Source organism: Lepisosteus platostomus, chromosome 5 (assembly GCF_059453375.1).
Source record: "Lepisosteus platostomus isolate fLepPlt1 chromosome 5, fLepPlt1.hap1, whole genome shotgun sequence".
Lineage (NCBI taxonomy): Eukaryota > Metazoa > Chordata > Actinopteri > Semionotiformes > Lepisosteidae > Lepisosteus > Lepisosteus platostomus.
The window spans coordinates 65,412,008-65,479,738 of record NC_142615.1 but is presented as its reverse complement, the minus strand read 5'-3'; the positions used below and the strand labels follow the sequence as shown (position 1 = coordinate 65,479,738).

The 67,731-nt window shown below is 47.5% G+C and overlaps 1 protein-coding gene, 23 non-coding genes and 11 pseudogenes across 24 annotated transcripts; 32 read left to right on the top strand and 3 right to left on the bottom strand.

The window, feature by feature from the left end:
* Positions 1–2,263: 2,263 nt before the first annotated feature.
* On the top strand, positions 2,264–13,440 carry LOC148671430 (uncharacterized). Its single transcript, XM_088631770.1, has 2 exons — positions 2,264–2,888; positions 11,328–13,440. Exons 1-2 carry the CDS (start codon positions 2,501–2,503, stop codon positions 12,578–12,580), a joined length of 1,641 nt encoding a protein of 546 aa, XP_088487896.1. The 5' UTR covers positions 2,264–2,500; the 3' UTR covers positions 12,581–13,440.
* A 13,026-nt stretch (positions 13,441–26,466) lies between these two features.
* Positions 26,467–26,625, bottom strand: LOC148671429 (U1 spliceosomal RNA). Its single transcript, XR_015938679.1, has one exon. It is a non-coding gene; the product is annotated as a U1 spliceosomal RNA (small nuclear RNA).
* Positions 26,626–30,021: 3,396 nt separating this feature from the next.
* Positions 30,022–30,140, top strand: LOC148671428 (5S ribosomal RNA; annotated as a pseudogene).
* A 537-nt stretch (positions 30,141–30,677) lies between these two features.
* Positions 30,678–30,796, top strand: LOC148671427 (5S ribosomal RNA). Its single transcript, XR_015937950.1, has one exon. It is a non-coding gene; the product is annotated as a 5S ribosomal RNA (ribosomal RNA).
* A 537-nt stretch (positions 30,797–31,333) lies between these two features.
* On the top strand, positions 31,334–31,452 carry LOC148671426 (5S ribosomal RNA). Its single transcript, XR_015938724.1, has one exon. It is a non-coding gene; the product is annotated as a 5S ribosomal RNA (ribosomal RNA).
* A 541-nt stretch (positions 31,453–31,993) lies between these two features.
* Positions 31,994–32,112, top strand: LOC148671425 (5S ribosomal RNA). The gene has a single exon (XR_015937949.1). It is a non-coding gene; the product is annotated as a 5S ribosomal RNA (ribosomal RNA).
* Positions 32,113–32,649: 537 nt separating this feature from the next.
* Positions 32,650–32,768, top strand: LOC148671424 (5S ribosomal RNA). Its single transcript, XR_015938815.1, has one exon. It is a non-coding gene; the product is annotated as a 5S ribosomal RNA (ribosomal RNA).
* A 537-nt stretch (positions 32,769–33,305) lies between these two features.
* LOC148671423 (5S ribosomal RNA) lies at positions 33,306–33,424 on the top strand (annotated as a pseudogene).
* Positions 33,425–33,961: 537 nt separating this feature from the next.
* On the top strand, positions 33,962–34,080 carry LOC148671422 (5S ribosomal RNA; annotated as a pseudogene).
* A 537-nt stretch (positions 34,081–34,617) lies between these two features.
* Positions 34,618–34,736, top strand: LOC148671421 (5S ribosomal RNA; annotated as a pseudogene).
* A 541-nt stretch (positions 34,737–35,277) lies between these two features.
* On the top strand, positions 35,278–35,396 carry LOC148671420 (5S ribosomal RNA). The gene has a single exon (XR_015938061.1). It is a non-coding gene; the product is annotated as a 5S ribosomal RNA (ribosomal RNA).
* Positions 35,397–35,933: 537 nt separating this feature from the next.
* Positions 35,934–36,052, top strand: LOC148671419 (5S ribosomal RNA). Its single transcript, XR_015937948.1, has one exon. It is a non-coding gene; the product is annotated as a 5S ribosomal RNA (ribosomal RNA).
* Positions 36,053–36,589: 537 nt separating this feature from the next.
* On the top strand, positions 36,590–36,708 carry LOC148671418 (5S ribosomal RNA). Its single transcript, XR_015938814.1, has one exon. It is a non-coding gene; the product is annotated as a 5S ribosomal RNA (ribosomal RNA).
* Positions 36,709–37,245: 537 nt separating this feature from the next.
* On the top strand, positions 37,246–37,364 carry LOC148671417 (5S ribosomal RNA). Its single transcript, XR_015938813.1, has one exon. It is a non-coding gene; the product is annotated as a 5S ribosomal RNA (ribosomal RNA).
* Positions 37,365–37,901: 537 nt separating this feature from the next.
* LOC148671416 (5S ribosomal RNA) lies at positions 37,902–38,020 on the top strand. The gene has a single exon (XR_015937947.1). It is a non-coding gene; the product is annotated as a 5S ribosomal RNA (ribosomal RNA).
* A 537-nt stretch (positions 38,021–38,557) lies between these two features.
* Positions 38,558–38,676, top strand: LOC148671415 (5S ribosomal RNA). Its single transcript, XR_015939151.1, has one exon. It is a non-coding gene; the product is annotated as a 5S ribosomal RNA (ribosomal RNA).
* A 537-nt stretch (positions 38,677–39,213) lies between these two features.
* Positions 39,214–39,332, top strand: LOC148671414 (5S ribosomal RNA). Its single transcript, XR_015938812.1, has one exon. It is a non-coding gene; the product is annotated as a 5S ribosomal RNA (ribosomal RNA).
* Positions 39,333–39,869: 537 nt separating this feature from the next.
* Positions 39,870–39,988, top strand: LOC148671413 (5S ribosomal RNA; annotated as a pseudogene).
* Positions 39,989–40,525: 537 nt separating this feature from the next.
* On the top strand, positions 40,526–40,644 carry LOC148671412 (5S ribosomal RNA). The gene has a single exon (XR_015937945.1). It is a non-coding gene; the product is annotated as a 5S ribosomal RNA (ribosomal RNA).
* Positions 40,645–41,181: 537 nt separating this feature from the next.
* Positions 41,182–41,300, top strand: LOC148671411 (5S ribosomal RNA). The gene has a single exon (XR_015938811.1). It is a non-coding gene; the product is annotated as a 5S ribosomal RNA (ribosomal RNA).
* A 537-nt stretch (positions 41,301–41,837) lies between these two features.
* Positions 41,838–41,956, top strand: LOC148671410 (5S ribosomal RNA). Its single transcript, XR_015937944.1, has one exon. It is a non-coding gene; the product is annotated as a 5S ribosomal RNA (ribosomal RNA).
* A 537-nt stretch (positions 41,957–42,493) lies between these two features.
* LOC148671409 (5S ribosomal RNA) lies at positions 42,494–42,612 on the top strand. Its single transcript, XR_015938810.1, has one exon. It is a non-coding gene; the product is annotated as a 5S ribosomal RNA (ribosomal RNA).
* A 537-nt stretch (positions 42,613–43,149) lies between these two features.
* On the top strand, positions 43,150–43,268 carry LOC148671408 (5S ribosomal RNA). Its single transcript, XR_015938710.1, has one exon. It is a non-coding gene; the product is annotated as a 5S ribosomal RNA (ribosomal RNA).
* Positions 43,269–43,805: 537 nt separating this feature from the next.
* LOC148671407 (5S ribosomal RNA) lies at positions 43,806–43,924 on the top strand. Its single transcript, XR_015937943.1, has one exon. It is a non-coding gene; the product is annotated as a 5S ribosomal RNA (ribosomal RNA).
* A 537-nt stretch (positions 43,925–44,461) lies between these two features.
* LOC148671406 (5S ribosomal RNA) lies at positions 44,462–44,580 on the top strand. Its single transcript, XR_015938809.1, has one exon. It is a non-coding gene; the product is annotated as a 5S ribosomal RNA (ribosomal RNA).
* Positions 44,581–45,117: 537 nt separating this feature from the next.
* On the top strand, positions 45,118–45,236 carry LOC148671405 (5S ribosomal RNA). Its single transcript, XR_015938807.1, has one exon. It is a non-coding gene; the product is annotated as a 5S ribosomal RNA (ribosomal RNA).
* A 537-nt stretch (positions 45,237–45,773) lies between these two features.
* Positions 45,774–45,892, top strand: LOC148671404 (5S ribosomal RNA; annotated as a pseudogene).
* A 537-nt stretch (positions 45,893–46,429) lies between these two features.
* Positions 46,430–46,548, top strand: LOC148671403 (5S ribosomal RNA; annotated as a pseudogene).
* A 537-nt stretch (positions 46,549–47,085) lies between these two features.
* On the top strand, positions 47,086–47,204 carry LOC148671402 (5S ribosomal RNA; annotated as a pseudogene).
* A 537-nt stretch (positions 47,205–47,741) lies between these two features.
* On the top strand, positions 47,742–47,860 carry LOC148671401 (5S ribosomal RNA). The gene has a single exon (XR_015938773.1). It is a non-coding gene; the product is annotated as a 5S ribosomal RNA (ribosomal RNA).
* A 537-nt stretch (positions 47,861–48,397) lies between these two features.
* Positions 48,398–48,516, top strand: LOC148671400 (5S ribosomal RNA; annotated as a pseudogene).
* A 537-nt stretch (positions 48,517–49,053) lies between these two features.
* On the top strand, positions 49,054–49,172 carry LOC148671399 (5S ribosomal RNA; annotated as a pseudogene).
* Positions 49,173–49,706: 534 nt separating this feature from the next.
* LOC148671398 (5S ribosomal RNA) lies at positions 49,707–49,822 on the top strand (annotated as a pseudogene).
* A 10,014-nt stretch (positions 49,823–59,836) lies between these two features.
* Positions 59,837–59,909, bottom strand: trnaa-cgc (transfer RNA alanine (anticodon CGC)). Its single transcript has one exon. It is a non-coding gene; the product is annotated as a tRNA-Ala (tRNA).
* Positions 59,910–63,020: 3,111 nt separating this feature from the next.
* Positions 63,021–63,102, bottom strand: trnal-uag (transfer RNA leucine (anticodon UAG)). The gene has a single exon. It is a non-coding gene; the product is annotated as a tRNA-Leu (tRNA).
* Between the last annotated feature and the right edge of the window lie 4,629 nt (positions 63,103–67,731).

Below are 67,731 nucleotides of genomic sequence, written 5' to 3'. Positions count from 1 at the left end.
TAAACAGATGTGGGCCTTGTTTGCCTTTGTAAGCATTTGTTTAAAAAATAAGTTCACAATACGTTAAAAACACAAAAAAACACAAATTTAATCATATAACGATACAAACTCAATACCAAATCATTATGCCAATTAAATACCTATCCTTTGAAAACAGAGAACACCTTTATATCTACAAAAAAAAACGTGACATTTGTGTATACTTTTGAATTACAATGCAGGCAGAGTAGTCCTCTGAATTCAAAGATCAGATTTTGGCCAAAACAAGACAATCAGACGGGAGTTGAATTCGGAACAAGAGCCTCTGCTTCGTGGTTTATTGAGCTTTTGATCAACGTCTGAGTTAAAAAAAATGGCTATTTCAACTCTTTGATTGAAGTACACAAGAAACACATTCCTCCAAGCCAGAGTCAAACCAGCAACCTAAGGATTCTTCATTATTGCCACTACAGTCCTCTGCTCTATCAACTGAGCTATCTGTTTCTGGCACATACTGCCAAATGTTGTGCAATGTTTTGGGTGATTTAAATCACAGTTCGACATCAAGTTTTCAACTCGTTTCCTTAGTCTTGTTTACCTTGAATTTAAGCCACGAATCAGGTTTCTACAGTATGAGCTTCTGGAGATGTTACAAAATGTTTGATGGGGCATCAATCATTCCAGGCGGATATTGACACCTTTTTTTCTCGAGGGATCATATTAAACATTTCATTAGGATCGAGAGGAGGATCGCCATGAGACACAAAACAGTTTCTTTCTGTCTTTCTTAGAAAGTAGCATTTGTGCTACATTAATAATATTTTCGTGGAAATATAGAAGTTGTAATTTTTAAAACTTATATTTGAATCAAAATGTGGTTTTGAGTTAAATATTAGCGTGTTCATGGAATTAGTTTGTGTTTGTCATTACTATATATATATAGCCATGTTACCAGAATTTGTAGCTGAAGTTTAATACTTGTGTTTTTTATGATGATTAGCTATTTGTTTATTACAATATTGTATAAAATGCATAATTTGAACTATATATTTTTCAGGGGTGAATAATTGTATATTCTCAGAATAAATTTCTAGACCAAATCATTGGCTTGATTTACTAGTTTCTACACCTATGAGACCTATCTTTGATGTATAATAGACCTTTAACTATATAGGTATAATAGTCCTCTAAATGTTTCCGTATAATAAAACTCCAACCATTTATGTATAATGGACATACTGTATAATCAGAGATGTGTAATTGACGTATAATGATATACGTATATTAAAATTTCATTCTAGACCAATTACGGACCACATTTATACATCTAAGGTATGTGTTTAATCAATGTACTGTACATCAGGAAAATAAAGCATATGCTCAGTAGAGGGGTTGTCATATTTTGTCTGTTAATCAAACATAAACAACAATTATGGACAACCATTTTTTGCCAAGGTTGTGAATATTATAATGCCTTTAAAGTCACGTTTAAACTTTCTGTAAAATTTTAAAAAAACACAGAAATACAAGCGGGCACTGATTTGTGTTCACGATACTCAAATGTAACAAATCCTGCTCTGGAAATTGTCTCTTCTCCCCTTGTGAGCCACAATCCCACCAAAAGGTCTCTGTGTGTCTCTGTTTGGGAGATGTCAAGATGCTGAGCCTGTGCTGTGCTTCAGTGGCAGGTGTAGAAGACACGCTGTTGTACACGGAATGCAAATTGAGCTCCTTGGACATGAAAACTGACAGATGGTTAAACCTTCTCTCAATAAACAGGAGATCCTGTGTCCGAAGTCCTGAGGTGTCTTTCTTCCTGTCTTGTCATACAGAATGTATCATTAAGGACGACCACATATGGCTTGATTTTGTTAAATGCAAGTATTTATTTCCTTTCTTGGAACCACTTGTTTTTCGAGAATTTCTAACAATTTGTGAAATATGAAATAGAAATCTTGCTTATAAGTGCAGAAGAAATACTGCCAGTTGCCAAGAGAACGACACCATTTTTTTTTCTTTAACCAAAAACCTGCATAGGGAGATAAAAATCCAATTGAAAAAATCCACTTGAGAAGTTTTCGTTGGGGAAGATGGTTGTGGAAGGGCAAAAAAATCCATCTGTTCCGTTACGAACGGCGAAGGTCGCAGGTGATTCACTCCTCTTGACTAGGTGGCGCTAGGAAGTGCAGAGTTTATATCCGGCTGAAGAAACTCCTCTTTCTCAGCTCCGCTTCTCTATTGTTTTGAAGTTGCGGCCGCGCTAACGAATGACGTCATTATACTACGCGACCCTGCATGTACTTCAACCACGTGTGGGTGACTGAATAATTTTCTTTAGATAACGAAAGTTGATGTTTTTCTTTAAAATAACTTCAGGTTCTGAATACGTAACGTCTTGTCGACTGTGTTTATGCTTGAACAGAGCACAGCCCTGACAACAGGATCTGTGAAGAATAAAAAATAAGTTGTTCTGTTTAAACTTCGGAAGTCAGTCTTTGTTTCTGACCGATTCTGAAGAAGGATGGCGGAGTGCTTGTTAAATCTGCAAACCCAGCTTGACTCTTTCATGCACGTTTTGCTCAAATCGATCGTGTATGAAGTGTCAGAAGTTTTTGGAAACAGGATGTCTGACTCCGAGAACGAGTTTCAAGACAAACTCCGCAATATCTCCCAGATCCTGGTGAGACGGGCCGTGTTTAAAATCACACAGTGTGTGGAGGACAGTGTCGGGAGTGAAATGGCGCAACTGAAGAAGGAAAACGAGAGCTTGAAGTGGAGATTGAAGCTGTGGGAGAAGGAGTCGGGAGCAGAAGGATATCAGGGACCGACAGATCATGTTGGATACACGCTTCCCTGTGAAGTGACTGCAGGAATAAAAGAAGAAATGGACACGAAACTAGAGCTTTCAGGTCAGTGTGGTGACTTGTATTTAGTCGGGATCTGTGCGAGTTTAAAAACAGTGTCTTTAACTTCCTCACTGGTGAGAGTTTAGTGGAGAGATGCAGAGTGAAGTGGGAAAGACTTGTGTGTTGTAGCAACGGGATTTTTTACTGGAAACTAAACTGTTTTGTCTGGTTACGGTAATAAACACCTCGTTCAGATTCAGCAATTGTTTCACTGAATCAGTGAATAAATACAACGTCATTAGGAAAGAAAACGTATAGATATTGATTTTACGTCGTATTGGCTTTTTATATATTTACTGATGAATGTGTATATAACAATAATTTTAATCGGTTTAAGTATTTCAGTCCTCCGGTCCTCCTCTTCTCAATGCAGTCTTAATCTTAATGTACTGTAGTGTCCAGTCGGTCAGTGAGTCTGCATTAACCCCTCTCTCTCAGTGCTGTGTTATTGTACTACAGTGTCCAGTCATTGTGTCTGTATTAACCCCTCTTTCTCTCAGTGCAATGTTAGTGTACTTTAGTGTCCAGTCAGTGTGTCTCTATTAACCTCTCAGTGTCAGTGCAGTGTTAAATGTAGTGTGCAGCGTTATGTGTATAGTGAAAACCGGTTCAGGGACGCCAAATATGTAACGTTGCCATAGCCAAAATGTAATGTAGTGGCTCTCTGAAGGCACCAGTTCTGTAGGGTTTGGGCATTTACTGAGACAATTATTAATTGTAGCAGTAAATCACAAAGTTGATTCTTTTGATGGCTTTAGAGTCCAACCATGCGACATAACTCAAACAACGCGCACACACAGGTACTAATACACGAGGATACATTTATTAATACATAGAATATGTATGTAAACCTAACAGATCTTATCGAGAGGGTTATCAGAATACAAAAGGTATATATTCAATCAGTTACAAAGTGTTACACATATCAAGAGGACATACGTTCAGTATATCATTCATTAAGACCGTTTCGTAAAGTGAACTTGGTTACAACTTCTACATTAGATACTCAAAACAAGTACATAACTCTTAGGAATTAAATTGATATCAACTGGTTTGGATAACAATTGAATTCTCGAGCTGTAATGCATTGAAGTTGAATACTCATCCAATCTCTGGGGATTCAGATCTCCTGCGGGCACAAAGAAACAGTTGCAGGCTGTTGCTGTCCAATCCGCGCTCTCTGGCTCGGTGCCAGGCTGTGCTGTGCGGCTTGCGACGGTGTGCTGCTGATGCTCACTGGCCTGCTAGTTAAGTTTGTGCACAGGAGAAAAGATGACTGTGAGTCCCAGCAAGTCAGGAAGAGGACCGGTTCGTTCCTGATGAAGAGCTAGTTCTGAATAGTGATTCAGCTTTCCACAGTTCCGACCTGTTCAGGAGGCCTGCTGCTGGTTACTCTCTGGCAACCTCCACTCTAGACTCTTAGAACAAAGGAAAGTTCTGGCACTCGGACACACTGGCCGTTCCTTGGTTGTCCGGGCTGAGTCTCAGGATGGTCAGGAGGCGCGCTGCGAGGATGTCCTGCCCTTGGGAGCCTTCTGCTCCTGGGCCGTCCTGCCCTGGAATTCTCCTTTGAATTCCCTTTAGAACAGTCCACAGAATCCTCTCCAGAATCTTACTGAATCTATCTTTCTGAATCTGAATCTGAATCTCACAGGCTCTCTGTGTTGCCTGTTTTTTTACCTGGAGTAACTTCAGCTCATTGATTGGCTGAAAGTTCCATGGGCATCAGAGTCCCACGTGGGTTACTCGGCCCTACCAGTCCCTGATTGGTTGATCAAGGTGAGATATGAGTCACTTAGTCCTGACACTTAGGAATGCAATCCAGATGTCCAACTCGCACTCCCTAGACAGATAGGCACCAATGGATGACCATTGATCATGATAGCCAGGCTTAGCTAAGTGCATCCCCCTTTGGGAGCTGTCCTTATCAAAAGAAAACATCTTGCATGAATGGTTTCTCTGTGGCTGCACCACAGAGATGAACAGAGAAATGGGGCCTCATTTGGGAAGCTCAGAAACACTTAATTCTGCATTATTATTAAGCCTCGCCGCTACATGTGTAATGTTGTTGTGATATTATTCCAGTAGACTCGCATTTTATACAGCAGTTTCGGTCCTGACAAAGCCTGTATATCCAAAATTGCATATAATCAGAACACCATCCTTAAATGGAGTGGAGGGGCGGAGCAGTGGCTCTGTGGCTAAGGATCTGCGCCTGTGGCTGGAAGGTCGCAGGTTCAAATCCTGCGGCTGGCAGAGGAATCCTACTCCATTGGGCCCCTGAGTAAGGCCCTTAACCCTAACTGCTCCAGAGGTGCTATACAATGGCTGACCCTGCGTTCTGACCCCAAGCCTCTCTCCCTATCTGCTTGTCTCATGGAGAACAAGCTAGTGTATGTGAAAAGATAAATTCCTAATGCAAGAAATTGTATAGGGCTAATAAAGTAATCTTATCTTATCTTAAACAACTCATCTGTCACTGTACTAGCATGTCCATGTATATAGTGTAAATTACAATAAAAACAGTGATACAATTTAACTTTTCTAGTCTTGCTTTTTTTCCCTCTTTGTACTTATATTGATGTTCATGCTGCATGATAACTAGTGACTAGTTCCCAAAGAGCAGCTCAGCTGCGTGCTGTTAAGACTTGAATTTTTGGGGATTCCCACATCTTTATTTATAGTATTTGATTTTTTTTTCACAGCTGACTGGCTATACATGAATTTGTGTAAAAATACGTAACGTAAAATATGAGTCTGCTGTATTTTAAATCCTTTTTCAAGTTATGTGTTCAGAGATGAAGTGTGTTTGTATCTGTGATGTATATCAAGTTCTGAAAATGAGTTTTGAAAAGTTAATTTACTTACTACTGTTGTGTCATACAAATGACAAAGTTCAGGTGTCAGTGAAGCAGAAGTCTCTTTATTTCATATGCATATGGAAGTCTGGCTTCCAACCACCGGACTTAAAAATAAGTAGCTAAAGATGTTCTTTTATACCTTTAAACAAACAAGTTACTATGACGCATTCTAAACAAATGATAAGACAGCAACACATGCCGATTAATTATATCTAAGTTGCAGACTAGACAACAGTTAGTTCTTTTCACGTTCTGGGCGTACAGCCAGCTTACCAAATACATGCCCTTTACCTTACTGACCAAGAACAGGCAGCATCTTTAAATATTTGGGCACAAAGCTAACTTCAAGACACTAGACTGCATAGTTTGCAAAATACAAAAAAATACAAAAACAAAAAAATGATATTATCATCTCACTTCCCAGGTCTCTCCCTTATCTCTTCACTGCTAAATAACGTCTTTGCTATCTGAAATTTAAATTTTAAGCTAGTACTTTTTGTGTGGATATTACTTCCTTTTGAGCACTACTCGAAGCTCGTGTTAAAACTCAGGGCTCAATACTTGACCCTTTACTTTTCAGCATTTACATGTGTCCACTTGGTCAGCTTTTAAGGTCACATGGCCTCAACTGTCATTTCTATGCTGATGATTTTCACCTAGACGTCCATACCAAACCTGACACTGATGTGGCTTTCTCTATTTTATCGAATTGCATCTCCGACATAAAAAACCTATGTGACTCAGAATTTCCTTCATCTTAACTGTGACAAGACTAGAGTCATGCTTATTGGCACCACCCACAAACTTTGTAAAACCAATGCTCTAGACCTATCCGTAGATAGTTCTGTACTTGAGCTTCAGTCTAAATTGAAAACCCGAAGATATTTAACTCAGACCTGACATTGGACCCATATGTGCAGCATATTGTCAAAGCATCTTCCTTTCACATACTATACAGCCACCTTTGAAGGTTTTATGTACAGATGCAGCCATTCAAAACGCGTGAGGTACACCATGGTACAACATGGTGGGCGTGTCGCATCAAAACACGGTATGATGCAGTGTAACGTGTCATATGACGTCATATCGGAAAGTATCCGGAATCACCTTGTAAAACTGCCAGGAGGAGCTATTAAAGGTTAACTCTCATGTACAGCATTTGAGCTTTTAAATTTAAACTGTGTATTACAGCATGTTAATCATCAGTCATTAAAAAGTTAGTATATTTTTTGAATGCAAGATTGTTCAGTTGGGCAAAAGTACACAACACAACCTTTATCATAAATATTTTAATTATGCAGAAATATTTTATGCATCAAAGCCTTTACCGAAGATATCACTAATAGTATTAATGAATGACCTTGGATAAGCTGTAAACTCAAAGTATTACGCTGGTCCACATTATTTGTAACCATCATTTTAAATGAAAATACTTTTAATTTTTCATCGACAAAAAGTAACACCACAGCATTTCGTTGATCTAACTAACAAGAATGGGACATTAGCTAGACAATATGATAAAGGAATAAATGACTTTTTTGGTTTATTTCTTTAGCACATTTATTTGAACATTTCCATCGATTGTACAAGCACTGAAAAACTGCCAAATCCCTAGTTCGTCGGGCATTTTCTTTTACTATAACAGACATAAAAACTCCCTTGCTTTTAACAGAGCGTTTCATAATTTCTAACAACGAAAATGATTTAAACTGCGACACTTTTATATCAAGAGCTCAAAATATCACAAGGATCCTCAAGATTTCAACAAAGACAACAGAAAAAGATATGTGTATCAGATACTGTACATGAGAATCCAAGCTTTTTTTATCTACGCTAAGAAGTAGTCTTTAAAATTTCTTCATCACACAGTGAAGTCAAAATTCCGGGATGTGCGTATATTAGAAAATATAGGACTTCTTCGAATGTGTGTCAGGCAATCAGACTTTGGGACCAGAATTATCAGTTTTATTAAATGTCTTTTTGATACAATCAGACAAATGCAACATAAATTGTTATCTTTGTCTTTTAAGTATCTTAATAAACTATCAGCATAGCTTTCTCCCCGTTTAGATTTATTTTTCTTGGGATTTTGGGATCAAACGTGGGAAGATTAGATTGTAATCATTTTTATTTTTTAAATACATTTTAGGAAAGTGTAATCTATACTAAAAAGCTGTATTTATTTTAATGATTCCCTCTCGCACTCCAAAACATACTGGTAGGTTAATTGGCTTATGGGAAAACTGGCCCTGGTTATGTGTGTTTGTGTCTGTCTGTCCTGTGATGGACTTGCGCTATGTCCAGGGTGTATTCTGCCTTGTGTCCGTTGCTTACTGGGATAGGCTCCAAATCCTCTGTACTGGATAAAGAGATTAGAAAATGGATGGAAGTAAAGGCACTGTGTGGATGGAACTATACACAGTGTTAGAAACCCACTGTGAGATGGCAGCATCTCACTGAGGCTAAATTATTTTATAGGGCTGGCTTAAGGAAACAGCCTTTCCACCTCTCTTGCACATCAATAGCCATACCTAGTTAGTTATTTCAACAAATCTTAAGATGCTGGCTCTGTGGATCCGCATCAGCTATGTTTGTCCATTCCTTCAATTCATGTGCATCCAACACACAGTTCAATGCTAGCAACTACACAAAATCTAAAATACAATCCTCATTTCAGTATCTATGTAAACATACAGTCTGTTAACTTCATCATCTTCATCAAAAGTATGCCTAACCCCATCAGGTTGTGTTCTTGTTATCAGTGTATTCCTCAACTTTCCTCAAATTATCTTTTTCCTACCAACATCTCTAGTCTTATATCCTGCAATAACTCAGCCAACACTTAACCCCTCAAAAGCTGCATGTGTTAATTTCTTTAAATCACAAATATCATATGTAAATACTCGCCATGTAATACTCTGCATGGTGGAATAATAGTTTATTTTAAAGGGAACTAGAGAAACTAGGAACTAGAGAAATCAAGAAAGCCATTTCTTTCTAGAATTAATAAATGCACATCCTGTTCACTGGGGAAATTAAATCCACACTTTAATATGCATCTTTAATATGTTCAGAATTTGACAGCGAGAATCCTGATCGGGATGCATTACGCCTGTCCTTGCACTGGCTTCCTATCAGGTTTCGAGTCAACTTCAAAATCCTCATCCTCATTCAGTACCTATCTGGCTTATTATCTGTCTACTCCCCACCTTTGTCCGTCTGACTCTGGTCTTCTAGCTGTCCTCAAGAACATCTACATTCTGTGGGTGACAGGACCTTCTCTAGCTGCACCCCAGAGCTCTGGATTTGTATCCCCAGTGATATCAGTCACCCTGAGTGCATTTAAATCTAACCTCAAAACCTTTTTCAGAAGAATTAGTGTCTGTATCTGCTTCATTTTCTAATTGTGGTAGCACTTCTAACTGCTTGTCTTTCTTTTATGTATTTACTTTGTAATCTGTGGTCCTTATAACTGTTTTTACATCTACTGTATTGCTTTATTGCTTTGTCACTCTTCTCATTCGCTCTTTGCTAAATGACTTTTCATACTAATCTGATCAATCTAACTGCTTATTTTCTGTGCTTTCTCTATCCTGTTAGATTTACAATTATTCTGAAATTTTTCTTCTTGAAATGACTCATTTTTAAATACCTTTTTTCACTGTTAATATCTTGCAGCAACTATGCGACAAAATATACACTTAGCTCAACCTGACAGTTCATCCTGCTACCAACATTGAATAAAAAAATCTTTAGATTTCTATATTTGTCTTTATCTAGTGGTTTCATTAGTGACACAGGCTAAACTTTCTTGGAAAAATGTATTTTATGTGTTGCGAAAAACTGACTTGCTTTAACAAAATATATTTACAGATCCTTTCGCCTGGCAATCTACCTGAATGCCCAACTATCTGTGAAGCCCTCCATGAAACCATGTTTGCTATTAATTCATTTGGATCTCACTGACAGAATTGCTGTTTTTTATGCGTGCTAAGTTTCTGATTCCTCACTCTGTTTCATGTGTAGAGATGGATAAGACTTTATTGATCCCAAAGGGAAATGGACGTACATGTTCATGAACATGTTTGCATGTTCTTTTGTAATATACACTTTTTGTGATTTTTTTGTATATCTAAGCAAGTGTTCCTGCATCCCTCTTCTGCACTATGTATAGTCATGGCTTTTTTCTGTTTGCTTATTTCAAAGTAACACCTGCTCCATTTCTAAAACTTTTTGCTCTTGTGCATTTTTGTATTTTTTACACCTCTAGCACTTTAACGTCCTGAATTTATATTTGCCTTAATTTGTAGGACGAATTTTAGTTTTAGCCTTAAAAAGCTTCAGTTTTCACTATCTTTTGTTTCTTGTCCTTCAACTGTTATTATTGATCATCGAAATATTGTACTTGACATGACTTGATTCACCCTTTCCTGAACATCTGTGAGTGGCAGAGATAGTGCTGTCTCTGGTGCGATCTTTTGCAGCTGACATTTCACTGTTTTAAACGAATAAGAAATTAGATTGCTCATAAATCACTTATTCTAAATAAACACAGCGTAATTGCTCTCTGAAAATGTTTTCTTGTTCGTTTTGGAGACCTTGATCGAAACTGATTTTAGATGTCAGAAAGAATTTATTTTCTCTGTGTATTTCTGTGTGCGTATTTCCTACATTGCTTTGTCGAGATTTTAACTTTATATTTAGGCTCAGATTTCAACTATAAATCTCACACTAATTACTAGCGGTAAATACTGATGTTTTGCTCCCTCTTACCACAAAAATCTATATGTATTGTATCTGGGATGACCTAATTTTTGTACGTGTACCTACTGTGATTCGGAAACGGAACGGTTAAAGATGGCGACAAGTCAGGCACCCAGAGGGAGGGGGAGAGGGGGTGCGTCTTCCTGCCTCCATAACTAAAATGCCAAATAGGAGTGGCTTAAGCGATGTACACAGTCATGTAACTGACAGTTTGAGGTAGCCTATCGTATAGATTTCGCTTTGTTGCTGATAGATTAAGCTTTCGAAACTCAGCCCCAAATTCATGTGACTGATTTTTCACCCTGTTTCATTGGTTAAACGCAATGATCACATGCACCACCATGGTAACTTGGATGTGTAGTTTTTAATTCAGTTTGAATTATAACTGTACGTACTGTCTTCATATTTGGCAAGGGCTTTAAAGAGAGGGCGCGCCAAAAATATTCGATGCCGTCGTCCTGGAAGAATTTGACCTCAGAACGTTTGACTAGCCTACTGTATGTTCCTAAATTAATATCATTTATGACCTTCTATCTATATACCTTCTTCTGCTCCTCTTCTTTTTATGCTCAGCTACTAAAATTTCCCTTTAGCGGTAAAATTTCCTATAAATATTCAATACTAAGCGGATTAAAATGTGCACAGTAAAGAGATTAAATGATTAAATCTTTTCACTATCGACTAATGCACCATGAGTGCCCGTCGGTACCGTGCATTTTAAATGGCTGCATCTGTATAATAAAGTTTATTATTATTATTATTATTATTATTATTATTATTATAATAAAGGTCTTGTCTTCTTGTCCTGTGTTTTCAGGCTCAGAGGCCAGTGTTCTCCCTGATGCTGGGGAAAGGGCTCCTCTTGAACAGCAGCACAGTGAGGAGGAGGAGTGGAGCTCCCGTCTGATGCAGGAGACAGAGATCACTGCTGCAGAAGGGAAAGAGACACTCAGTGAGCAGCACACAGAGAGCAGACAGAGTGTGGAGGATCTGGACTCTGTGCCCTTGATGAAGACGGAGCCTGAGAGTGGGACACCTGGGCTCTTAGTATGTGATGCTTTTACAGAGAAGATTAATAATCAGGACACGAACAATATGTCACAAGGTTGTAATGAACTTTACTGTGTCTCTGTACAAGAGCTCAAAGAAGAACTGAGTGAGTTTAATCTTACAGATAAGGACATGGAGCCCCAGTTGATTGACCCCGCAGAGCTGAAGAAGGAGCCCCAGGTGATTCAGACTGCTGAGCTGCACACTGAAGGACACGATGGAGAAAACAAATCTCAGTTTCAGAACAGAGAGCAAAATCATTCCATGAAGGATTTGCAGAATAAGAAACCCCAGCATGATCAGACAATGAGGAAGAATCACTCAAAGCCTTGCTCAGATGGAGTGGACAAACTGCCATTACAACACAGGGATGAGCAGCCTTTTTGTCAGTCTAGAATTTCAAAAAACCTTCGCTCAGGAGAGAAATCTTTCACTTGCCGTCAGTGTGGGAAGAGTTTTAGTCAGTCACACAACTTAAAAAGACACCAGGGTATTCACACAGGAGAGAGACCATTCAGCTGCAATCAGTGTGAGAAGAGTTTTAGAGACTCAAGTGCCTTAATAGTCCACCAGCGCATTCACACAGGAGAGAGACCATTCAGCTGCAGTCAGTGTGGGAAGAGTTTTAGTCAGTCAAGAACCTTAATAGTCCACCAGGGCATTCACACAGGAGATAAATTATTCAGCTGCTGTCAGTGTGGGAAGCGTTTTAGTCAGTCACACTACTTAAAAAGACACCAGCGTATTCACACAGGAGAGAGACCATTCAGTTGCAGTCAGTGTGGGAAGAGTTTTAGAGTCTCAAGTGCCTTATTAGCCCACAATCACACTCACACTGGAGAGAGACTGTTCAGCTGCAGTCAGTGTGGGAAGAGTTTTAGTCAATCACATGACTTAAAAAGGCACCAGCTTGTTCACACAGGAGAGAGACCGTTCAGCTGCAGTCAGTGTGGGAAATGTTTTAGTCTTTCAAGTAACTTAAGAGCCCATCAGCGCATTCACACAGGAGAGAGGCAATAGAAAACACTAGGGAGGAGATCACACACCTATCTACATCAGTGGAACTGCAGTGGAGAGGGTCAGCAGTTTCAAGATCCTGGGAGTTAACATCTCAGAGGACTTAACCTGGACCCACCACACTAAAACCATGGTCAAAACAGCATGGCAGCGCCTATTCTTTCTCCGTAGGCTAAAGAGGTTTGGCATGCCATCACATATCCAGGCCAACGTCTACAGGTGCACTATTGAGAGCATCCTGACTGGTTGCATCACTGCCTGGTATGGGAACTGCTCCGCCCGGGATCGCAAAGTACTGCAGAGGGTGGTGAAGTCAGCACAGCTCATCACCGGCTGTGAGCTACAAAACATCCAGGATATCTACTCAGCTAGATGTCTGAAGAAGGCCAGGTCCGTTCTCAAGGACCGCAGTCATCGCAGTCACAAACTATTTTCCCTCCTACCATCCGGTTAACGGTACCAAAGTATTCGGTCCAAGTCCAACAGACTACGGAACAGCTTCTACCTCCAGGCAATCAGACTGCTAAATAGCCAACCTCCAGCTCCTTTAGCAAATCACCTGTAATGGCTACATGGACACACAGTTTTCACTGTATTCAGCATAACTGCACTACTTGTATATATTGCATACACCATGGACACATAGCAGCTCTACTCATATTGAGTTTTATTAAATTTCTATTACATCTGTTATTATGTAACCTTATTTTCATAATCTCAATTTTGTGATTTTTGTGTTTTTGTGATTTCTGTGATTCTTGTGATTTTTGTGAGCTTGCAGAAAAGACATTTAATTGCCAGCAACTACTGCTGCATGCTCTGTTGTTGTGCATTTGATAAATAAACTTTGAAAATAAATTGTTGCAGTCAGCGTGGGAAGAGTTTTAGTGACTGAATCACCTTAAGACACCACCAGCGCATAAGATAAGATCACTTTCTCACATTAGGATTTTGTCTTCTCACAACACTCTCACTATGAGGCCCACAGATAGGAAGAGAAGCTAGGGGTCAGCATCTCTGGTGTAGTTGTGGTTAAGGGCCTTGCTCAGGGGCCCACCAGCATAGGATTTCTCTGCCAGCTGTGGGATTTGAACCAGCAACTTTCCACCCACAGATATACATCCTTAGCTACAGAGCCACTGCACCTAATCACACCAGAGAGGGACCTTCCAGCTGCAGTCAGTGTGGAAATGGTTTTATCCAGTCAGGTGACTTAAAAATACACCGCTTTAGTCACCACTTTAGTTTTTGATTTAATCATAGTCTTAGTCAAGTCAATTGAAATGTCTATTAGTTGAAGTAGGTAACTGCGTCAGCATGTGACATCTGTTAAAGGTTCCTCAGCTGACACTTTGCGTTTTCTTCTCTTTTCAGCATGGAACAAACCTGTACTTGTTCCTAAAATGTCTATTAGTTACTTTGTAGTCACCCACTTTTGATTTAGTCTAGTCAACTAAATGTTGACTATAATTACTCTTACTTATGGTTGATTAGAACAGAATTGGTTCTAGTCATGCAGTTTACTTTATGTGTATAATAACATGTATAAAGATTTACATGTTAGGATGAGCGATTATATGAGCGATTACATTAGGATGAGCGATCCCTCCTCAGCAAAGGGCTCAGTTTTGTACCAGTTCCAAGGAAGCTGGACATCCCCCAGACCAATGTCGACCTTAACCGCTTTTACCGCAGGATCCGTCTCAGAGCACATTTTGCCGACAATTCCTCTTCACAGGCAGCTGATAACAACCCGGTTATTGATGTCATTAACAACATTAATCCCAAACAGAGCTGTTGGACTCCCTCCTCTGGCCGTTTTCCACCAGTTGATTATTTCATCAACCAATGCACTAATCAAGCTCCCAAGGCACTCTCTATACCCAGTAAACATAGGTCTAACCTCACCCAAGGAGAAAATCAGGCGCTCCAGTCTCTCCGCAACAGGGATGATATCGTCATCAAACCAGCGGACAAAGGAGGTGCTGTTGTGGTGTGGCATAAGGATCTGTATGTCTTTGAAGCCTAAACAACTAACTGACACTAACTGACACTTCTGCCTACCTCCCTCTCCAACAGGACCCTACCACTGACTACCAAAAGGAAGTGGTATCCACCATTTCCCTTCTTATCAGCGGTAACGAGCTCCCCCAGGAGGCGAACCAGCTCATCATGGAACATCCACAGGTATCTCAATTTTACCTCCTCCCCAAAATCCACAAACCGGACACCCCTGGACGGCCCATCGTATCAGCATGTAACTGTCCAACTACTTACATCTCAGCCTTTCTCGACAGCCTCATGAGACCGCTGGTTGATCTTCCCTCATACATCAAAGACACCAACCACGCGCTCCAACTTTTTAATGATTTCCAATTTCAGGGTACCGAATGCTACATTTTTACCATGGACATCACATCTCTGTACACCGTCATTCCCCATAATGACGGCCTTACAGCCCTCAAGCACACGCTGGACAAACGCACAGTGCTTGATCCACCCACCCACACCCTGGTACGCCGTGCAGAATTGGTCCTCACACTGAACGCATTCTCTTTCAATAATCTTTTTTACCAACAGGTCAGTGGAGTTGCCATGGGCACCAGAATGGGACCCAGCTATGCCAACATTTTTGTCAGCTGGGTAGAAGAACGCTTCTTCGCTTCCTACACTGGCTATGTCCCTGACCTCTACAAGCGATATATTGATGACTGCGTCGGTGCCGCCACATGCTCCAACGATCAGCTTGAGTTCTTCCTGCACCATTTCACCAACTTCCACCCGTCCCTCAAATATACGGTTAACATATCTTCCACCACTCTTCCATTTCTAGACATCCACTTGTCTATCAACTACCCCCGACTGTCCACTTCAGTTTATTACAAACCCACGGATTCACACAGCTACCTCCTGTACAGCTAATTTTACCCCAACCACACTAAAAACTCTCTTCCTTTTTCACAATTCCTTAGGTTACGACGATTATGCAGCGACGACATCGACTTCGAGAACCAAGCCCTCGAAATGTACTCATTTTTCATCAACAGAGGATACCCCAGCAGTGTGATTGACAAGGCCCTTGCCCGAGCCAAAAACACCCCCCGGACCATCAACCCGATCAGGAACTCCCGCCGTAAAAACTGCATTCCTTTGGTGCTTCCTTACCACCCTAACACACTTCCTATCCCCAGGACCATTAACCAGAACTTTTCCATCGTACAGGATGATCCCTCCATTGGGGCCCTCTTTTCTGACCGCCCTATCATCTCATATCGCCGACCACCTAATCTGTGTAACCTCCTTGTTCACAGCTCCCTTGACTGCCCTCAACAACCATCCACACCAGGCACTTTCCCTTGCAACAGAGCTAGCTGTATCACCTGCAAGTACACAGCCACGACCACACTCATTCAAGGCCCCTCAGGACAATTTCCGGATCACCCAGACAGCATCTTGTACCTCCAGCAACCTTATTTACTGTATCTCTTGCAGTAAATGCCCAGCCATCTACATTGGAGAAACAGGAAGGAGACTCGAAGACCGCTTCAGAGAACACGTCAGGGCTGTGAAGATTAAAGATCTCTCCAAGCCCATTGTTTCTCATTTCACCTCTGACGGCCACAACCACTCTAATCTCTCTGTATGTGTTCTCAAAGACAGTTTTCAGAAACTCATACATCAGAAAGACCACCGAAACTAAAATTATTCTCCAGCTAGGATCACACATTCTCCGTTCCCTTAACGACAGACTACTGTTCTTTTAAATTTTCTCCATTCATTGAAAGTTTCATTTCACACCTCTCTGCACCCAATCTGACTTCAAACCTCTTGATTGGCCTCTCTTTCTGTCCCCTGCTCCCGCCTCTCACTCCTCCTCTCTCCCAGCCTTTGTTCTCCCGCTACTTTACCTTTGCCTACTGCCCTGTCTCTCTCACACCTGAAGAAGGCTCCACGGCCGAAACGTTGTGTTCTCTTTCTTCTTTTTTTCAGCATGGAATAAACCTATTACTTGACACTGATTTATGCAGAGAGTAGCGGGGGTGGGATGTCAGGGCCATACGACACTTCTTTACGTAGAGAGTGGCAGGCGTGCAATGTCAGGGCCTGACAACACTGCTTAACGCAGAGAGTGGAGGGGTGGGTCTCAGGGCCATATGACAGTGCTTAACGCAGTGAGTGGCGAGGCTGGGATGTCAGGGCTATACGACAGTGCTTTACGCAGAGTGGAGGGGGCGGAATGTCAGGGCCTGACAACACTGCTTAACGCAGAGAGTGGAGGGGTGGGTGTCAGGGCCATATGACAGTGCTTTAGGCAGAAGGTGGCGGGGGTAGGATGTCAGGGCCTGACAACACTGCTTTATGCAGAGAGTGGTGGGGGTGGGATATCAGGGCTTGACGACACTGCTTTATGCAGAGAGTGGCGGGGGTGGGATGTCAGGGCCTGACAACACTGCTTAATGCAGAGAGTGGAGGGGTGGGTGTCATGGCCATAAGACACTGCTTTATGCAGATAGTGGAGGGGTGATTGTCAGAGCCATAAGACACTTCTTTAAGCACAGAGTGGCAGGAGTGGGATGTCAGGGCCTGACGATACTGCTATACGCAGAGAGTGGAAGGGGTTGGATGTCAGGGCCATACGACAGTGCTTTACGCAGAGAGTGGCAGGGTTGGGATGTCAGGGCCTGACGATACTGCTTATCGTAGAGAGTGGCAGGGGGTTAGATGTTAGGGCCATATGACATTTCTTTACGCAGACAGTGGCGAGTGTGGGATGTCAGGGAATGACGATACTGCTTTACGCAGAGAGTGGCGGGGGTGGGATGTCAGGGCATGAAAACACTGCTTTACTTAGAGAATGGAGGTGTGGGTGTCAGGGCCATACGACAGGGGTTAACGCACAGAGTGGCAGGGGTGGGATGTCAGGGCCTGATGAGACTGCTTTATGCAGAGAGTGGAGGGGTGGGTGTCAGGGCCATACGACAATTCTTTACGCAGAGAGTGGCAGGGTTGGGATGTCAGATCCTGACAGCACTGCTTAAAGCAGAGAGTGGAGGGGTGGGTATCAAGGCCATACGACACTTCTTTTCGCAGAGAGTGGCAGGGGTGGGATGTCAGGGCCTGACGATACTGCTTTACGCAGATAGTGGCAGGGGTGGGATGTCAGGGCCTGACGATACTGCTTTACGCAGATAGTGGCGGGGGTGGGATGTCAGGGCTTGACGACACTGCTTTATGCAGAGAGTGGAGGGGTGGGTGTCAGGGCCATACGACAGTGCTTAACGCAGTGAGCGGCGAGGCTGGGATGTCAGGGCCATACGACCGTGCTTAACGCAGAGATTGGAGGGGTGAGTGTCAGGGCCATATGACAGTGCTTTACGCAGAGAGTGTCGGGGGTGGGATGTCAGGGCCTGACGATACTGCTTTACGCAGAGATTGGCGGGGGTGGGATGTCAGTGCATGAAGACACTGCTTCATGCAGAGAGTGGAGGGGTGGGATGTCAGAGTCTGACCATACTACTTTACGCAGAGAGTGGCAGGGTTGAGATGTCAGGGCCTGATGATACTGCTTTACACAGAGAATGGCGGGGTTGGGATGTCAGGGCCTCACGAGACTGCATTATGCAGAGAGTTGAGGGTTGGGTGGCAGGGCCATGCGACACTTCTTTACGCAGAGAGTGGCTGGGGTGGGATGTCAGGGACTGACGATACTGCTTATCGTAGAGAGTGGCGGGGGTTAGATGTTAGGGCCATACGACATTTCTTTACGCAGACAGTGGTGAGTTTGGGATGTCAGGGCATGAAGACAATGCTTTTTGTAGAAAATGGAGGGGTGGGTGTCAGGGCCATACGACAATTCTTTAGGCAGAGAGTGGCGGGGTTGGGATGTCAGAGCCTGACAGCACAGCTTAACGCAGAGTGTGGAGGGGTGGGTATCAGGGCCATACGACACTTCTTTTCGCAGAGAGTGGCAGGGGTGGGATGTCAGGGCCTGACGATACTGCTTTACGAAGATAGTGGCGGGGGTGGGATGTCAGGGCTTGACGACACTGCTTTATGCAGAGAGTGGAGGGGTGGGTGTCAGGGCCATACGACAATTCCTTACGCAGAGAGTGGCGGGGTTGGGATGTCAGAGCCTGAGAGCACTGCTTAATGCAGAGAGTGGAGGGGTGAGTGTCAGGGCCTGACGATACTGCTTTATGCAGATAGTGGCGGGGGTGGGATGTCAGGGCTTGACGACACTGCTTTTCGCAGAGAGTGGAGAGGTGGGTGTCAGGGCCATACGACAGTGCTTAACGCAGTGAGCGGCGAGGCTGGGATGTCAGGGCCATACGACAGTGTTAACGCAGAGAGTGGAGGGGTGAGTGTCAGGGCCATGTGACAGTGCTTTAGGCAGAGAGTAGCGTGGGTGGGACGTCAGGTTCTGACCATACTGCTTTACGCAGAGAGTGGCGGGGGTGGGATGTCAGGGCCTGACGAGACTGCTTAATGCAAAGAGTGGAGGGGTGGGTGTCAGGGCTATACGGCACTTATTTATTCAGAGAGTGGCGGGGGTTGGATGTCAGGGCCTGACGATACTGCTTTACGCAGAGATTGGCGGGGGTTGGATGTCAGGGCCATACGACAGTGCATTATGCAGATAGTGGAGGGTGTGGGATGTCAGGGTTTGACAACACTGCTTTATGCAGAGTGTGCAGGGGTGGGTGTCAGGGCTATACGACAGGGGTTAACGCAGAGAGTGGCGGGGGTGGGAAGTCAGGGCCTGACGATACTGCTTTACGCAGAGAGTGGCAGGGGTGGGATGTCAGGGCCTGACGATACTGCTTTACACAGATAGTGGCGGGGGTGGGATGTCAGGGCTTGAGGACACTGCTTTATGCAGAGAGTGGAGGGGTGGGTGTCAGGGCCATACGACAATTCTTTTCGCAGAGAGTGGCGGGGTTGGGATGTCAGAGCCTGACAGCACTGCTTAATGCAGAGAGTGGAGGGGTTGGTATCAGGGCCATATGACACTTCTTTACGCAGAGAGCTTAGGGGGTGGGTGTCAGGGCCATATGACAGTGTTTAACGCAAAGAGTGGAGGGGTGTGATGTCAGGGCCATACGACAGTGCTTTACACAGAGAGTGGCGGGGATGGGATGTCAGGGCCTCACGAGACTGCATTATGCAGAGAGTGGAGGGGTTGGTATCAGGGCCATATGACACTTCTTTACACAGAGAGTGGAGGGGGTGGGTGTCAGGTCCATACGACAGTGCTTAATGCAGTGAGCGGCGAGGCTGGAATTTCAGGGCCTGACCATACTGCTTTACGCAGAGAGTGACGGGGGTGGGATGTCAGGGCCATACAAAAGTGCTTAACGCAGATAGTGGAGGGTGTGGGATGTCAAGGCTTAACAACACTGCTTTATGCAGAGAGTGGAGGGGTGGGTGTCAGGGCCATACGACACTTCTTTACGTGGAGAGTGGCGGGGGTGGGATGTCAGGGCATGAAGACACTTCTTCCTGCAGAGAGTGGAGGGGTGGGTGTCAGGGCCATACGACAGTGCTTAACGCAGTGAGCGACGAGGCTGGGATGTCAGGGCCTGACCATACTGCTTTACGCAGAGAGTGACGGGGGTGGGATGTCAGGGCCATACGAAAGTGCTTAACGCAGATAGTGGAGGGTGTGGGATGTCAGGGCTTAACAACACTGCTTTATGCAGAGAGTGGAGGGGTGGGTGTCAGGGCCATACGACAGTGCTTAACGCAGTGAGTGGCGAGGCTGGGATGTCAGGGCCTGACAACACTGCTTAACGTCGAGAGTGGAGGGGTGAGTGTCAGGGCCATATGACAGTGCTTTAGGCAGAGAGTGGCGTGGGTGGGATGTCAGGGCCTGACCATACTGCTTTACGCAGAGAGTGGCGGGGGTTGGATGTCAGGGCCTGACGAGACTGCTTAATGCAGACAGTGGAGGGGTGGGTGTCGGGGCTATACGACACTTATTTATTCAGAGAGTGGCAGGGTTGGGATGTCAGAGCCTGACAGCACTGCTTAACACAGAGTGTGGAGGGGTGGGTATCAGGGCAATACGACACTTCTTTTCGCAGAGAGTGGCAGGGGTGGGATGTCAGGGCCTGACGATACTGCTTTACGCATATAGTGGCGGGGGTGGTATGTCAGGGCATGAAGACACTGCTTCATGCAGAGAGTGGAAGGGTGGGTGTCAGGGACATACGACACTTCTTTACGCAGAGAGTGACAGGGCCATACGACAGTGCTTTATGCAGAAAGTGGTGGGGGTGGGTGTCAGGGCCATACGACAGGGGTTAACGCAAAGAGTGGAGGGGTGTGATGTCAGGGCCATACGACAGTGCTTTACACAGAGAGTGGCGGGGATGGGATGTCAGGGCCTCACGAGACTGCATTATGCAGAGAGTGGAGGGGTTGGTATCAGGGCCATATGACACTTCTTTACACAGAGAGTGGAGGGGGTGGGTGTCAGGTCCATACGACAGTGCTTAATGCAGTGAGCGGCGACGCTGGAATTTCAGGGCCTGACCATACTGCTTTACGCAGAGAGTGACGGGGGTGGGATGTCAGGGCCATACAAAAGTGCTTAACGCAGATAGTGGAGGGTGTGGGATGTCAAGGCTTAACAACACTGCTTTATGCAGAGAGTGGAGGGGTGGGTGTCAGGGCCATACGACACTTCTTTACGTGGAGAGTGGCGGGGGTGGGATGTCAGGGCATGAAGACACTTCTTCCTGCAGAGAGTGGAGGGGTGGGTGTCAGGGCCATACGACAGTGCTTAACGCAGTGAGCGACGAGGCTGGGATGTCAGGGCCTGACCATACTGCTTTACGCAGAGAGTGACGGGGGTGGGATGTCAGGGCCATACGAAAGTGCTTAACGCAGATAGTGGAGGGTGTGGGATGTCAGGGCTTAACAACACTGCTTTATGCAGAGAGTGGAGGGGTGGGTGTCAGGGCCATACGACAGTGCTTAACGCAGTGAGTGGCGAGGCTTGGATGTCAGGGCCTGACAACACTGCTTAACGTCGAGAGTGGAGGGGTGAGTGTCAGGGCCATATGACAGTGCTTTAGGCAGAGAGTGCCGTGGGTGGGATGTCAGGGCCTGACCATACTGCTTTACGCAGAGAGTGGCGGGGGTTGGATGTCAGGGCCTGACGAGACTGCTTAATGCAGACAGTGGAGGGGTGGGTGTCGGGGCTATACGACACTTATTTATTCAGAGAGTGGCAGGGTTGGGATGTCAGAGCCTGACAGCACTGCTTAACACAGAGTGTGGAGGGGTGGGTATCAGGGCAATACGACACTTCTTTTCGCAGAGAGTGGCAGGGGTGGGATGTCAGGGCCTGACGATACTGCTTTACGCATATAGTGGCGGGGGTGGTATGTCAGGGCATGAAGACACTGCTTCATGCAGAGAGTGGAAGGGTGGGTGTCAGGGACATACGACACTTCTTTACGCAGAGAGTGACAGGGCCATACGACAGTGCTTTATGCAGAAAGTGGTGGGGGTGGGTGTCAGGGCCATACGACAGGGGTTAACGCAAAGAGTGGAGGGGTGTGATGTCAGGGCCATACGACAGTGCTTTACACAGAGAGTGGCGGGGATGGGATGTCAGGGCCTCACGAGACTGCATTATGCAGAGAGTGGAGGGGTTGGTATCAGGGCCATATGACACTTCTTTACACAGAGAGTGGAAGGGGTGGGTGTCAGGTCCATACGACAGTGCTTAATGCAGTGAGCGGCGAGGCTGGAATTTCAGGGCCTGACCATACTGCTTTACGCAGAGAGTGACGGGGGTGGGATGTCAGGGCCATACAAAAGTGCTTAACGCAGATAGTGGAGGGTGTGGGATGTCAAGGCTTAACAACACTGCTTTATGCAGAGAGTGGAGGGGTGGGTGTCAGGGCCATACGACACTTCTTTACGTGGAGAGTGGCGGGGGTGGGATGTCAGGGCATGAAGACACTTCTTCCTGCAGAGAGTGGAGGGGTGGGTGTCAGGGCCATACGACAGTGCTTAACGCAGTGAGCGACGAGGCTGGGATGTCAGGGCCTGACCATACTGCTTTACGCAGAGAGTGACGGGGGTGGGATGTCAGGGCCATACGAAAGTGCTTAACGCAGATAGTGGAGGGTGTGGGATGTCAGGGCTTAACAACACTGCTTTATGCAGAGAGTGGAGGGGTGGGTGTCAGGGCCATACGACAGTGCTTAACGCAGTGAGTGGCGAGGCTGGGATGTCAGGGCCTGACAACACTGCTTAACGTCGAGAGTGGAGGGGTGAGTGTCAGGGCCATATGACAGTGCTTTAGGCAGAGAGTGGCGTGGGTGGGATGTCAGGGCCTGACCATACTGCTTTACGCAGAGAGTGGCGGGGGTTGGATGTCAGGGCCTGACGAGACTGCTTAATGCAGACAGTGGAGGGGTGGGTATCAGGGCAATACGACACTTCTTTTCGCAGAGAGTGGCAGGGGTGGGATGTCAGGGCCTGACGATACTGCTTTACGCATATAGTGGCGGGGGTGGTATGTCAGGGCATGAAGACACTGCTTCATGCAGAGAGTGGAAGGGTGGGTGTCAGGGCCATACGACACTTCTTTACGCAGAGAGTGACAGGGCCATACGACAGTGCTTTATGCAGAAAGTGGTGGGGGTGGATTTTCAGGGCCAGATGAGACTGCCTTATGCAGAGTGCGGAGGGGTGGGTGTCAGGGCCATACGACACTTCTTTACGTAGAGAGTGGCGGGGGTGGGATGTTAGGGCCTGACGATATTGCTTTACGCAGATAGTGGCAGGGGTGTGATGTCAGGGCCATACGACACTGCTTTACACAGTGAGTGGCGGGGTTGGGATGTCAGGGCAATATGACACTGTTTTACACAGAGAGTGGAGGGGTGGGTTTCAGGGCTATACGACAGTGCTTTACGCATGGAGTGAAGGGGGTGGAATGTCAGGGCTTGACGTCACTGCTTTAAGCACAGAGTGGACGGGTGGGTGTCAGGTCCATACGACACTTCTTTACGCAGAGAGTTGCGGGATTGGGATGTCAGGGCCTGAAGATACTACTTTACGCAGTTAGTGGTGGGGGTGGGATATCAGGGCCATACGGCACTTCTTTACGTAGAGAGTGGCAGGGGTGGGATGTCGGGGCTTGATGACACTGCTTTATTCAATGAGTGGAGGGGTGGGTGTCAGGGCTATACGACAGTGCTTTCCGTAGAGAGTGGTGGGGGTGTGATGTCAGGGCCATACGACACTGCTTTACACAGTGAGTGGCGGGGTTGGGATGTCAGGGATGACAACCGAGGAGCCGAGAGATCATTTCAGCATTTCGCGACCAACTCGGAATGACTTGCCTTTGACGCTTTTCAAAGCGTTCTTTGTGCACGACGACTGCGCTGCCTAGCAGATACAAATAGGTTGTACAACTTTGAACTAGCAAATGGAAGAGGGCTAAGCCCCCTCTCTTTTAGCCCAGGTTAGATCTGTCTCCCAGAATCACCAGGGCGCACACACACACACACACACACACACACACACACACACACACACACACACACCCGTGCCGTTGAAGTGCTCTGCTTCATTTCTAAGGGCAACTCAACATTCACTCCTACCCCGAGTGCAGAAAAGACAGCATCCACAGCAACAACAGCTCAGGTCTCTGCACAGGAGCTAAGCTGCCCCCATCTCCTCTGCTCTGCGGCTCCTGCGGAGTGGAGTCCTGCCTGGAGCCGCGTTTGCAGGCGGCGGCTCCCCGCGCCCTGTCTGTGCATCGTGTCCAAGAGCTCCTGGGAGGAAGAGAGAGCCCTCCCACTCGGGGGCTTTTCCACGGTCTGTGTGAGGAGGGGCGGGTGTGTCCAGTAGCTTATCGAGCGGAAGCCTGGGGCGGCGGAGAGCTGTGATCGTGCAGACCTTGAGGTGTCACCTCTTTGTCTGCTTTCCCGCCCCCCCTCCGCCCAAGCTCTGCTCCAAAGTAGCCCGGCAACCCCTCACACCTGCACGTGTCACAACCTAAGGTGTGGTCATGAAACACCCATGGGGTGTGGTTCTGTTCTTGCTAATTGTTTCCTGCCCGTCGCAGGCAGGAGTCCATGCGAGGAAGATGCGCTGGACAGAGCTCAGAGGGCGCACCTGGGTGGCTTTCCTTCAGAGTGACGTTCCTGCAACACTCTCCCGCTACTCTTGGTGCGCTCATGTCGCAACACACGAAGGCTGGAGCAGGTGGCCGTGGGCTCTGCGCACCGCCGAAATAGCTCATTTGGGAGAGCGTTAGACTGAAGATCTAAAGGTCCCTGGTTTGATCCCGGGTTTTGGCATTTTGTTTCATCGCGCCCTTTGTTCCTCTCTCCAGCGCACCCTGCCTAAAGTGACGCGTCCCTTTCTCAGCCCGAAACGCAAGCAAGACACCAGCAGCGCTCCTTGTAGGTTTCCGTAGTGTAGCGGCTATCATGTTTGCCTACCACGCGAAAAGTCCCCGGTTCGAGACCAGGTGGAAGCAGCCTCGTTTTGCACGCTCCTGTACTTCACAGAGGTCTTGAACGACCGGTCATTTGTTCCCAATGTATTTCCGGTGCCTTCATGCACTCTTGTACCAAACGCACGTTCCTTCTGTACGTGGAGCCGATCATTTGCAATTGGGCTGTGCTGACAGACCAGGACGAGCTCTGTCGGCTCAAAAGCAGCGCAGGACCTGCAAGAACAACAGAAAGATTAGCATCCAGCGGGGGCCTCTTAGTGAGCCCAAGATCTCATCAAGAATCGGCTCCAGCAACAGGGCTGGGCGCATTGTTCCATTCTCCGACCACTCTCGGTGTAAACAAGTCCCTCCTGGTCTCTGCTTGAAATGCACTTTCCTGCGTTTGCTTTGGTGTAACTGGCTTCCCATGCATGGGCGAATGTGAAGAAGATCCTTAGTAAGTCATTGAAGAAAACCAAGAAGAGGTCGGAGTGGCCTCTGTCGTTCATCAACGATCCAGTCAGGCAGTACTCCTCCTATTCTGCCAGTATGCGGATTCGAACCGGGGTTGTTGCGGCCACAACACAAATTCTGAGCACTATACGATCACAGCGAGTTACCGAGACATACACAGCCAGTAGGAAAGGAAGTACTCTCTTTGTGTGACACTAGTCGGAAAAGTCCTGACGCTGCATTTCAACTGAGCCCTAGTATACATCAACCCTTCGACACTCTGAGTGCCAACTCTCTTGTGTGTTTTCTCCATCAAGCAGGTCATGAAGGCAGCAATTACAGTTTGCTTACATGACGCACGCACAACATGGCTGTATGTTCCCATATGGTCTAGCGGTTACGATACCTGATCTTCACCCAGGTGGCCTGGTTTCAGCTCCTTGTATGAGAACGTGTCAGTTTTGCCTTCTGCTTTCCAAAGATCAGCACCATGTTTTACGCCTCCCCCGAATATCGAAGCTGTCTCTAAATCTGCAAATGAAGATGAGTCGATAAACCACTTGTTTTTCGTATAACTATACATATATTCATTTATTACTGATTTCATTCATTGAGCACGGATACAATAGAGGTACAGCCATTCACTGTTTGACATGTCTGCACTGGTACAGAACCTAGCAATCAGAAAACGGGTGAAACTGTCTTGAGAATTAGCATACAGTACCGAGGCCCCCATGACCAAATAAAGGCTAACCTCGATAATCACAATCATAAACAGCAAAACGACTGACTTTGAAAAGGGAATGAATGTCCGGAAGGAGTAGTGTAACCAGCTTGAAATGCTTCTCCGGACCTCTAACTAAAAGAAACCGGGAACCAGCAGTGGCATCGACTCCTTTCGAACTGGGATCCTATCGCAGCTCGTGGTGTCCTAACTCTCCCGTATCTGATATTGGACCAAGCACATCAGGAGAGAGCGCGAACGCAGTCCCCCACTACCAGAAATTATGCAGATTCCACATTTGGGGAATTCGCAGGGGTCAGCACAGCCGGAGTGCAATGGCCGAGCCTCGCCCTGGGTGAATCGATTTTTTAAGAACTTTATTTTCTTTTCACAAAAAAATACAGGACATCACAAATTAGAAAGCTTTACATTTATATACATACTTAAAACAGTATATATAATCACATCTCATTACATTTTCACACGGTACCAGTTATATAGCAACAATTTATTTTTTTCTGGTGCAAATCACATTCTTTACTTAAACATGATAATGTTTTTCACAGTTTCTTGAGATATTGACCTATGCTCTCAATTTCCCACAGATTTTCTGCTTCCTCCCTCCCTTCTCTCCACAGATCTCTGAAGTAATAGTTCTCTAGGGTGATGAACAGGGCCAGGCTACCTGCTGCCTTGACTGGGACCTCGATGCCTTTGAACAGCCCCATGTTCCTCACTCTCCACAGGGCGTCTTTGCCACTGTTCACCACGGCCCAGATCCTGTCAAACACGTCAGGAGGAAGTTTGACAGGAGGGATGCCGTTGTAGCGGCAATGCTTGTTAATAAGACAGAATTAGGCGGTGGCCTAAATGAGGCCCCATCTCACCCTCCATCTTTGTGGTGCAGCCACAGAGAAAGTATTCATGCAGGTTGATTTAAAGATGTTTTGTTTTGATAATGGACAGCTCCCAGATGGGGATGCACTTAGCTTAGCCTGGCTATCATGATCAATGGTCATCCGTTGGTGCCTATCTGTCTAGGGAGTGCCGAATGGACATCTGGACTGCATTCCTAAGTGTCAAGAGTAAGTGACTCATATCTCACCTTGACCAACCAATCAGGGACTGGCAGGGCGTGGTAATACCACGTGGGTCTCTAATGCCCGCCAAACTCTCAACCAATCAGCATACATCTATGTCTTGGTCAAAAAGGGAGTGCAAGCTCAGATCGGGGCTCTCCTTGGTCATTTTCGCGCATCCTCAGAGACAATCACGTGACAACTGCTGTTGTCTGCAAAGGGACTTGGACTTTGTTCTAAGCGCGAGGCCGAGGATCCCATACGTACTCAGAATTCTACCAACGTGAATGATCCGCTTGATCAACGGCAGCCTACAGTTGGACCCTCATCGACAACCTGAATAGCTTATTCAGAAGCAGCGCTGGACCAGGAACGAACCAGCTTCTTCCCAGGCAAAAGAGTGACTTGTGAGGACTCGCGGTCACGCTCTGTGCATAGAGACTTTCTACTAGCCAGCTGGACTGCTGGTAGATCTCCTCGGAGCAACGACTGCCCTGTGCGCCGCAGTCAGATTTCTCCGCCCGTCCTACTCCGAGCTGTACCTCAACTGGTTGGCCGGTAGCCAGAGGACGCCGGGACAACGCCCATTGGACAACCGCTGGAACAGAGGCTGCAACAGAGCCTGTCAGCTGGTTTGGTGTTCATGCCGGGAGATTCCAAATCCATACACAGTGGATAAGTAAACCCCATGTTCTACATTGTGTCTCGAGAATTCAATTGTACCTCAACACAAGTTGTTATCAATTTAATTCATGAGTAATGTATTTACTTCCGAGTTTAGAGTAACAGTGGGTAATAACACTGATTAGCGAACGATATATATTGACATATATTCTCTGTTGTGTATCTCTTTGTGTTGGCATCTCTTCGAGATTATATACCTCGTATATTGATAACCCTCACAGTAAGGTCTGCCGCTCGTATCCAGGCAGACTAGTATATGTTTGGTGCACAATTTATATGAATAAATGTATCTCATGTATTGAACCCGTGTGTGTGCGTTGTTAGTTGTTCTGACGATTGATTTTCTAAAAGCCACAACGAACAACCTCGTGATTACTGCTACAATTAATAATTGTCTCAGTAAACCCATCAAACCTCTACAACCACGATACACCACCATAAACTATATTAATTTAGGAACATAAACATATAGTGTAAACTGTATATGGCTGGTATTGGTAGTTTAAAGAAAAAAAACACACCAGTATTCCACTTTCTTCCTAAACATTTTAAGCATCAAAGTCTTACATGTAGTAAGATTTTACCACGTTTCGGAAACGTTTTTACATGCTCCTTCTGACCATCTTAACTTTATATACTTTGTGAAAAGTCATAAGATATTAACATTTTCTGTGAATGTGCTCGTTATCGGAGTAAACAAAAGCATACTTTTAGAATTTGATTAAAAGGGAATATAATATGGAATCACGTACCTAAAGAAATTAATGACAATATAATTATTTTTATGTACTGTAGCTCAAATAGTAGTATAATACACTTTCTATGGATACATGTGCTTCTACGCAACGCAGAAGCACATCCACAAGTTACATTACCTAGCTAAGAGAGGACATTGGCTAGCCATTATGATAAATACAGTGGAAAAAAGCAATTGGGAAAATAAGACCAGCTGATCTGTTATATATACCAGGAAGAGAACAGAATATGATTTTTTTCTGTTCGAAACGTGTGTTGTCTTTATGAAATTCATGTATTTTAAACGTTTAATTAAGAAGAAAAAAACTTACAGAAAGATACTAAGCTGATCACGCGATAGAAAGATCACCCGTTTTTCGCGCATAAAAAGTGGCTATTAACTGGGTGAACTGTTATTAACTGGAGTCAACTGGGTGAAAACACATAATATGAACATGAAACAAAACAAAAAATAAAAATAAGATACAATCTACAGACATTAAAACCGGTGTCATGGAAATATAACTATCAAGGAAGCCACAAGAGAGAGTTCTCACCTGAGTAAGGTCTTTATTTCAATATTGGGAGCAACCAGAGACTCAATTTGTTCCAAGCAGTACAGGGTTTTCATAAGACGTTGCGCTGTAAAAAAGCTCAGCGCTTTGTCCCTTCTAAAACTTCCACTTTCCCTAAGAGAAAACAGATTACATCAAAAAGCAAAAGAAGAAGCACTAGATATGTTATTCAAAGCTTATCAGTTACTTTCAGCTAATTCTAACGACCCAGACAGCATATATTGTTTTGGTACATTGTCTTCTAAAGTAACCTAAACAGTGTACTTTGTTGACGCACTGTTTTCTAAAATTCTGCACGTACTGTAGCACAGCAATTACATCCTTGAAATATATTATCTAAAAGCCCCAATATATTTCTTTGCAAAGCTCTCTACATTTTAAGAATCAATTTACTTATTAGATTTCCACTTAAAGACTTGTTCGGCTGGCGTTCGGGGAGTCGCGTTTTTCAGAATTGTATTGAGATCGTTTTCCACAGAGCTCAGATGTCAAAGCACAGCAGCAGCTCTCCACAGCGATCCTCTATAGCGCCCTTTCTCCCGCAGCTCCGTCCTCATTGGAAGGAAGCAAGAGTGAAAGGCTGAAGTGAAATAGAGCGGGGACGAAGGCAGTGAAGAGAGAGAACGTGGGAAGAAGAGAAAAACGCAAGGGAAAAAAAGCAGCGTCGTAAAAGAGGTGACGGAGCTGTCCTCTCAATAAGAAGGGTGCCAGCGAGCCTTGCGTTCGCTTACGGCCACACCCCCTTGAGCACGCCTGCTCTCGTCTGATCTCGGAAGCTAAACAGGGATGGGCCTGGTTAGTACTTGGATGGGAGACCGCCTGGGAATACCAGGTGCTGTAAGCTTTTAAGCGCAGGAGGCGCCCTATCCCCGCTCGCTCGCTCATTCCCCTGTTCACACGTGCAGTGCGGCTTGTCCGTCTGTTTATTTGTCAGCTTTGGCGAGACACGGGTGCTTGTGTATTAGCGTGAGCGTTTTTTATTCTGATCAGGAACAGTTTAACAAGTCCGCAAAGGATCGAGGAAAGGTTTATCGCCAGCTGAAAAGAGACACAGCGTTACGGCTGTGGAGACTTGTTCGGCTGGCATTCGGAGAGTCGCGTTTTTCAGAATTGTATTGAGATCGTTTTCCACAGAGCTCAGATGTCAAAGCACAGCAGCAGCTCTCCACAGCGATCCTCAATAGCGCCCTTTCTCCCGCAGCTCCGTCCTCATTGGAAGGAAGCAAGAGTGAAAGGCTGAAGTGAAATAGAGCGGGGACGAAGGCAGTGAAGAGAGAGAACGTGGGAAGAAGAGAAAAACGCAAGGGAAAAAAAGCAGCGTCGTAAAAGAGGTGACGGAGCTGTCCTCTCAATAAGAAGGGTGCCAGCGAGCCTTGCTCTCGCTTACGGCCACACCCCCTTGAGCACGCCTGATCTCGTCTGATCTCGGAAGCTAAACAGGGATGGGCCTGGTTAGTACTTGGATGGGAGACCGCCTGGGAATACCAGGTGCTGTAAGCTTTTAAGCACAGGAGGCGCCCTATCCCCGCTCGCTCGCTCATTCCCCTGTTCACACGTGCAGTGCGGCTTGTCCGTCTGTTTATTTGTCAGCTTTGGCGAGACACGGGTGCTTGTGTATTAGCGTGAGCGTTTTTTATTCTGATCAGGAACAGTTTTACAAGTCCGCAAAGGATCGAGGAAAGGTTTATCGCCAGCTGAAAAGAGACACAGCGCTTCGGCTGTGGAGACTTGTTCGGCTGGCGTTCGGAGAGTCGCGTTTTTCAGAATTGTATTGAGATCGTTTTCCACAGAGCTCAGATGTCAAAGCACAGCAGCAGCTCTCCACAGCGATCCTCTATAGCGCCCTTTCTCCCGCAGCTCCGTCCTCATTGGAAGGAAGCAAGAGTGAAAGGCTGAAGTGAAATAGAGCGGGGACGAAGGCAGTGAAGAGAGAGAACGTGGGAAGAAGAGAAAAACGCAAGGGAAAAAAAGCAGCGTCGTAAAAGAGGTGACGGAGCTGTCCTCTCAATAAGAAGGGTGCCAGCGAGCCTTGCTCTCGCTTACGGCCACACCCCCTTGAGTACGCCTGATCTCGTCTGATCTCAGAAGCTAAACAGGGATGGGCCTGGTTAGTACTTGGATGGGAGACCGCCTGGGAATACCAGGTGCTGTAAGCTTTTAAGCGCAGGAGGCGCCCTATCCCCGCTCGCTCGCTCGCTCATTCCCCTGTTCACACGTGCAGTGCGGCTTGTCCGTCTGTTTATTTGTCAGCTTTGGCGAGACACGGGTGCTTGTGTATTAGCGTGAGCGTTTTTTATTCTGATCAGGAACAGTTTTACAAGTCCGCAAAGGATCGAGGAAAGCTTTATCGCCAGCTGAAAAGAGACACAGCGCTTCGGCTGTGGAGACTTGTTCGGCTGGCGTTCGGAGAGTCGCGTTTTTCAGAATTGTATTGAGATCGTTTTCCACAGAGCTCAGATGTCAAAGCACAGCAGCAGCTCTCCACAGCGATCCTCTATAGCGCCCTTTCTCCCGCAGCTCCGTCCTCATTGGAAGGAAGCAAGAGTGAAAGGCTGAAGTGAAATAGAGCGGGGACGAAGGCAGTGAAGAGATCGAACGTGGGAAGAAGAGAAAAACGCAAGGGAAAAAAAGCAGCGTCGTAAAAGAGGTGACGGAGCTGTCCTCTCAATAAGAAGGGTGCCAGCGAGCCTTGCTCTCGCTTACGGCCACACCCCCTTGAGCACGCCTGATCTCGTCTGATCTCGGAAGCTAAACAGGGATGGGCCTGGTTAGTACTTGGATGGGAGACCGCCTGGGAATACCAGGTGCTGTAAGCTTTTAAGCGCAGGAGGCGCCCTATCCCCGCTCGCTCGCTCATTCCCCTGTTCACACGTGCAGTGCGGCTTCTCCGTCTGTTTATTTGTCAGCTTTGGCGAGACACGGGTGCTTGTGTATTAGCGTGAGCGTTTTTTATTCTGATCAGGAACAGTTTTACAAGTCTGCAAAGGATCGAGGAAAGGTTTATCGCCAGCTGAAAAGAGACACAGCGCTTCGGCTGTGGAGACTTGTTCGGCTGGCGTTCGGAGAGTCGCGTTTTTCAGAATTGTATTGAGATCGTTTTCCACAGAGCTCAGATGTCAAAGCACAGCAGCAGCTCTCCACAGCGATCCTCTATAGCGCCCTTTCTCCCGCAGCTCCGTCCTCATTGGAAGGAAGCAAGAGTGAAAGGCTGAAGTGAAATAGAGCGGGGACGAAGGCAGTGAAGAGAGAGAACGTGGGAAGAAGAGAAAAACGCAAGGGAAAAAAAGCAGCGTCGTAAAAGAGGTGACGTAGCTGTCCTCTCAATAAGAAGGGTGCCAGCGAGCCTTGCTCTCGCTTACGGCCACACCCCCTTGAGCACGCCTGATCTCGTCTGATCTCAGAAGCTAAACAGGGATGGGCCTGGTTAGTACTTGGATGGGAGACCGCCTGGGAATACCAGGTGCTGTAAGCTTTTAAGCGCAGGAGGCGCCCTATCCCCGCTCGCTCGCTCATTCCCCTGTTCACACGTGCAGTGCAGCTTGTCCGTCTCTTTATTTGTCAGCTTTGGCGAGACACGGGTGCTTGTGTATTAGCGTGAGCGTTTTTTATTCTGATCAGGAACAGTTTTACAAGTCCGCAAAGGATCGAGGAAAGGTTTATCGCCGGCTGAAAAGAGACACAGCGCTTCGGCTGTGGAGACTTGTTCGGCTGGCGTTCGGAGAGTCGCGTTTTTCAGAATTGTATTGAGATCGTTTTCCACAGAGCTCAGATGTCAAAGCACAGCAGCAGCTCTCCACAGCGATCCTCTATAGCGCCCTTTCTCCCGCAGCTCCGTCCTCATTGGAAGGAAGCAAGAGTGAAAGGCTGAAGTGAAAAAGAGCGGGGACGAAGGCAGTGAAGAGAGAGAACGTGGGAAGAAGAGAAAAACGCAAGGGAAAAAAAGCAGCGTCGTAAAAGAGGTGACGGAGCTGTCCTCTCAATAAGAAGGGTGCCAGCGAGCCTTGCTCTCGCTTACGTCCACACCCCCTTGAGCACGCCTGATCTCGTCTGATCTCGGAAGCTAAACAGGGATGGGCCTGGTTAGTACTTGGATGGGAGACCGCCTGGGAATACCAGGTGCTGTAAGCTTTTAAGCGCAGGAGGCGCCCTTTCCCCGCTCGCTCGCTCATTCCCCTGTTCACACGTGCAGTGCGGCTTGTCCGTCTGTTTATTTGTCAGCTTTGGCGAGACGCGGGTGCTTGTGTATTAGCGTGAGCGTTTTTTATTCTGATCAGGAACAGTTTTACAAGTCCGCAAAGGATCGAGGAAAGGTTTATCGCCAGCTGAAAAGAGACACAGCGCTTCGGCTGTGGAGACTTGTTCGGCTGGCGTTCGGAGAGTCGCGTTTTTCAGAATTGTATTGAGATCGTTTTACACAGAGCTCAGATGTCAAAGCACAGCAGCAGCTCTCCACAGCGATCCTCTATAGCGCCCTTTCTCCCGCAGCTCCGTCCTCATTGGAAGGAAGCAAGAGTGAAAGGCTGAAGTGAAATAGAGCGGGGACGAAGGCAGTGAAGAGAGAGAACGTGGGAAGAAGAGAAAAACGCAAGGGAAAAAAAGCAGCGTCGTAAAAGAGGTGACGGAGCTGTCCTCTCAATAAGAAGGGTGCCAGCGAGCCTTGCTCTCGCTTACGGCCACACCCCCTTGAGCACGCCTGAACTCGTCTGATCTCGGAAGCTAAACAGGGATGGGTCTGGTTAGTACTTGGATGGGAGACCGCCTGGGAATACCAGGTGCTGTAAGCTTTTAGGTGAAGGAGGCGCCCTATCCCCGCTCGCTCGCTCATTCCCCTGTTCACACGTGCAGTGCGGCTTGTCCGTCTGTTTATTTGTCAGCTTTGGCGAGACACGGGTGCTTGTGTATTAGCGTGAGCGTTTTTTATTCTGATCAGGAACAGTTTTACAAGTCCGCAAAGGATCGAGGAAAGGTTTATCGCCAGCTGAAAAGAGACACAGCGCTTCGGCTGTGGAGACTTGTTCGGCTGGCGTTCGGAGAGTCGCGTTTTTCAGAATTGTATTGAGATCGTTTTACACAGAGCTCAGATGTCAAAGCACAGCAGCAGCTCTCCACAGCGATCCTCTATAGCGCCCTTTCTCCCGCAGCTCCGTCCTCATTGGAAGGAAGCAAGAGTGAAAGGCTGAAGTGAAATAGAGCGGGGACGAAGGCAGTGAAGAGAGAGAACGTGGGAAGAAGAGAAAAACGCAAGGGAAAAAAAGCAGCGTCGTAAAAGAGGTGACGGAGCTGTCCTCTCAATAAGAAGGGTGCCAGCGAGCCTTGCTCTCGCTTACGGCCACACCCCCTTGAGCACGCCTGATCTCGTCTCATCTCGGAAGCTAAACAGGGATGGGCCTGGTTAGTACTTGGATGGGAGACCGCCTGGGAATACCAGGTGCTGTAAGCTTTTAAGCGCAGGAGGCGCCCTATCCCCGCTCGCTCGCTCGCTCATTCCCCTGTTCACACGTGCAGTGCGGCTTGTCCGTCTGTTTATTTGTCAGCTTTGGCGAGACACGGGTGCTTGTGTATTAGCGTGAGCGTTTTTTATTCTGATCAGGAACAGTTTTACAAGTCCGCAAAGGATCGAGGAAAGGTTTATCGCCAGCTGAAAAGAGACACAGCGTTTCGGCTGTGGAGAGTTGTTCGGCTGGCGTTCGGAGAGTCGCGTTTTTCAGAATTGTATTGAGATCGTTTTCAACAGAGCTCAGATGTCAAAGCACAGCAGCAGCTCTCCACAGCGATCCTCTATAGCGCCCTTTCTCCCGCAGCTCCGTCCTCATTGGAAGGAAGCAAGAGTGAAAGGCTGAAGTGAAATAGAGCGGGGACGAAGGCAGTGAAGAGAGAGAACGTGGGAAGAAGAGAAAAACGCAAGGGAAAAAAAGCAGCGTCGTAAAAGAGGTGACGGAGCTGTCCTCTCAATAAGAAGGGTGCCAGCGAGCCTTGCTCTCGCTTATGGCCACACCCCCTTGAGCACGCCTGATCTCGTCTGATCTCAGAAGCTAAACAGGGATGGGCCTGGTTAGTACTTGAATGGGAGACCGCCTGGGAATACCAGGTGCTGTAAGCTTTTAAGCGCAGGAGGCGCCCTATCCCCGCTCGCTCGCTCATTCCCCTGTTCACACGTGCAGTGCGGCTTGTCCGTCTGTTTATTTGTCAGCTTTGGCGAGACACGGGTGCTTGTGTATTAGCGTGAGCGTTTTTTATTCTGATCAGGAACAGTTTTACAAGTCCGCAAAGGATCGAGGAAAGGTTTATCGCCAGCTGAAAAGAGACACAGCGCTTCGGCTGTGGAGACTTGTTCGGCTGGCGTTCGGAGAGTCGCGTTTTTCAGAATTGTATTGAGATCGTTTTCCACAGAGCTCAGATGTCAAAGCACAGCAGCAGCTCTCCACAGCGATCCTCTATAGCGCCCTTTCTCCCGCAGCTCCGTCCTCATTGGAAGGAAGCAAGAGTAAAAGGCTGAAGTGAAATAGAGCGGGGACGAAGGCAGTGAAGAGAGAGAACGTGGGAAGAAGAGAAAAACGCAAGGGAAAAAAAGCAGCGTCGTAAAAGAGGTGACGGAGCTGTCCTCTCAATAAGAAGGGTGCCAGCGAGCCTTGCTCTCGCTTACGGCCACACCCCCTTGAGCACGCCTGATCTCGTCTGATCTCGGAAGCTAAACAGGGATGGGCCTGGTTAGTACTTGGATGGGAGACCGCCTGGGAATACCAGGTGCTGTAAGCTTTTAAGCGCAGGAGGCGCCCTATCCCCGCTCGCTCGCTCATTCCCCTGTTCACACGTGCAGTGCGGCTTGTCCGTCTGTTTATTTGTCAGCTTTGGCGAGACACGGGTGCTTGTGTATTAGCGTGAGCGTTTTTTATTCTGATCAGGTACAGTTTTACAAGTCCGCATAGGATCGAGGAAAGGTTTATCGCCAGCTGAAAAGAGACACAGCGCTTCGGCTGTGGAGACTTGTTCGGCTGGCGTTCGGAGAGTCGCGTTTTTCAGAATTGTATTGAGATCGTTTTCCACAGAGCTCAGATGTCAAAGCACAGCAGCAGCTCTCCACAGCGATCCTCTATAGCGCCCTTTCTCCCGCAGCTCCGTCCTCATTGGAAGGAAGCAAGAGTGAAAGGCTGAAGTGAAATAGAGCGGGGACGAAGGCAGTGAAGAGAGAGAACGTGGGAAGAAGAGAAAAACGCAAGGGAAAAAAAGCAGCGTCGTAAAAGAGGTGACGGAGCTGTCCTCTCAATAAGAAGGGTGCCAGCGAGCCTTGCTCTCGCTTACGGCCACACCCCCTTGAGCACGCCTGATCTCGTCTGATCTCAGAAGCTAAACAGGGATGGGCCTGGTTAGTACTTGGATGGGAGACCGCCTGGGAATACCAGGTGCTGTAAGCTTTTAAGCGCAGGAGGCGCCCTATCCCCGCTCGCTCGCTCATTCCCCTGTTCACACGTGCAGTGCGGCTTGTCCGTCTGTTTATTTGTCAGCGTTGGCGAGACAAGGGTGCTTGTGTATTAGCGTGAGCGTTTTTTATTCTGATCAGGAACAGTTTTACAAGTCCGCAAAGGATCGAGGAAAGGTTTATCGCCAGCTGAAAAGAGACACAGCGCTTCGGCTGTGGAGACTTGTTCGGCTGGCGTTCGGAGAGTCGCGTTTTTCAGAATTGTATTGAGATCGTTTTCCACAGAGCTCAGATGTCAAAGCACAGCAGCAGCTCTCCACAGCGATCCTCTATAGCGCCCTTTCTCCCGCAGCTCCGTCCTCATTGGAAGGAAGTAAGAGTGAAAGGCTGAAGTGAAATAGAGCGGGGACGAAGGCAGTGAAGAGAGAGAACGTGGGAAGAAGAGAAAAACGCAAGGGAAAAAAAGCAGCGTCGTAAAAGAGGTGACGGAGCTGTCCTCTCAATAAGAAGGGTGCCAGCGAGCCTTGCTCTCGCTTACGGCCACACCCCCTTGAGCACGCCTGATCTCGTCTGATCTCAGAAGCTAAACAGGGATGGGCCTGGTTAGTACTTGGATGGGAGACCGCCTGGGAATACCAGGTGCTGTAAGCTTTTAAGCGCAGGAGGCGCCCTATCCCCGCTCGCTCGCTCATTCCCCTGTTCACACGTGCAGTGCGGCTTGTCCGTCTGTTTATTTGTCAGCGTTGGCGAGACAAGGGTGCTTGTGTATTAGCGTGAGCGTTTTTTATTCTGATCAGGAACAGTTTTACAAGTCCGCAAAGGATCGAGGAAAGGTTTATCGCCAGCTGAAAAGAGACACAGCGCTTCGGCTGTGGAGACTTGTTCGGCTGGCGTTCGGAGAGTCGCGTTTTTCAGAATTGTATTGAGATCGTTTTCCACAGAGCTCAGATGTCAAAGCACAGCAGCAGCTCTCCACAGCGATCCTCTATAGCGCCCTTTCTCCCGCAGCTCCGTCCTCATTGGAAGGAAGCAAGAGTGAAAGGCTGAAGTGAAAAAGAGCGGGGACGAAGGCAGTGAAGAGAGAGAACGTGGGAAGAAGAGAAAAACGCAAGGGAAAAAAAGCAGCGTCGTAAAAGAGGTGACGGAGCTGTCCTCTCAATAAGAAGGGTGCCAGCGAGCCTTGCTCTCGCTTACGGCCACACCCCCTTGAGCACGCCTGATCTCGTCTGATCTCGGAAGCTAAACAGGGATGGGCCTGGTTAGTACTTGGATGGGAGACCGCCTGGGAATACCAGGTGCTGTAAGCTTTTAAGCGCAGGAGGCGCCCTATCCCCGCTCGCTCGCTCATTCCCCTGTTCACACGTGCAGTGCGGCTTGTCCGTCTGTTTATTTGTCAGCTTTGGCGAGACACGGGTGCTTGTGTATTAGCGTGAGCGTTTTTTATTCTGATCAGGTACAGTTTTACAAGTCCGCATAGGATCGAGGAAAGGTTTATCGCCAGCTGAAAAGAGACACAGCGCTTCGGCTGTGGAGACTTGTTCGGCTGGCGATCGGAGAGTCGCGTTTTTCAGAATTGTATTGAGATCGTTTTCCACAGAGCTCAGATGTCAAAGCACAGCAGCAGCTCTCCACAGCGATCCTCTATAGCGCCCTTTCTCCCGCAGCTCCGTCCTCATTGGAAGGAAGCAAGAGTGAAAGGCTGAAGTGAAATAGAGCGGGGACGAAGGCAGTGAAGAGAGAGAACGTGGGAAGAAGAGAAAAACGCAAGGGAAAAAAAGCAGCGTCGTAAAAGAGGTGACGGAGCTGTCCTCTCAATAAGAAGGGTGCCAGCGAGCCTTGCTCTCGCTTACGGCCACACCCCCTTGAGCACGCCTGATCTCGTCTGATCTCAGAAGCTAAACAGGGATGGGCCTGGTTAGTACTTGGATGGGAGACCGCCTGGGAGTACCAGGTGCTGTAAGCTTTTAAGCGCAGGAGGCGCCCTATCCCCGCTCGCTCGCTCATTCCCCTGTTCACACGTGCAGTGCGGCTTGTCCGTCTGTTTATTTGTCAGCGTTGGCGAGACAAGGGTGCTTGTGTATTAGCGTGAGCGTTTTTTATTCTGATCAGGAACAGTTTTACAAGTCCGCAAAGGATCGAGGAAAGGTTTATCGCCAGCTGAAAAGAGACACAGCGCTTCGGCTGTGGAGACTTGTTCGGCTGGCGTTCGGAGAGTCGCGTTTTTCAGAATTGTATAGAGATCGTTTTCCACAGAGCTCAGATGTCAAAGCACAGCAGCAGCTCTCCACAGCGATCCTCTATAGCGCCCTTTCTCCCGCAGCTCCGTCCTCATTGGAAGGAAGCAAGAGTGAAAGGCTGAAGTGAAATAGAGCGGGGACGAAGGCAGTGAAGAGAGAGAACGTGGGAAGAAGAGAAAAACGCAAGGGAAAAAAAGCAGCGTCGTAAAAGAGGTGACGGAGCTGTCCTCTCAATAAGAAGGGTGCCAGCGAGCCTTGCTCTCGCTTACGGCCACACCCCCTTGAGCACGCCTGATCTCGTCTGATCTCAGAAGCTAAACAGGGATGGGCCTGGTTAGTACTTGGATGGGAGACCGCCTGGGAATACCAGGTGCTGTAAGCTTTTAAGCGCAGGAGGCGCCCTATCCCCGCTCGCTCGCTCATTCCCCTGTTCACACGTGCAGTGCGGCTTGTCCGTCTGTTTATTTGTCAGCGTTGGCGAGACAAGGGTGCTTGTGTATTAGCGTGAGCGTTTTTTATTCTGATCAGGAACAGATTTACAAGTCCGCAAAGGATCGAGGAAAGGTTTATCGCCAGCTGAAAAGAGACACAGCGCTTCGGCTGTGGAGACTTGTTCGGCTGGCGTTCGGAGAGTCGCGTTTTTCAGAATTGTATTGAGATCGTTTTCCACAGAGCTCAGATGTCAAAGCACAGCAGCAGCTCTCCACAGCGATCCTCTATAGCGCCCTTTCTCCCGCAGCTCCGTCCTCATTGGAAGGAAGCAAGAGTGAATGGCTGAAGTGAAATAGAGCGGGGACGAAGGCAGTGAAGAGAGAGAACGTGGGAAGAAGAGAAAAACGCAAGGGAAAAAAAGCAGCGTCGTAAAAGAGGTGACGGAGCTGTCCTCTCAATAAGAAGGGTGCCAGCGAGCCGTGCTCTCGCTTACGGCCACACCCCCTTGAGCACTCCTGATCTCGTCTGATCTCGGAAGTTAAACAGGGATGGGCCTGGTTAGTACTTGGATGCGAGACCGCCTGGGAATACCAGGTGCTGTAAGCTTTTAAGCGCAGGAGGCGCCCTATCCCCGCTCGCTCGCTCATTCCCCTGTTCACACGTGCAGTGCGGCTTGTCCGTCTGTTTATTTGTCAGCTTTGGCGAGACACGGGTGCTTGTGTATTAGCGTGAGCGTTTTTTATTCTGATCAGGAACAGTTTTACAAGTCCGCAAAGGATCGAGGAAAGGTTTATCGCCAGCTGAAAAGAGACACAGCGCTTCGGCTGTGGAGACTTGTTCGGCTGGCGTTCGGAGAGTCGCGTTTTTCAGAATTGTATTGAGATCGTTTTCCACAGAGCTCAGATGTCAAAGCACAGCAGCAGCTCTCCACAGCGATCCTCTATAGCGCCCTTTCTCCCGCAGCTCCGTCCTCATTGGAAGGAAGCAAGAGTGAAAGGCTGAAGTGAAATAGAGCGGGGACGAAGGCAGTGAAGAGAGAGAACGTGGGAAGAAGAGAAAAACGCAAGGGAAAAAAAGCAGCGTCATAAAAGAGGTGACGGAGCTGTCCTCTCAATAAGAAGGGTGCCAGCGAGCCTTGGTCTCGCTTACGGCCACACCCCCTTGAGCACGCCTGATCTCGTCTGATCTCGGAAGCTAAACAGGGATGGGCCTGGTTAGTACTTGGATGGGAGACCGCCTGGGAATACCAGGTGCTGTAAGCTTTTAAGCGCAGGAGGCGCCCTATCCCCGCTCGCTCGCTCATTCCCCTGTTCACACGTGCAGTGCGGCTTGTCCGTCTGTTTATTTGTCAGCTTTGGCGAGACACGGGTGCTTGTGTATTAGCGTGAGCGTTTTTTATTCTGATCAGGTACAGTTTTACAAGTCCGCATAGGATCGAGGAAAGGTTTATCGCCAGCTGAAAAGAGACACAGCGCTTCGGCTGTGGAGACTTGTTCGGCTGGCGTTCGGAGAGTCGCGTTTTTCAGAATTGTATTGAGATCGTTTTCCACAGAGCTCAGATGTCAAAGCACAGCAGCAGCTCTCCACAGCGATCCTCTATAGCGCCCTTTCTCCCGCAGCTCCGTCCTCATTGGAAGGAAGCAAGAGTGAAAGGCTGAAGTGAAATAGAGCGGGGACGAAGGCAGTGAAGAGAGAGAACGTGGGAAGAAGAGAAAAACGCAAGGGAAAAAAAGCAGCGTCGTAAAAGAGGTGACGGAGCTGTCCTCTCAATAAGAAGGGTGCCAGCGAGCCTTGCTCTCGCTTACGGCCACACCCCCTTGAGCACGCCTGATCTCGTCTGATCTCAGAAGCTAAACAGGGATGGGCCTGGTTAGTACTTGGATGGGAGACCGCCTGGGAATACCAGGTGCTGTAAGCTTTTAAGCGCAGGAGGCGCCCTATCCCCGCTCGCTCGCTCATTCCCCTGTTCACACGTGCAGTGCGGCTTGTCCGTCTGTTTATTTGTCAGCGTTGGCGAGACAAGGGTGCTTGTGTATTAGCGTGAGCGTTTTTTATTCTGATCAGGAACAGTTTTACAAGTCCGCAAAGGATCGAGGAAAGGTTTATCGCCAGCTGAAAAGAGACACAGCGCTTCGGCTGTGGAGACTTGTTCGGCTGGCGTTCGGAGAGTCGCGTTTTTCAGAATTGTATTGAGATCGTTTTCCACAGAGCTCAGATGTCAAAGCACAGCAGCAGCTCTCCACAGCGATCCTCTATAGCGCCCTTTCTCCCGCAGCTCCGTCCTCATTGGAAGGAAGCAAGAGTGAAAGGCTGAAGTGAAATAGAGCGGGGACGAAGGCAGTGAAGAGAGAGAACGTGGGAAGAAGAGAAAAACGCAAGGGAAAAAAAGCAGCGTCATAAAAGAGGTGACGGAGCTGTCCTCTCAATAAGAAGGGTGCCAGCGAGCCTTGGTCTCGCTTACGGCCACACCCCCTTGAGCACGCCTGATCTCGTCTGATCTCGGAAGCTAAACAGGGATGGGCCTGGTTAGTACTTGGATGGGAGACCGCCTGGGAATACCAGGTGCTGTAAGCTTTTAAGCGCAGGAGGCGCCCTATCCCCGCTCGCTCGCTCATTCCCCTGTTCACACGTGCAGTGCGGCTTGTCCGTCTGTTTATTTGTCAGCTTTGGCGAGACACGGGTGCTTGTGTATTAGCGTGAGCGTTTTTTATTCTGATCAGGTACAGTTTTACAAGTCCGCATAGGATCGAGGAAAGGTTTATCGCCAGCTGAAAAGAGACACAGCGCTTCGGCTGTGGAGACTTGTTCGGCTGGCGTTCGGAGAGTCGCGTTTTTCAGAATTGTATTGAGATCGTTTTCCACAGAGCTCAGATGTCAAAGCACAGCAGCAGCTCTCCACAGCGATCCTCTATAGCGCCCTTTCTCCCGCAGCTCCGTCCTCATTGGAAGGAAGCAAGAGTGAAAGGCTGAAGTGAAATAGAGCGGGGACGAAGGCAGTGAAGAGAGAGAACGTGGGAAGAAGAGAAAAACGCAAGGGAAAAAAAGCAGCGTCGTAAAAGAGGTGACGGAGCTGTCCTCTCAATAAGAAGGGTGCCAGCGAGCCTTGCTCTCGCTTACGGCCACACCCCCTTGAGCACGCCTGATCTCGTCTGATCTCAGAAGCTAAACAGGGATGGGCCTGGTTAGTACTTGGATGGGAGACCGCCTGGGAATACCAGGTGCTGTAAGCTTTTAAGCGCAGGAGGCGCCCTATCCCCGCTCGCTCGCTCATTCCCCTGTTCACACGTGCAGTGCGGCTTGTCCGTCTGTTTATTTGTCAGCGTTGGCGAGACAAGGGTGCTTGTGTATTAGCGTGAGCGTTTTTTATTCTGATCAGGAACAGTTTTACAAGTCCGCAAAGGATCGAGGAAAGGTTTATCGCCAGCTGAAAAGAGACACAGCGCTTCGGCTGTGGAGACTTGTTCGGCTGGCGTTCGGAGAGTCGCGTTTTTCAGAATTGTATTGAGATCGTTTTCCACAGAGCTCAGATGTCAAAGCACAGCAGCAGCTCTCCACAGCGATCCTCTATAGCGCCCTTTCTCCCGCAGCTCCGTCCTCATTGGAAGGAAGTAAGAGTGAAAGGCTGAAGTGAAATAGAGCGGGGACGAAGGCAGTGAAGAGAGAGAACGTGGGAAGAAGAGAAAAACGCAAGGGAAAAAAAGCAGCGTCGTAAAAGAGGTGACGGAGCTGTCCTCTCAATAAGAAGGGTGCCAGCGAGCCTTGCTCTCGCTTACGGCCACACCCCCTTGAGCACGCCTGATCTCGTCTGATCTCAGAAGCTAAACAGGGATGGGCCTGGTTAGTACTTGGATGGGAGACCGCCTGGGAATACCAGGTGCCGTAAGCTTTTAAGCGCAGGAGGCGCCCTATCCCCGCTCGCTCGCTCATTCCCCTGTTCACACGTGCAGTGCGGCTTGTCCGTCTGTTTATTTGTCAGCGTTGGCGAGACAAGGGTGCTTGTGTATTAGCGTGAGCGTTTTTTATTCTGATCAGGAACAGTTTTACAAGTCCGCAAAGGATCGAGGAAAGGTTTATCGCCAGCTGAAAAGAGACACAGCGCTTCGGCTGTGGAGACTTGTTCGGCTGGCGTTCGGAGAGTCGCGTTTTTCAGAATTGTATTGAGATCGTTTTCCACAGAGCTCAGATGTCAAAGCACAGCAGCAGCTCTCCACAGCGATCCTCTATAGCGCCCTTTCTCCCGCAGCTCCGTCCTCATTGGAAGGAAGCAAGAGTGAAAGGCTGAAGTGAAAAAGAGCGGGGACGAAGGCAGTGAAGAGAGAGAACGTGGGAAGAAGAGAAAAACGCAAGGGAAAAAAAGCAGCGTCGTAAAAGAGGTGACGGAGCTGTCCTCTCAATAAGAAGGGTGCCAGCGAGCCTTGCTCTCGCTTACGGCCACACCCCCTTGAGCACGCCTGATCTCGTCTGATCTCGGAAGCTAAACAGGGATGGGCCTGGTTAGTACTTGGATGGGAGACCGCCTGGGAATACCAGGTGCTGTAAGCTTTTAAGCGCAGGAGGCGCCCTATCCCCGCTCGCTCGCTCATTCCCCTGTTCACACGTGCAGTGCGGCTTGTCCGTCTGTTTATTTGTCAGCTTTGGCGAGACACGGGTGCTTGTGTATTAGCGTGAGCGTTTTTTATTCTGATCAGGTACAGTTTTACAAGTCCGCATAGGATCGAGGAAAGGTTTATCGCCAGCTGAAAAGAGACACAGCGCTTCGGCTGTGGAGACTTGCTCGGCTGGCGATCGGAGAGTCGCGTTTTTCAGAATTGTATTGAGATCGTTTTCCACAGAGCTCAGATGTCAAAGCACAGCAGCAGCTCTCCACAGCGATCCTCTATAGCGCCCTTTCTCCCGCAGCTCCGTCCTCATTGGAAGGAAGCAAGAGTGAAAGGCTGAAGTGAAATAGAGCGGGGACGAAGGCAGTGAAGAGAGAGAACGTGGGAAGAAGAGAAAAACGCAAGGGAAAAAAAGCAGCGTCGTAAAAGAGGTGACGGAGCTGTCCTCTCAATAAGAAGGGTGCCAGCGAGCCTTGCTCTCGCTTACGGCCACACCCCCTTGAGCACGCCTGATCTCGTCTGATCTCAGAAGCTAAACAGGGATGGGCCTGGTTAGTACTTGGATGGGAGACCGCCTGGGAATACCAGGTGCTGTAAGCTTTTAAGCGCAGGAGGCGCCCTATCCCCGCTCGCTCGCTCATTCCCCTGTTCACACGTGCAGTGCGGCTTGTCCGTCTGTTTATTTGTCAGCGTTGGCGAGACAAGGGTGCTTGTGTATTAGCGTGAGCGTTTTTTATTCTGATCAGGAACAGTTTTACAAGTCCGCAAAGGATCGAGGAAAGGTTTATCGCCAGCTGAAAAGAGACACAGCGCTTCGGCTGTGGAGACTTGTTCGGCTGGCGTTCGGAGAGTCGCGTTTTTCAGAATTGTATTGAGATCGTTTTCCACAGAGCTCAGATGTCAAAGCACAGCAGCAGCTCTCCACAGCGATCCTCTATAGCGCCCTTTCTCCCGCAGCTCCGTCCTCATTGGAAGGAAGCAAGAGTGAAAGGCTGAAGTGAAATAGAGCGGGGACGAAGGCAGTGAAGAGAGAGAACGTGGGAAGAAGAGAAAAACGCAAGGGAAAAAAAGCAGCGTCGTAAAAGAGGTGACGGAGCTGTCCTCTCAATAAGAAGGGTGCCAGCGAGCCTTGCTCTCGCTTACGGCCACACCCCCTTGAGCACGCCTGATCTCGTCTGATCTCAGAAGCTAAACAGGGATGGGCCTGGTTAGTACTTGGATGGGAGACCGCCTGGGAATACCAGGTGCTGTAAGCTTTTAAGCGCAGGAGGCGCCCTATCCCCGCTCGCTCGCTCATTCCCCTGTTCACACGTGCAGTGCGGCTTGTCCGTCTGTTTATTTGTCAGCGTTGGCGAGACAAGGGTGCTTGTGTATTAGCGTGAGCGTTTTTTATTCTGATCAGGAACAGATTTACAAGTCCGCAAAGGATCGAGGAAAGGTTTATCGCCAGCTGAAAAGAGACACAGCGCTTCGGCTGTGGAGACTTGTTCGGCTGGCGTTCGGAGAGTCGCGTTTTTCAGAATTGTATTGAGATCGTTTTCCACAGAGCTCAGATGTCAAAGCACAGCAGCAGCTCTCCACAGCGATCCTCTATAGCGCCCTTTCTCCCGCAGCTCCGTCCTCATTGGAAGGAAGCAAGAGTGAATGGCTGAAGTGAAATAGAGCGGGGACGAAGGCAGTGAAGAGAGAGAACGTGGGAAGAAGAGAAAAACGCAAGGGAAAAAAAGCAGCGTCGTAAAAGAGGTGACGGAGCTGTCCTCTCAATAAGAAGGGTGCCAGCGAGCCGTGCTCTCGCTTACGGCCACACCCCCTTGAGCACTCCTGATCTCGTCTGATCTCGGAAGCTAAACAGGGATGGGCCTGGTTAGTACTTGGATGCGAGACCGCCTGGGAATACCAGGTGCTGTAAGCTTTTAAGCGCAGGAGGCGCCCTATCCCCGCTCGCTCGCTCATTCCCCTGTTCACACGTGCAGTGCGGCTTGTCCGTCTGTTTATTTGTCAGCTTTGGCGAGACACGGGTGCTTGTGTATTAGCGTGAGCGTTTTTTATTCTGATCAGGAACAGTTTTACAAGTCCGCAAAGGATCGAGGAAAGGTTTATCGCCAGCTGAAAAGAGACACAGCGCTTCGGCTGTGGAGACTTGTTCGGCTGGCGTTCGGAGAGTCGCGTTTTTCAGAATTGTATTGAGATCGTTTTCCACAGAGCTCAGATGTCAAAGCACAGCAGCAGCTCTCCACAGCGATCCTCTATAGCGCCCTTTCTCCCGCAGCTCCGTCCTCATTGGAAGGAAGCAAGAGTGAAAGGCTGAAGTGAAATAGAGCGGGGACGAAGGCAGTGAAGAGAGAGAACGTGGGAAGAAGAGAAAAACGCAAGGGAAAAAAAGCAGCGTCATAAAAGAGGTGACGGAGCTGTCCTCTCAATAAGAAGGGTGCCAGCGAGCCTTGGTCTCGCTTACGGCCACACCCCCTTGAGCACGCCTGATCTCGTCTGATCTCGGAAGCTAAACAGGGATGTCCCTGGTTAGTACTTGGATGGGAGACCGCCTGGGAATACCAGGTGCTGTAAGCTTTTAAGCGCAGGAGGCGCCCTATCCCCGCTCGCTCGCTCATTCCCCTGTTCACACGTGCAGTGCGGCTTGTCCGTCTGTTTATTTGTCAGCTTTGGCGAGACACGGGTGCTTGTGTATTAGCGTGAGCGTTTTTTATTCTGATCAGGAACAGTTTTACAAGTCCGCAAAGGATCGAGGAAAGGTTTATCGCCAGCTGAAAAGAGACACAGCGCTTCGGCTGTGGAGACTTGTTCGGCTGGCGTTCGGAGAGTCGCGTTTTTCAGAATTGTACTGAGATCGTTTTCCACAGAGCTCAGATGTCAAAGCACAGCAGCAGCTCTCCACAGCGATCCTCTATAGCGCCCTTTCTCCCGCAGCTCCGTCCTCATTGGAAGGAAGCAAGAGTGAAAGGCTGAAGTGAAATAGAGCAGGGACGAAGGCAGTGAAGAGAGAGAACGTGGGAAGAAGAGAAAAACGCAAGGGAAAAAAAGCAGCGTCATAAAAGAGGTGACGGAGCTGTCCTCTCAATAAGAAGGGTGCCAGCGAGCCTTGCTCTCGCTTACGGCCACACCCCCTTGAGCACGCCTGAACTCGTCTGATCTCGTAAGCTAAACAGGGATGGGCCTGGTTAGTACTTGGATGGGAGACCGCCTGGGAATACCAGGTGCTGTAAGCTTTTAAGCGCAGGAGGCGCCCTATCCCCGCTCGCTCGCTCATTCCCCTGTTCACACGTGCAGTGCGGCTTGTCCGTCTGTTTATTTGTCAGCTTTGGCGAGACACGGGTGCTTGTGTATTAGCGTGAGCGTTTTTTATTCTGATCATGAACAGTTTAACAAGTCCGCAAAGGATCGAGGAAAGGTTTATCGCCAGCTGAAAAGAGACACAACGCTTCGGCTGTGGAGACTTGTTCGGCTGGCGTTCGGAGAGTCGCGTTTTTCAGAATTGTATTGAGATCGTTTTCAACAGAGCTCAGATGTCAAAGCACAGCAGCAGCTCTCCACAGCGATCTTCTATAGCGCCCTTTCTCCCGCAGCTCCGTCCTCATTGGAAGGAAGCAAGAGTGAAAGGCTGAAGTGAAATAGAGCGGGAACGAAGGCAGTGAAGAGAGAGAACGTGGGAAGAAGAGAAAAACGCAAGGGAAAAAAAGCAGCGTCGTAAAAGAGGTGACGGAGCTGTCCTCTCAATAAGAAGGGTGCCAGCGAGCCTTGCTCTCGCTTACGGCCACACCCCCTTGAGCACACCTGATCTCGTCTGATCTCGGAAGCTAAACAGGGATGGGCCTGGTTAGTACTTGGATGGGAGACCGCCTGGGAATACCAGGTGCTGTAAGCTTTTAAGCGCAGGAGGCGCCCTATCCCCGCTCGCTCGCTCATTCCCCTGTTCACACGTGCAGTGCGGCTTGTCCGTCTGTTTATTTGTCAGCTTTGGCGAGACACGGGTGCTTGTGTATTAGCGTGAGCGTTTTTTATTCTGATCAGGAACAGTTTTACAAGTCCGCAAAGGATCGAGGAAAGGTTTATCGCCAGCTGAAAAGAGACACAGCGCTTCGGCTGTGGAGACTTGTTCGGCTGGCGTTCGGAGAGTCGCGTTTTTCAGAATTGTATTGAGATCGTTTTCAACAGAGCTCAGATGTCAAAGCACAGCAGCAGCTCTCCACAGCGATCCTCTATAGCGCCCTTTCTCCCGCAGCTCCGTCCTCATTGGAAGGAAGCAAGAGTGAAAGGCTGAAGTGAAATAGAGCGGGGACGAAGGCAGTGAAGAGAGAGAACGTGGGAAGAAGAGAAAAACGCAAGGGAAAAAAAGCAGCGTCGTAAAAGAGGTGACGGAGCTGTCCTCTCAATAAGAAGGGTGCCAGCGAGCCTTGCTCTCGCTTACGGCCACACCCCCTTGAGCACGCCTGAACTCGTCTGATCTCGGAAGCTAAACAGGGATGGGCCTGGTTAGTACTTGGATGGGAGACCGCCTGGGAATACCAGGTGCTGTAAGCTTTTAAGCGCAGGAGGCGCCCTATCCCCGCTCGCTCGCTCATTCCCCTGTTCACACGTGCAGTGCGGCTTGTCCGTCTGTTTATTTGTCAGCTTTGGCGAGACACGGGTGCTTGTGTATTAGCGTGAGCGTTTTTTATTCTGATCATGAACAGTTTAACAAGTCCGCAAAGGATCGAGGAAAGGTTTATCGCCAGCTGAAAAGAGACACAGCGCTTCGGCTGTGGAGACTTGTTCGGCTGGCGTTCGGAGAGTCGCGTTTTTCAGAATTGTATTGAGATCGTTTTCCACAGAGCTCAGATGTCAAAGCACAGCAGCAGCTCTCCACAGCGATCCTCTATAGCGCCCTTTCTCCCGCAGCTCCGTCCTCATTGGAAGGAAGCAAAAGTGAAAGGCTGAAGTGAAATAGAGCGGGGACGAAGGCAGTGAAGAGAGAGAACGTGGGAAGAAGAGAAAAACGCAAGGGAAAAAAAGCAGCGTCGTAAAAGAGGTGACGGAGCTGTCCTCTCAATAAGAAGGGTGCCAGCGAGCCTTGCTCTCGCTTAAGGCCACACCCCCTTGAGCACGCCTGATCTCGTCTGATCTCGGAAGCTAAACAGGGATGGGCTTGGTTAGTACTTGGATGGGAGACCGCCTGGGAATACCAGGTGCTGTAAGCTTTTAAGCGCAGGAGGCGCCCTATCCCCGCTCGCTCGCTCATTCCCCTGTTCACACGTGCAGTGCGGCTTGTCCGTCTGTTTATTTGTCAGCTTTGGCGAGACACGGGTGCTTGTGTATTAGCGTGAGCGTTTTTTATTCTGATCATGAACAGTTTAACAAGTCCGCAAAGGATCGAGGAAAGGTTTATCGCCAGCTGAAAAGAGACACAGCGCTTCGGCTGTGGAGACTTGTTCGGCTGGCATTCGGGGAATCGTGTTTTTCAGAATTGTATTGAGATCGTTTTCCACAGAGCTCAGATGTCAGAGCACAGCAGCAGCTCTCCACAGCGATCCTCTATAGCGCCCTTTCTCCCGCAGCTCCGTCCTCATTGGAAGGAAGCAAGAGTGAAAGGCTGAAGTGAAATAGAGCGGGGACGAAGGCAGTGAAGAGAGAGAACGTGGGAAGAGAAAAACGCAAGGCAAAAAAAGCAGCGTCGTAAAAGAGGTGACGGAGCTGTCCTCTCAATAAGAAGGGTGCCAGCGAGCCTTGCTCTCGCTTACGGCCACACCCCCTTGAGCACGCCTGTTGTCTGATCTCGGAAGCTAAACAGGGATGGGCCTGGGTAGTACTTGGATGGGAGACCGCCTGGGAATACCAGGTGCTGTAAGCTTTTAAGCGCAGGAGGCGCCCTATCCCCGCGCGCTCGCTCATTCCCCTGTTCACACGTGCAGTGCGGCTTGTCCGTCTGTTTATTTGTCAGCTTTGGCGAGACACGGGTGCTTGTGTATTAGCGTGAGCGTTTTTTATTCTGATCATGAACAGTTTAACAAGTCCGCAAAGGATCGAGGAAAGGTTTATCGCCAGCTGAAAAGAGACACAGCGCTTCGGCTGTGGAGACTTTATTAATAAGGCCCCTCAGTAGTTGAGATCTCTGTTATTCCCATCTAGAAACATGCAATCAGCATGTTATTGCTGAAGCAATAGTCACAACATTATTCCACACCTGGGTGAGATGCGGGTTATGATGACAGTCATGCTTTCTACACCTTATACTGAGCTCAGAAATGGACCAAGCGGACATCTCACGAGCAGATCCCTCCGCGTATAAGAAAGGCAACTTGTCTCAGCAAAAATACAAAAAGGCAAAAACCCCACACTTGGAATGCAAACCTACCCTAAAAAGGAAACACGGTTTTAAAACGAACTTGATTTTCCCCTGGAGAAACCTTTTTATGGACACACATCGCATCTATTACACATGTAGAACTAAATATAAAGATAAAACTTAATATAAGAAGTCATGACATATCACACATGACGAAGTCTGGTCCAGAATAAACAGTTTACACTGACCCACCTTTATTTACCCTGGTCACTCACTTCTATTAACTGTTTAACTGGGTAACAAATTAATATTTGTTTCAATTTGGGATCTACACCTGGGAGCCCTGAAATGTTGGCCAGAGGGGAGAAGCTGATATTCAGACGTGAGAATATATTAAAATAAAGGATCTGATGTTGTTTTTCACCTGTCTAATCAAAGCTTGTTCAAAAATTATCTGATTATAGGACACACGAGTTTATAATCATACTCATTCCACTTTTTAACCCCGTATATATGCACAATATGAAACGTATATACACTAAATCTCACGTGTGACTCCCATAATATACATTTCTTTACGAAAATTAGGAACACTTACTACAATTATCAACCCCCCATGACGAGGCAATATTTCATACCTTTGTTTCTTTGTGGGTTCAAAGTTCTGTCCTGTCGTTTCACACGTAATGTTTTGGTAGTTATCTCAATTTTCCTTTGCAATTATCTCCAAGATCATCATCAACTTTTTGTAAAACGCTATGCACAACTGATATTTAAAGAAAGTCCTGTACCAAAACGTCTTCGTAGGGAAAGACAACTTTTTTTCCTTACGTTAGTCGCTACACGGTTACTCAAAAAATCCATTCACCGCCTTTAAAAAAAAAGTTTCGTTTTTTATTGTGGTTCACTGACATTTCTGTCACAATTCTGAGGGACCCCAAATAAAATTCACTTGCCGGTATAAAGACGCCGGCGAGGATAAGACAGGTATCGAGCCACCTGCGTATCTAGCGGACGTTTAAAATAAAAAAATGGCGTGTAATGTTGCGAAGGGCTACTGTTTTTTTTATAGTTTGTCGATTGTAAGGGACGTGGGCCGCGACAGAAATACTGGACGGGGTGGGAAAAGGTTTATTGATGGTTTATTGTACCGCAACGGTCACAATTGACTCACCAGCAAAGATGGCGCCGAGGCCACATCGGCTCCCTCCCGCCCTGCCTCGCACCGAAGCTCGAGCTGCGGAGCGCGACGCCAAACCGCCAGTCCACGGGCGCGGGCGCCGGACATAGACGTCATAAACCCTTCCGAGGCGCAGGAATTATAGATCACTGTAGATTCTTCTGGACCCGGGTTAGGGACAGTGTGCCCTCCGTGAGAGTCTTCTGAGGAAGCCAGTGTCTCATGGGTGTCCAGGCTTGGTACCATCTGTCCATCACAGGACACACAGACACACACACTCACACACCCTGGACAGGACACCAGTCCATCACAGGACATACACACACCCTAGATAGGACACCAGTCCCTCACAGGACACACACACACAACCTGGATAGGACACCAGTCCCTCACAGGACACTCAGACACACACACTCACACACCCTGGACAGGAACCAGTCCATCACATGACAAACACACATTCACTCACACACCCTGGACAGGACAGCACTCCATCATAGGACACACACACACCAGGGCCAGTTTTCCCAGAAGCCACTTAGCCCAAAAGCCTGTCTTTGGACCCGAAGAACACAGGGAGAACATGCAGACTCCACACAGACAGCCCCCCCCCCCCCGGGTCCAGACCCGAGCCCGGAGCCCCCCCGCGCTGAACCCCTCTGTACAGACGGCCGCACACAGCTCCGTTGTTCCCGATTCCCGAGGTGATCTGTTAAAAGAAGCCGGTGTGTTGCCTCCAGGTGACATTTCCTACTGGAGTCAGGCCAGGAGGCTCTTCTGTACACAGAAGGGGATGGGGGTGGGGAACAAGCCGCCCAGCCCTGTGGTTGAAGCCGATACCCCGGCTTCTCTCCAGACACAGCTGGGTGAGCTCCTCCAGTCAGTACAGGGGGCTCTACTGTACACAGAGGGTGGCGGGGGTGTGGAACAACTCCTTTGTTCGGGGCCTTGGGGCATTCTTGTTGTGAAAGGCGCTATATAAAAAAAACTGAATTGAAATTGAATCTTACAGGTTTGGGTTTTTCAGAGATCTTGTCAGAGATCTTGTCTGACGTGCCCGTTTCAAAAACGTAACGACACTCCTCACGTCCGAGCGCCGCCGGTCTGTGACGTAACGTATCCTTACACAACCATGACGGTTTCATCATGGACAGCACGAAAGCCCGAAAAGTGGTTGACGTTTTAATTTGGCAACGCCACGATGGATCCCAGTTTTTTTTTTTTATTTTGGAGGCCAAAAAGGACAAAAAAGGAAACGTCCGGAGTGGATCGATGGTCATCTCTGCGGTTGTTCTGATGTTCTGAAAAAACAAAACAAAAAAAAAAACGGCTCGCTTGCCCGGTCGTGTAGTGTTTCCACACCCCACGCAAATCAACTTCTCTTCACCCCCGGGGGCTCGTCGCCCGCAGCACCCCTCTCACGTGATAGGGGCTTCCCCCGGCTGTGACGTACTTACCCCACCTCCTTCGGCCAACGTCATACCGAAGGTCGCGCTTCGGGCCGCGGCGATGTTGACGGACTGTCTTGTAGTGTGAGAAGGGTTTAAATTTCGACTTAAGGAGTTGGCCATCGTTATATTTCGCGAGGTATCATACGGGGGGAAAAAGAACATTTATATTTATCAACCTACTAGTAATACTGGGTGGATGTCACGTTCCCCAAAGTTCAGTGCCTCTCTCTAATAAAGTAGAAACGTGACATTGAACTCCGTTCGAAACAGGAGAATTCACCAGGACACGATACAACTGACGTCCGGAAAAGAAAAAAAGAACTCCTATTCCCATTTGTAATGACCCCGTAGTGTTTTTCCCGGTGTGCGCTCATCTTTCGGAGACCCGTTTCTCTCTGGTGTTTTGCTGTTGGAATAAATGCCGAGGTGACCCTTCTGTGTGGAGTCTGCGTGTTCTCTCCAGCGGGTCGTTTCCTACACCGCAGGGGCTGATCGAACCGGGGTCTCCCAATCGTCACAGAAGTGTGTGTCATTTTGGGTGGTGGTGGGGGGGTGCATCAGGGATACTGCGCCCCGAGGGGATAACCTCTCACCTTACTCCGGACGAAGGGAGAAGACCTGTACCTTCACGAGTCCGGGTTGTGAAAACTTCTTCTGGCAGTTCAAAACGTTTCGAAGAGACTACAGCGCTACCCTGTTTTCCATTTCTATCGTGTATTATTATACAGTCATAAGTATCTGTACTGATCACAGATCCCCCTCTCACTACCAGGACTGAAGCCCAGTGCAGCACGAATAATAATAATAATAATGAATCCGTCTGGACTCTCCACTCAGAGCTCTTCCCAGGTCAGGGGGATCCCCTCCAGCCCCCCCAGTGTGCAGCCCCCACGTGGATGATGCTCCAGTCCGCTCAGCACACAGCAGCTCTCAGTGGGGAGGAGAGCAGAGGGATGGAGCCAGTTCAGAGAAGGGGGTGATAAGGAGGCCATGATGGGTCAAGACCAGGGGGGGAATCAGGCCAGGACACTGGGGTAACACCCCTACTCTTCTCCAGAGACACCCCGGGATTGTTAACGAGCACAGAGAGTCAGGACCTTGGTTTGACGTCTTATCCGAAGGACGGCGCCTGTTTACAGTCCAGTGTCCCCCGTCACTATACTGGGGCATCAGGACCCACACAGACCGCAGGGTGAAAGCGCCCCCTGCTGGCCCCACTCACACCTCTCCCAGCAGCAACCTCAGTTTTTCCCAGGAGTCTCCCCTCCAGGTACTGACCAGGCTTCTACCTGCTGGGCTCCAGTGGGGAGGGGGCTGCTAGCTGGGAGCTGCAGGGTGAGATGGCTGCTGGGTAAACGATGGCTAAAGAGCTTCCTAGGACACCCTGGAGTTCGTGGTCAACTTCCTTCTCTTCAGACGGAGGTGGCTTGAAATCTGTCTCGTTTCAAGGAGTATTGGACACGATGCCCCCCCTGCTTTAGCCCCGCTAACTGGTGGCACGCCGACAATGAGGGCTCTCGGCCTCAATCCATCAACCACAAACTCTCCGGGATGAAAGAGAAAGACAGACTCTGTTCGTTCGTTTCGGGGGGGGAGGGAAAAAACCAAAAGCTTTTTTTAAAAAACATTTTAATGATGCTTAACAAAAGAACAAAAATTACAATACAGATTAATGTCAAGGGACACACCCCCCCCCCCCCATCTTACGATCATCACAGGACCTTAAAATAATACTTAATAATACAAGGTCATGCAGACGATCTGAGGACTCAGGTGGAGATAATGTGAAAGTTTTCCACAGTCCAGTCTGGGGTCCCTCAGCTTCAGTCCAGACTGGGGTCTGGGGTCCCTCAGCTTCAGTCCAGACTGGGGTCCCTCAGCTTCAGTCCAGACTGGGGTCTGGGGTCCCTCAGCTTCAGTCCAGACCAGTCTGGGGCCCCTCAGCTCCAGTCCAGTCTGGTGTCCCTCAGCTCCAGTGCAGTCCAGTCTGGGGTCCCTCAGCTTCGGTCCAGCACAGTCTGGGGTCCCTCAGCTTCGGTCCAGCACAGACTGGGGTCCCTCAGCTTCGGTCCAGACTGGTGTCCCTCAGCTTCGGCCCAGCACAGACTGGGGTCCCTCAGCTTCGGTCCAGACTGGGGTCCCTCAGCTCCAGTGCAGTCCAGACTGGGGTCCCTCAGCTTCGGTCCAGCACAGACTGGGGTCTCTCAGCTTCGGTCCAGACTGGGGTCCCTCAGCTTCAGTCCAGCACAGTCTGGGGTCCCTTAGCTTTGGTCCAGTCCAGTCTGGGGTCCCTCAGCTTCGGTCCAGCACAGCCTGGGGCCCCTCAGCTCCAGTCCAGTCCAGTCTGGGGCCCCTCAGCTTTGGTCCAGCACAGTCTGGAGTCCCTCAGCTTCGGTCCAGCACAGACTGGGGTCCCTCAGCTTTGGCCCAGCACAGACTGGGGTCCCTCAGCTTTGGTCCAGCACAGACTGGGGTCCCTCAGCTTCGGTCCAGCACAGTCTGGGGTCCCTCAGCTCCAGTCCAGTGCAGTCTGGGGTCCCTCAGCTCCAGTCCAGTCCAGTCCAGTCCAGTCCTTGGTGGGGAAGGCGACTCCGATCTTAGCTGGCACAGAACCAGGAAAGGAACCTGGAAAGAATATTGTTATTGCAGGTGTGAGGGACACAGACACGGACATCACCATGACATCAAACAGCAAGAGGAGACTCCTTCTTGAATCACAGACACGACCGGGCGGCGTCCCCCTGTCTGCTCACCTGCACCTCCTCTTCTTCTTCTTGTCCTTCCCGGCAGCCTGCTCCTCCTCTCCCTCGCTCTTCCTCTCCTGACACACGGTCTCCGCCACCTCCATCGGCTCGTCCTTATCATCTGTCTCCACCGACATGCAGCTCAGGGACTTTAAAAAGACGCACCAGCACTTCTGAAGCAGAGACAGGAGAGTCACGTTAAGAGTCGGACTGGACACTCCAGGACATGAACACTGCACTGAGAGAGAGAGGGGTTCATACACACACACTGACTGGACACTCCAGTACATGAACACTGCACTGAGAGAGAGAGGGGTTCATACACACACACTGACTGGACACTGGACAGGAGTAAAGAGAGAATCAGAGCATTACCCACTTTCTTTTTCTTCTGTCTCACAGGAGGTGGTGATTGGACCTCCTCCAGCTGGAGTCCGAGTAGGGAGAGAGGGGGCAGGAGAGGGACAGCACAGGGAGAGAAAGAGAGAGACAGGTGAGTCAAGTGTCCCAAGAGTACAGAGACTCTGCTGAGATCACACTCGCAGTGAGTGAGCCTGGGTGTAGCCCACTAATACTGACCCACTGTACACCATAGGACAGAGAAGAGGAGGAGGAGAGAGACACACTGCCTAGACACCACAGGACAGAGAGGAGGAGGAGAGAGACACACTGACTGGACACCACAGCACAGAGAGGAGGAGGAGAGAGACAGTGACAGACAGGGCTGACAAGACAGACAAGATGGCGAAACTCCACCACAGACAGGACAGGAGGCAGGGTGGGACCAGCACTGACCTTCTTCCTCTCTCCTGCCGGAGGAGCTGTCTCCACCTCCTCTTCCTCCTGCAAGTCAAGAGACAGGCTGAGAGAGAGACGGGCTGGTGGGACATCGGCGAACAGAGCTGAAGGCAGAGAGCCGGGGAGACAGGCCCAGCTGGGACAACGCAGGACAGACAGAGAGACAGACAGAAAGGAAGGAGAGAGAGACACAAAGATGAAGGCACAGAAAGACAGCAGGCAAAGAGAAAGATTGAGATTAAGGGACAAACAAACCGAGAGAGAGAGCGGAAGGAGAGAGAGAGAGGAAGGAGAGAGAAGGACAGACAGACTGACAGACGGGGCTGAAAGAGAGAGAGACAGAGAGGCAGGGACAGACAGACAGCAGGACGAGAGAGAGACAGAGATCGAGGGACAATAATTTGGTTTCGAAATTTATTCTGAAAATATACAATCATTCACTCCTGAAAAATATCGAGTTCAAATTATACATTATGTACAATATTGTAATCAACATATGGCTAATCATCAAAAATAAAAAAAAACTGTACTGGGGGACACAGCTGGCTGTGCTGTTCTGGACAGAACACACTGAGGTCCAGTTTCCACCTCCTGCAGGATCAAACAGCACCTCCACTGGCTCTCCAGTGAACAGAGGGACAGACAGAGAGGCTTCAGGCTGCAGGGTGACATTGTCTCTGTGAGCTGAAAGACAATCAGGACAGAGGATGATATAAGAACACACTCTGTCAAGAATATAGAGCCCTCTAGTGATCCTACTGTAGACCTGCTCACCACCCACAGTGACGATCACAGTGCTGATACTGCTTCCATTAAGGTCCCTCACTGTGTAGTTGCCCTGATCAGCTGGAGTGAGGGAGCGGAGTGTCAGAGAGCTGTTCTGCACTGACACTCACTGTTCGTACCTGGGGCCAGGGAGCCCTGCGCTGCTCAGTAAGACTATACGATTCCGGACAGATCGTGCAGGATCAAACAGCACCTCCACTGGACCAGCAGTGTGGAGGGGGGAGACAGAGAGGCACCAGGCTGAAGGCTGTGGACTTCTGAGTGAGCTGAAAAGGGACAGGTAGAAACATGTTGAATATTTAGTTTTACAACAATACCTTGAGTTTGGACTGCGATCAGCTTCATTTTGTATTTCAGCTGTGAAAATGCAATTTCAAAAATGCACGCCACAGTCATGTTAGGTTCAAGTTACAGTTGCATCACAACTCAATACATTTGCAATTCACTTCTGAGATAATTGTTCCTGGTGTTTGTGTTGTGTATGCCTTGCAATGGAGGGGTGAGAAATAATGGACTTATTACATTATAATGAATAATAATTGCTTACACTTATATAGTGCTTTTCTGGACACTCCACTCAAAGCGCTTTGCAGGACATGGGGACTCCCCTCCACCACCACAAATGTGCAGCATCCACCTGGATGATGGGACGGCAGCCATAGTGCACCAGAACGCTCCCCACACACCAGCTATGAGTGGGGAGGAGAGCAGAGTAATGAAGCCAATTCATAAATGGGGGTTATTAGGAGGCCATGATTGGTAAGGGTCAATGGGAAATTTGGCCAGGACACTGGGGTAAAACCCCTACTCTTTTCGAGAAACACCCCGGGATTTTTAATGACCACAGAGAGTCAGGACCTCGGTTTTACGTCTCATCTGAAGGACGGCACCTGTTTACAGTTTTTCCAGTGTCCCCGTCACTATACTGGGGCATTAGGACCCACATGGGCCACAGGGTGAGAGTTCCCCCTGGTGGCCCCACTAACACCTCTTCCAGCAGCAACCTTAGTTATTATTGTGAAGAATGAAAGAATATTAGGAACATGAAAAGGTTGAATGTTTTAAATGCGTTTTTTTACTGAAACATCCGCTACAGAGATGCGCACACACGTCATTACAAACGCACACCTGCACAGAGACGTCCTCAAGCGCCTTGTTCACAATTATGGGCTCCAATAGGAACAAAAAACGCCAGCCTGACAACTCGAGCATTCAAACCAAGAACCCAACACGTACTTATGTTGGCAGCCTGTGCAGAAAAGCAGAAAGAACCACAAGCCTTCTCTATTGGGAGGAAAAACACACACTCCCTCTCTCACACTCCTGATTTCCTTAAATAGCTCATTCTTCATCTCTGGCTCCTACATACAGTATAGCAGCGCTCAGTCTGCTTTGAATAAGCCATAAATCTAAGATTTGTTTTATCTGTTCCTCTTGTCTAGGCCTAGAGCTGCTTTTCATAAAAGAGCTGTTTGCATAAATAGCTAGGGTTACAGCTGAAGACACCAGCTTCATCCCCCAGTGTGTTATACGTCGGGAGCAAGAGAAGAGGGCCAGGCCGTGCCTTTTCATAGATTTTTCTTCTGAAAAGTCAGTTTCTCAGAGGCAGATTTAGCCCCTCATGCATTGTAGAGAGATAGACACGCCCGCGCGCGAACAGTTAGAGCTGCACCCTCACACAGAGTCAGACCCGCACAGACACATCCTCTTGTTTAAACAAATACACAAACCTGACGGCGCTCACAATGATCCAGACACACACACACACACACACACACACACACACACACACACACACACACACACACACACACGACATCAGTAGTCACTCTTGCACACTGGACCCCAGCTCAGTCCTCACCTCCAGCTCCTGCAAACCGCTTCGAACAAACTGCATTAAGAAAATTAGGTTGCGTTCCGGTAGCAGGCCATCCTGGGCACCAGTGTGAGTTACACACTCATTTGTAAAAGCCCTTCCGCATCGTCGGGCATGCTTCACAGTGCTGGACCTGGGGTGTGGGTGCTGTCTGTGTGGAGTTTGCATGTTCTCTCCCTGGTCTGTGGGGGTTTCCTCCAGGTGCTCCAGTTTCCCACAGTTCAGGGACAGGCTGCCACTTTCACTGGGCAGTGCACCGTCACCATGGCAGCATGGTGGGTCGGATCTGATTTCAGTCTTTATTTCCTTTTTTAGAGATCCTGTAACCAGGACCTGTTCACTGCCATGACGGACATAAGGAACAATAAAGCCGAAGTCTTTTTTCCCACAAGAAACAACAAAACCGAAGTATTGTTCGATGTGCCGGTACAAACTTTTAGGTTATATAGTCCTTCCTTGCTGCTTCAGACGTCATTCGGTGTTATGGTAAGGGGGGGGTCGTGGTATTTGGCCAGTTAAGAGACCCTGGCCAAATGGTCAGTTTAAGATTATGCCCCCTCGCATCTGGAATCCTTATCAGTTAACCCCCTTTCCTGCCATAAACCCCTGTTGCTTAGAAGTCTAATTTTCAGGCAGAACTGACTTAAGTTAACCCTATTTACATCTTGTCTCTTACTTCAGCCCTCTTCCATTTGCTAGTTAAAAGTTGTACAACCCATTTGTATGCGACAAAAGAAGCCAGTCTGTTTCCGCCCGGTTTCGAACCGAGGGCCTTTCGCATGCGAGGCGAACATGATAACCACTACACTACGGAAACAGTGGTAAGATGTGCCCAGCGGCCCAGTGCTGAGCTTCGCCAATGCGTTTCAGCTGCTTCCAGTGCCTTTATTGGAGTGCGCTGATGGACCGTGCTCTCTCTCCAGAGACCAGCACGCCTGTCATGGACGGAGCAGGAAAGGCGGTGCCACATTCTACAGCCCTCTCCACGCAATCGGGCTACTGAAGTGGAGAAAATCGCCTCTCCAGAAAGTGCAAATATCATAGAGGTAGAGGTAGGGAGAGAGGAGGAGTACAAATTCAAGCAGAGGCCTGAGTGGAGCACTGTCGTATGGCCCTGACATCAATCCCTCAACTCTCTGCATAAAGCAGTGTCTTATGGCCATAACATCCCACCCCCACCACTCTCAATGGAAAGCACTGTCGTATAACCATGACATCCCACCCCCACCACTCTCTGCATAAAGAAGTGTCGTATGGCCCTGACGCCCACCCCTCCACTCTCTGCGTTAAGCTGTGTTGTCAGGCCCTGACATCCCACCTCCGCCACTCTCTGCGTAAAGCAGTATCTTCAGGCCCTGACATCCCACCCCCGCCACTCTCTGTATAAAGCAGTGTCATATGGCCCTGACATCCCACCCCCACCACTCTCTGTGTAAAGAAGTGTCGTATGGCCCTGACACCACCCCTCCACTCTCTGCGTTAAGCTGTGTTTTCAGGCCCTGACATCCCACCTCCTCCATTCTCTGTGTAAAGCAGTGTCATATGGCCCTGACATCCCACCCCCACCACTCTCTGCGTTAACCCCTGTTAACTCGCTTGCTGAATGATCTCTCAAGAAATCCCTGGTGAGATTCAACAGGTGTTTTCTTCAACAGCCACTAAAAGTCTGATGACCTTCTCTGGATTTCCTGAATATGATGTAAAATTAGTTCAAATCATTTGGTAGTTAACAGAACAAAATGCTTTGGAGGTACATTTAAAACAGCAGAGCAACACTGTAGCACTTCGTGTGTGACTGAGTTTAATTGTGTAAACCTGTCTCTCTATGAACACGAGCAAAGAGTTCTCACTCAACAGAAGATTGCGATGTGAGCACAATAATGTAAGACATCTGGTGATGCCAGGGATTGAACTCGGAACTTCATACATGAAAACCATTGAACTACATCCCCTATGGCACAGATGGTGGAACTGACTTAAAGATGTGCATATGTTCACTGACCACAATCCACCCTTCATGAATAATTGAAATGAATAATTTATTTTTATATCCAGTCACATGGGCGACGGTGGTTGATTCTTCAATGGGGGAGAGCGTTTTTCTACCTCCTTACTCGACTGTCTTTCAATTATGTTTTCCTTGAAATCTTTTTGCATCTTTTAAGTGCTTGCGATTAAATTACGCATAGAAAAACAGCAGTACAGTTGATGTTCATGGACCGATGCACACAACTCCAGTGATAAAGCCCTGTCTGTAAATATTGTAGAAGAACGTTAAAGGGCGAAACAACGCTCCAACCACGGGAATGGTAACAAGAAGGATCGTGTTCTTATTTAATATGTGCTTTTGAATTGCCTTGTCAATACACACAGGCTTTAGAGATGGACAAATAATTTACAGTGGTGTTTGTAAACAAAGATGGAACATGTTTTTTTCTATACCAGGAAGAAAGGAGCAGACTCTTAAACTTTAAGAGACAGAAACAATACCTCATCACAGCTAACACTAATTAAAACAACATCACAACAGAAGAGTGAAGCCTTGGGTGAATCAAATTAGTTTTCATTGGTCGTCTGTGTCTTCATAACTTTGTAGGTGAGAGAGGATTGCGAAAATGTGCGGGTGCTTCTTAGAAGTGTGTTGGTAGTACAGGTGACTTCCAAATAATTGAGCCGGGTTTTAATCCCGGCCAGTGCATCCCCAAACCTTTTCAAGATAATCATTTATCCGGTAGCACATCTCCTGAAACTAACATTCGAGGTAGGAAGCGTGCTCTTAAACACCAAAACACTCAAAAAGGAAGAAGCAGATCTCTGTACACAAGACAGTAGTGCGATATTAGAATTTCTGAGTTCTTGATGGATTCAGGCTCCTTCTCAGAGGTCCTTGCTCGCCAAATAACTTTACATCTGAGGAAGAGCACCACGGAAAAAAAACCCAACTCAACAAGCGAGCGTGTTGGTTGCTCTTGCTCTTAATGCAAGGAGCTGTTTTTTTTCCTTGCAATAATCATTATTAACCAAAAACAGCAGCACAGGTAAGTCGCATTTGTGATTATGTCACTTCTCTGCTTCAGCAAGGTCAATAAAAGACTCTGAAAGTAGTAAAGCAAAACTGAACTCAAAATCATATTAGGAATTCTGAGCGATATCTCCATACAGGTAATCCAATAAGAACGTTTAAATATTTGAATATAATCTCTCTATATATTTCGCTGCTTTTTACCCGGAGTAAAACTATTGGATTGAAGGAATGCTAACCGCTGGGTTAAAATGTATAGTTGTTATTTGGAGAAATCTGTAAACTCGTGATCTTATATGTTTTAAAAGACAGGACAGGGAAAAACGACAGTGCTGATTATTTTCCAGAGACAGAGCACTGATGACCTCTCCGAGCTGATTGATAAAGCCCACCCAGTGGATACTCTAGCAGAACGTCAAAGAACATTCACCTTTGTATCCAAAGAAACGACAGGAACAACATCAGGAAGCACAATCAATTCCCCTTTTAAATCTTTCCTGTAAGGTATGCTATGTGAATTCATGAAGTTAATCCTCTGATCTCTTTTGATCACGAACAAAGTATTTCTGATGGAGCGCTATGTTCAAAGATTTAATAAGCTTTACCCCTGCCAACGATTCGGCGTGAAGAATTAAAAGTTTCACAGACAAAAGCAGCTCACCACCACAGCCAATATTAAATGTACTTGCCGGTACACTATCATGTGCACTGCCTCAAAAGTGATCTCGGCAGACGTTGTTCCCTACATAAAGCTGAACGTGCCAAAGAGAATTTCTATTGAGAAAAAATATTTTTTCTGCCTTGATGTTAAGCCTGTCTTTTAGAAAGTCTATCTCTAAACACCTCCCGCAGCCTAACAAAAAGCGCTTTTACTGATTGTATTGCAGGTCTTAAAACATTAATATTTGGCAGCAGTGGGATTCAAACCCACGCCCCCAGAGAGACTAGAGCCTAAATCCAGTACCTTAGACCACTCAGCCACGCTACCTTCCTTCATACCCATCTTCACATTGCTGGCTTGGACTAGGGGGGGCTTCAGCTCTTGTCGTCAGATCTAATGATATCATGACATGTGGAAGTGACTGCACCTTCATCTTCCGAGATGCTTTCAATAACACAAACGCTAATTTCACTGGCACAAACACAGCAATAATGAAGGTGGTGGGATTCATCCTTTGTGCTGTTTGTAGGGGTGTAACTCTACGGTGATCTGCTGACTTGAAGAGCAAAAATCAAAATCCTCTGCTATTACTGTTGCTTTTTTCATAGTTTCTTCAAATCCTTCATTTGAAGGTAGATTTTGAAGGATATTGATGATAATACCACATAAATTGTGGTTTTCTTGTGATCGCCAATTTTATTCAAATAACAGCCTTTTTTACAGTTCCTTGCGTGTTTCACAAGGTATAATAGCCCCCTTCGCATCCTCAGCTAACATATTTTAAAATTACAATAGCTTATACAGCATGCATGTTTACATTTATATTAAAATTAAAGTAAATATACAAGAATACATACAGTGCTAACCCAATAATTCTTGTCAGGTTCTGCAACAAATCTGCGTTGTTATTTTAACATGTTTTAGCTGAGGGTGCAACAGGAGTATAAATGAATTTTCCCGCCAGCCATTCAAAGACCAAATTCCATGAGTGAACATTATTTTCTCAGATGTTGCCGGCATTGGACTTTGCCGGTGGTTGTCCACAACTGTTGTAGTAGTTCCTTCTTGAAATTCGACACGTGCAAAGCACTCGTAATATCATAGGTGTTAAAGTTCGCTGAGTCTATTCGAGTCATGGTGTGTATCCCTGCCTATCATTGGGAGACGGGTAACTTTTTTACACTCAGATTCCAATCTTCAATGCTTTGTGTGAGAGCTTACATAACTTTCATTTTCTCACAATTTCTGACGATTGTTCCAAAGGGGCACCCTGTCAATTCCGAATACTTTTCAAAAATCTGCCTGCATGTTTGATTATTGTCATTTCACTTAGAAAAAGTTCAATATTGATCATAACTAAAGAAAATAATGATCACGAACAAAAAAGGGATAAAGATGCAAGTCGATCTTGAATCAGAGCTGGGTGAAATGGGCTTCTGTTCTGATATGGTTGTATGAGAAACAGGAGGAATCGCCAATCTCCTATAGAACATGAGTTGAATCAGGAGTGAGACATTTAGTATACTCGTGCATATGTCAACGCCTGACCTACATCGTAAAACTAACATTAAGTTGTCAGAGACATTCATTTATATACAAACAAGAGACAGACCAAGTAATAATTCTACATTAGTTCAGGTGGGTAAACCTGAACTAACTAACTAATAAACCTTTTAATAATTCTACATTAACGTGTCCTACATTGATCAGACTAATTGACATGGTCTGATTCAGAGCCTGTGCAGTTCGTGCTAATTACAACAAGGACAGTTCTGATCCCTCATCACCGAACTGAACACAAGTTCAGCTGTTCTCCAGTTTTGTTACGCATGGTTTTTCATTGCAATTGAGTTCAGAGCTGGAGCTGATCTCCAGACAGTACAGTGTTTTGGGTAAGTTGTCGAAATTCGCATGAGGCTGCAGACAACTTACCCAAAGTGTTTTCTATAGCTTTCAGGTGGAGTTCATTTATATAAAACAACGTAAGTGGTATAAACGCAACAAGCCAGACGGCAGTCCAACTTATAATTTTCTGACGCGAGGCCTGACGCGTTATTCATTATGCCACTGACCCTGCTATTGTAGTGCTAAAAAACACGTTTTCTACATTTATGTCTGTTCACTCTAAAAACTCTAAAAAGGACAAAGGGTTTGTGTGTCCCGCTAAAATTCCGCTTCATTTCGAATGCAAATAAAAACCGTTTTGTTCCAAGAAATCGTAGATTTGTCACATCCTTCATACTATACTTCTCTCTTGTATTAGTAAAGCATTTTGATTTAAACTGAACAATATATGAAAGGTTTCATCTATACACTTACACATAATAAGTATACGAATAAATACTCGGAAGAAGCCGCAGCTCAGGTATTAGAGAGATTTAAAATCGGATCGGAGGATTTAGAGTCCAGACTGCAAACCAACAGCTTACACAGGTCTTTTATAGAACCCTTTTGATTTCCTCTACTTTGTCCCTGTGATGTCATTGTCCTGCTCGCAGCCGAGCCCGACACACGTCTGGTTTCTGTCGCTTGACGCACACCCTGCGGTCCATGCGGGTCCTAATACCCCAATACAATGAAGGGGACACTAAACTGTAAACAGGTGCCGTCCTTCGGCTGAGACGTAAAACCGAGGTCCTGACTCTCTGTGATCATTCAGGAGAATGGTGGTGGTGGAGGGGAGTCCCCATTACCTGTAAAGCGCATTGAGTGGAGTATCCAGAACAGCGCTATATAAGTGTGCGTAATAATAATAATAATAATAATAATAATTATTATTATAATTGTAATGTAAAATGCAATAAAAAAAATATCAAACTTTGATTCAAAATAGATTAATGTAAAAACTGATAAAGCTAATGCTTTTTTCAGGGCTATAGCTGTAGCTGCGAGAAGGTTAAAAGCGCACAAGTGATCTGTCTTTCGTCAAAGTAATTGCCAGAGCAGTAAGACGCAGAGCACCATCCAGCAGCTGTAGACAATGTTCGGGGAAGAGCTAATTCTGTTTTTAGCACAGGGAGTGAGAATGAGCTCAGTTCGGCTCCGAGCAGAATCCATCCTGGTTTGGTTACAGTGCGCCTGAGGATCTTTGGATCGCAACGTAAAAAAAACAATTGCTCACATCGTGTGACTTCCACGACAGGAAGGAAAGATATCACTTAAAAAAATCAGAACTGAAGATTTGGATCCTGGGCCTCAATTTGATCAAATTATTAAAATAATAATTATTAAAATATCAGATGTGTTTGCCTTTGTAAGCATTTGTTTAAAAAATAAGTTCACAATACGATAAAAACACAGAAAGCACAAACTTCATAATACAACGATACAAAATCAATACCAAATCATTATGCCAATTAAGTACCTATCCTTTGAAAACAGAGAACACCTTTATATCTACAAAAAACTTGACATTTGTTTGTATTTTTGAATTACAAAGCAGACAGAGTAGTCCCTTAATTCAAAGATCGGATCTTGGCCAAAACAAGACAATCAGACGTGGGCTGAATTCGGAACAGGAACCTCTACTTCGTCGTTTATTGAACTTTTGATAAATGTCTGAATGAAACAGATTCGCTTTTTTAACTCTTTGATTAAAGTACACAAAAAGCACCTTCCTTCGAGCTGGAATCGAACCAGCGACCTAAGGACTCCCTGCTAATTCTCCTACACTCCTCCTCTCGACCAACTGAACTATCGAAGGGATGGCGGTAGGCTCTCTGGCACATACTGTCCAATGGAGTGAAATGTTCCGGGTGATTTAAATCCCACTTCGACATCAAGTTTCCAACTCGTTTCCTTAGTCTTGTTTACCTTGAATTTAAGCCACGAACCAGGATTCTACTGTATAAACTTCCAGGGATATTACAAAATGTTTGATGGGGCATCAATCATTCCAGGCGGAAATTGACTCTTTTTTTTTCTCGAGGGATCATATTGTAGCGTTTTGCAGGTTCTTTTTCAGAACTAAAGAACAGTGGAGACGCGATTAACCAAGCACTGGCTTTATTTTACAACCACACCAAAACCAAACACAGGATCTACACACACATGAGGAGACTGACGAACACGTACACACATTTAGGGTGGTAATTACCTAACAACACACTCTACTTTTACAGGACTACACAGGGCACTAGAATTACTAGGACATTATTTACACAGGTAGGGTCAGCCGCTGGTCATCGTGCTGACCCTCAGACTCTTCCCGGCTACCACTCCCAGCATGCCCAGCGGTACTACGAGCGCCTAGGGGCGCTTCCTCCTCACCACCAGGCGAGGGCGTTACAATATTAAACATTTCATTAGTATCGAGAGGAGGATCACCATGAGACACAAAACAAACAGTTTCTTTCTGTCTTTATTAGAAAGTAGCGTTTGTGCTACATTAATAATATTTTCGTGGAAATAAAGGAGTTTCAAAATGTGGTTTTGAGTTAAATATTAGCGTGTTCATGTAATTAGTTTGTGTTTGTCATTACTATATATATATATTGCCATGTTACTAGAATTTGTAACTGAAGTTTACTAGTTGTGTTTTTTTATGATGGTTAGACATTTGTTGATTACAATATTGTATATAATGTATAATTTGAACTACATATTTTTCAGGTGTGAATAATTGTATATTTTAAGAATAAATTTCTAAAATAAATCATTGGCTTTATTTACTAGTTTCTACACCTATAAAAATCTTTCTTTGATGTATAATAGACCTTTAACTATATATGTATAGTAGTCTTCTAAATTTATCCGTATAATAGAACTACAACCATTTATGTATAATAAACATATAATCATAGATGTCTAATTGACGTATAACGATATACGTATATTAGAATTTCATTCTAGACCAGTTACGGAGCACAGTTACACGTCTGGTATGCGTTTAATAGTCGTATATTCTACATCTTTTGCCCACTGGGATGTGCCGATTTTAACTTGGCAAACCAAGAT

Bases quoted from the DNA above. Each gene is read 5' to 3' on its own strand.
- LOC148671430 (XM_088631770.1), top strand. From the start codon at position 2,501: ATGGCGGAGTGCTTGTTAAATCTGCAAACCCAGCTTGACTCTTTCATG. The intron at 2,889-11,327 runs GTCAGTGTGGTG...CTGTGTTTTCAG, and splicing joins CACGAAACTAGAGCTTTCAG to GCTCAGAGGCCAGTGTTCTC.